Raw genomic sequence first — 72,089 nt, 5'->3', positions numbered from 1 at the left:
AAGTTTTTTATTAAGAAGAGATAGAATGCTTGGAGAGGAATTCTAAAGAAGACACAAATAACAGTAGAAAGGGAGCTAGATCAAATAATTTCTGCATTTGAAGTACAGTCATATTTCAAATTACTTTAATTTTGAGTCTTTTGATTATTTTGCCATTTTGTTTATCATGATTGAATTAGATGATTATGGGTCAATCACTGTGAGATGCTGATGCTTCAGCTTTGGGCTTTATCTTTATTTCTAAATTTTTTATGTCAACTTATTTTTTAATACCAAACAAATAGGATTCAATCTGCACTATAGAACACTATACGATCCTGGATCATCACTATATTATCTAGTCATAGAGATAGATAGCTATTAAATAGGTAGGCATTGCAAACTAAGCATGTTTTGTATGCTGTACTTCATGCTTTGTTTGATAGCCATCTATCTCTATAATCAGATGATGTGTTAGCTATCCAAGAATGTATAACACTCTATGATATAAATAGATGATCCATCAAACAAAAATAGCAAATCAGAACCATCCAACATTTACATAGGGAGGGAGATTTTAACTGACACATCATCATATTATGACAAGCTCCACTAAAATCATTATTCATCAATTATAATAACCATTAGTATTTATCCAAAAAATCTCCTTCTAAATTATATATTAAAATAGTTATTAAAATAACAAATATTGTGATGGTGATATTAGAATAAAAGGAAAATAATGATATTATATTTTCCTTCACTTTTTATTAGGCAAATAATAATATTTCTTGGACCTACAATTATTTTTGGAGAAAAAAATGAAAGAGATTTAAATTTTGTAGAAGGTATGTGTGAAAAAGCAACTATTATTTACTTATATTGATCCATTATAATTGAAAATAATAGAAAATAACAACCATTATATTTTATTTTATATTATTTCTCTTAAAGATATAAGGTGTTTGGCCTTATAGGAAAGATATCCTCAAAAATTATATGTTTTGAGTAATGCTACAGAGCTCTTATTATAGGTAAAAGATACAATTCTTTTAATATTTGAAAAGAGAGGATTGGTGTAAATGGTGAGATTTATTGCTAGATATGGGAATTGATTGATTATAGAGTTGTAAATTAGTAACTATAGACTTGATTAATTTTTCATGCATGTGATGGTACCTTGAGCATTTTTTATTTTTCTTGGATTTTATAGAAAATATGAGCTATAGTTGCCTAGTATGATAAATGAGGCACCCAACAATTTTGACATGAAGCTATCTTAGTTAACACACAAACAAAAAATTATACAATAAATTAATACATCAAAAGCAAAACAAAAGGATGGATCGAATAAATAGCAACATATGGACATGGATTTCAATAACTAGCACATCACATACTCATTAAATTTCCTAGTTTCTTTCCATAAGAAGAAAAAAAATATTTTTATATCCTATGAGTACATAAAAGTTGCTCGAACATACTAAACTTTTATTTATTTATAAAAAAAATTAATGAAAGTAGACAACTTAAGTTTCTACAAATATCACACTCTTTCTAAGTTGATACGTACTAAAATTATGTAAAATGAAGAGCCTGTAATAGCTTGCCTGCAACTTGAAAAGTTCGATTGTTTTTGTATCTACCAAATTGTGTTTCTCAATTTTCAATTTTATGGTTCAAAATCTCAAATATGAAAGAAAATTAAGGCGCATCTTCCATTCAGTAAGAATTTTATTATCACACATGCCTAACCATCCATCATCTCAAGCATATACTTTGTATTGCAACATGGTATCAAGACAATTTGCAAAAGTTCAAAATTTAGGCACCATGTCTCATCTTTATGAGCAATAGACCTAATCAGATTTCAAAATCTATAAGGCTACCTTGAGTGGCTTCCTAAGTGTAGAGCGGGATGGGAGTTTTAGGTTGCAGTTACCTTTATGTATTTATGATATCTGAGTATTTTTAGTGTTGTAATGGCTTATATGGTTACTAGCAAAGTTTGATCTGCCTTTTAGTATGGGTTGGGAGTTGATTGCTTTTTCTTATTATATTAATTGGGGTTCTCTTCAAAAAGATTATAAGGTTAGAGTGGGCAGATGAAAGATATTTGGTGAAGGAGAATGGCAATGGCTCATATATGGGTCAGATAGGCCATTATCCATATGTGTCCTACAGGTTGAAAAGTTAGATGAGATAGGTTAGGCAGATCGAATCAAGTAAAGTTACAAAAATCTTTTTTTGGCATACAAATCAAATAAATAAAAAAATATAAAAATAAATAAAAAAATTATAGGAACACTCCTTCAACTTTAGTTAAATTTTACTTACACCTCTTTAATTTTAAAATATGTCAAACTAATTCTTCAAATTTTTGAGATGATCCAATGTGATCCTACCGTCTATCTCTGTTCATGAAATGATATCATTATTTTATAAAATGATCAAACTATTTTTCTCCATTTCTTTCCTCTTTCCTATCTGATTGCTCCTCTTCTCCTCCACTGATGCCGACATCTCTCTCCTTCTCCAATCTCCTCTTCCTCCTCATCTTTTCTTTTCCTCAATGTCCTCCTCCTTCAAGCCCTCCCCTTTCTTCTGTTCTACTTCTTCTCCTCCAAGTCCGCCCATGTCCCTCTCCACAGCTCCCACTATCTTCACCCCTTCCTTATTGGTGATCTTTCCTTCCCCTCCTTCCCTTCCTCTTCATCTAATTTTTTTCTTATTCTTCTCCTCCTCCAAGCTCACCCACGGTCCCTCCTTTTCCCTCCTCGTTCTCCTCATTTACTTCTCCTCTGCCTCCTCCTCTTTCTCTTCCTCCAAGCTCACTTTTAAACCTTCTACCTCTATGGTGACTTCTTCCACCTCCACGCATCTCACTAGCGAATGCTCCTTCTCTCTTCTCCCATTTTTCCTCTCTTATTTCTCCTCTTCCTCCAAGCCTACCCACATCTCCATCCCGATCTCCACCTCCACCTCCACCTCCACCTCCACCTCCACCCTTCCTTGCCGGCAACCCTTTTTTCTCCTTCTTTTTTTTTCTCCTCACCCACTTCTCATCATCGTATTCTTCCTCCTCTAAGCCTTCCATGAGTGCTCTCCCACCTTCTCTATCTTCTTCCTTCTAATCCCTTCTTCTTCTCCTCTTCCACCTTCTCTAATCCCGCCAATGAGGCTTTTGATGCCGACCTTCACGATCCCACCTTCCCCCTCTATGGCAACTCTTTCCACCTTCATCTCTTCTTTTTTGATGATCTATCCTATATGAGTAAGGAGTATTTTTGTTTGTTGAAATAGAAAACTAATACTGTTAGTTGGTAAGTAAATGTTACGATCATATTGAAATATTTTGAAAACTTAAAAGCCTAGTTTAATACATTTTAAAGTCAAGGAGATATATGTGAAATTGGGTCAAAATTGAGAGAATATTCCTATAATTTATCCAAATAGATATTAGTATTTATATATTATTAAATAAAAAAATAAATATATAGAATATGATAAACTAAATTTTCATTAATAATAAAAACATAACAAGTAAAGATTTTTATTCTTTAAGAAGTCAAATGTCCCTTAAACTGAGAAGAATAATTAACTAAAAAATGAATTAAGCATCATGGCATGTAACCTTTACACATTTGATCTTTTTCACAAGTGGAGAAACCAACATAAAGGTGGGAAGGATTTGTGAAGAGTTATTTACATTTAGACCAGATTCGGGATAGATTTTATTATTATCCATATCCACCCTATTAAGGTGGATGGGTTCATGGTATCCGATGGGATAGTATAAATTACTATCTCTATTGGTGAGAATTATATTACTGATCACAATGATTTTATTGTGCATTTAGAAGCAACTAAGTTGGATTCTTTTAATAAATGATTAGTTTGGTCTATTATGGATGGTACATTGGATGAATGGATTGCTCTCGATGCTTTTAAAGACTCAGGAGAAATTTTAGTCTCTTGAAATTCTAGTTTATCATTGGAAAATGTGTTGATAGAAGAGATTCTCAATGTTGGTATAGTTAACTAGTTTGATGGATGGAATTAAGTGGATGTTAAGCAGCTGCATGAACTAGCTCAACAAGTCTATTTTTTGAAAGAAGTGGATAAGGATGGGAGAACTTTGTCAATTCCTTGGGTCATTACAGAAAATGTGAACCTTATAAGATTTTCAACTAAAAGAAAAGGCAACTAGAGGCATCACATATTGATGCATGTTTTCTTTTTTTTTCCTTTGATACAAATGAAGTAAGATACTTCCTTCAAGATTTATTAATTATATAAGGTATAGAAAAAATTTAGACCAAGATAAAGGGTTCATCAATGAGGAGTGGTGAGGAGAAATGGTATTAAATAAATGAATCCCACTTTGGATATTATAAGAGGCAGAAGAATATTCTAGAAAGTGGGAACCAGCGATCACAATGTAGAGGCTGAATATAGATTGCCATCCTCATAATTGATTGTTGGACCTTAGTCCCTAACCAACTTTCTAAAAAATAATTGCCTAAGGAAAGATGGGGTTTATTAATTTTTATTAATCACACAAAACTCCACAATCCTAAGTTGACCTGCATTAAGCCAGATCACCCTTATATGGCAGGCTGGGTCGTCAGTTCCATTTAATCTTTGCCAACCCATAAGACTTGTTGCCATGTCATCAGCCATCCTCCGACTGGCAACCCCTCCCTAAATCCCATCGGATGTGCACTGGTATATGGCCAATAATCTCCCCCCTCCAACGATATCCCGAGGGCCTGTAAAGTTTCAAATCTGCAACCTCACTCTGATATCAGTTACTAGACCTTAGCCCCTAACCAACTTTTCAAAAGATAATTGTCTAAAGAAAATGAAATTTATTAGTCTTTATTAACTGCACAGAATTCTTAAATCCTGAGTTGATCCACATTAAGCCAGATCATTCTTATGCAGCAGGCTGGGTGGTCAATCCCATTTAATCTCTACCAATCTACAAGACTTGTTACCACATCTTCAGCCATCCTCTGACTATCATCAGCCATCCTTCAACTGTAACCCCTCCCTGGGTCCCACCAGGTGTGCATTGGCACATGCCCAATGTTGATGACTATGCAGGTGCAAGAGCAGCATGTGCATGGATGAAGGAGTTTGGCCTTTGTCCTCTTTTTAGTTTTGATGTCTAGTCTTGACATCGAATAAATTTGAGGTCTTCAATTTCTCATCAAGAAAGAAGTTTTGATGGATAAGAGGAATTTCATGATCTATTTATTCTCGAATCTGGATGCACACAGTTTGGATGTGATTGGTTCTATTTTGACTCGGTCAACACCGGTGTAATAGAAACCTATTTAGACTCCTTTCTCCAATCGATTTTTTTTTCTATTTCGATAGTGGCAATGGTAGGGTTTATATAAATACTCCACATCCTTACTCCAAAAAAATAGATTATCCTCGTTTTCCCTTTTCTCCCCATCAAGTGGCATCTTTACCCTTCTTCTTTCTCCTCTATTTTATGATATATATATATATATATATATATATATATATAGAGAGAGAGAGAGAGAGAGAGAGATTTTTAGGTGTACGAGGTTTTGAGACTTTAAGTGCTTCTCCTCCGTTGTACTCTTGATTTTCACATAGTGGATTTGCTCATCTCTGCCCTTGGACATAGGAGATTTTTCTGATCCTTGAACTATGTAAACCTTGTTGTGCTCTTCTATTCTTATTCTTCTTGATCTTTTTTTTTTCATTTGCTGAGACATTGGTGCTCTGCTGTGATTACTCTCAACAAACTAGTATCAAAGCTTCTTCGTTGGGTTTATTCGACTACTAGTATTTTTTTCAAAAAAAAAAATATATAAGATGTCTACAAAGTTCGATCGGAGCATCAATTTCGACATCTAACAGGTCAAGATGAAAGCTCTATTGACCCATCAGGGGCTACAAAAAGCACTGCTTGGCATGGAGAAGATGCCAGCCAGCATGTCGGCAGATGAGAAACTGGAGTTGGATGAGAAGGCACTTGTTGCTATTCAATTAAGCTTGTCCAATGAAGTTTTGCGAGAGGTCATTCATGAGAAGACAACCACTGAATTATGGCTAAAGCTCGAGTCACTGCACATGACCAAATCTCTCACTAGCAAGCTCCATCTAAAGCAGTATTTGTTCATGTTGCGCATAGCGGAAGGTTCTTCTATCAAGTCACATCTTAATGAATTTAATTTCATACTACTGGGTTTAGAAAATATTGATGTGAAAATTGAAAATGAAGATCAAGTTTTATTATTGCTGTGTTCATTACCACCATCTTTTAAGCATTTTCGTGAGACCCTATTGTATGGCAAAGACTCTATTTTAGTAGAAGATATGAAATTATCTCTATTTTTGAAAGAATTATTAGACAGAGATATAACAGGTGGTAATTCTGAAAATCAGCAGTCTGAAAGTCTTGTTATTAGAGGACGACCCAAGGAAAGAATCTCATTTGGTGAAAATCGTGATAAATCTAGATCTAAATCTAGAACTAAATTTAATTTTTACAAGTATTGCCGCAAGAAAAGTCATGTTATTGATGACTGTTGGAAGCTGAAAAATAAATAGCAAAAAGGTGATAAGAAAGAGTAAAATATTGAGAAGTCTGCTGAGGCTAGTGTTGCAAAAGAAGAGATTGAAGATTATATTCTATCTGTTGATGCTGTCAAATCCAATGATGACTGAATTTTAGATTCTAGCTGTTCTTATCACATAACTCCTAATAGGGAGTTCTTCTCCACTTATAAGCCAATTACTAGTGGAGTTGTCTTGATGTGAAATAATGCTCTATGTAAGACTACTGGAATTGGCACATTTTGAATCAAGATGTATGATGGCATTGTGAGAACACTGACGAATGTCAGGCATGTCCCTAATTTGAAGAAAAATCTCATCTCTCTAGATACTCTTAATAAAAAAGGATACAAATATGCAGCTAAAGGTGGAGTTATGAACATCAGCACTAAAGCTCTTGTTCTTATGAAAGGCAGACTATCTGATGGTTTGTACACCCTGTTAAGCACTACTGTTATTGGTGCAACAGCTACTACATCTACCTCTATTACGGAATTAGATGTATCAAAGCTCTAGCATATGAGGTTAGGACATATGAGTGAGAAGGCTATAACCCTGTTGAGCAAAAGAGGCTTGCTCTATAGATAGAGTACTGGAAATGTTGAGTTCTGTGAACACTACATTTTTGGCTAACAGAAAAGAGTTAGTTTTCAGCCTATAGTACACAGAACCAAGGCTACTCTGGATTACATCCACTCAAATCTTTACAGGTACAACAGCTATTACATCTACCTCTGTGATGGAATTAGATGTATCAAAGCTCTAGCATATGATGTTAGGACATATGAGTGAAAAGGCTATGACCCTGTTGAGCAAAAGAGGCTTGCTTTGTAGATAGAGTACTGAAAAAATTGAGTTCTGTAAACACTGCATTTTTGGCTAACAGACAAGAGTTAGTTTTCAGCCTGCAATACACGGAACCAAGGCTACTCTGGATTATATCTACTCAGATCTTTGGGGTCTCTCTCGTGTTCCTTCAAAAGATGGTACAAGGTACTTTTTGAGTTTTATTGATGACTACTCTAGGAAGGTTTAGGTGTATTTTTTGAAGCACAAAGATGAGATGTTTAAATATTTTAAATAGTGGAAGACTTTATTTGAAAAATAGATTGGGAAGCAGATCAAAAGGTTGAGGATTGATAATGGGCTAGAATTTTGTTCAATAGAATTTGAAAAAATGCAGAGATGAAAGCATCGTCAGGCACCATACAGTTATAAAAACTCCATAGCAAAATGAAGTTACAGAGAGAATGAATAGAACTCCATTACAAAGAGCCCGTTGTATGTTGTCAAATACAGATTTAGGTAAAGAGTTTTGGATAGAAGTAGTGTCTACAGCTTATCATTTGGTGAACCTATCTCTAGCATCCGCCATTAATTTCAAAACATCAAAAATAATGTGGTCAGATAACCCTCCTGATTATTCTGATTTCAGAGTTTTTGGTTGCCTTGCTTATGTTCATGTTAATAATGACAAATTGGAGCCAAGAGCAAAAAAGTATATTTTTCTCGATTATGTAAAAGGGGTCAAAAGATACAAGTTTTAGTGCCCAGATCCCAAGTCACCTAAATTTATGATTGAGAGAAATATTACTTTTGATGAGTCTACACTGTTACATCCCAAGAAGAATGTTTCTATTCCATAGGATGCAGGTTCTCCAGACAATATAACAGAGCAGGTGGAGTTTAAAACTGTAGAATCACATCAGAGATCTTTCCAATAGCAGCATCAACTTATTCAGGTGCCTGATTCATAACATCAGGTGGAGAAAATCTCATAAATTCAGCATTATTCTCTTGCTAGAGATAGGTAGAGAAGAGACACTAGACTACCCATGAGATATGGCTATGCAAACATGGTTGCTTATGCATTGTCTGTTGTAGAAGAAACACTTGATACTAATAAGCCTTCCAAATTTTTAGAAGCTATATATCTTACGAGGATTCTGATAAGTGGCTAGCTGCTATGCAAGAAAAGATGAGTCTCTTCACATGAATCAAATTTGGGAGTTGGTGAAAGCCCTTAAAGGAAAGAAAGTGGTTGGTTGCAAATGGGTCTTCAAGAAAAAAGAAGGAACTCTTGATGTTGAAAATGCTAGATATAAAGCATAGTTAGTTGCAAAGGGCTATAATCAGGTTCAAGGTAATGATTGCAATGATGTTTTTTCACCTATTGTTGAACATAGCTCTATTTATGTTTTGCTAGCATTAGTTGCCTCTCATAACTTTAAGTTAGAGTAGATGGATGTTAAAACTGTATTTCTACATGATGAACTTGAAGAACAAATTTATATGTAGCCACCTAAAGTTTTTGAAGTTGAAGGAAAAGAAGACCATATGTGTTTGCTCAAGAAGTCCTTATATGGCATGAAGCAATCTCCAAGACAATGGTATAGGAGATTTGATACTTTTATGGTGCAACATGGTTACTTCAAAAGCCAATTATGATAGTTGTATCTATTTTAGAAAACTATCTGATGATTCCTTCATTTATCTATTTTGTATGTTGATGATATGTTGATTGCAGCAAAAGATAAGTCTGAGATCAATAAGTTGAAAGTACTACTTGATAGTGAGTTTGAGATGAAAGATTTGGGAGTAGTAAAAAAGATTCTTGGAATGGAGATCTAGAGAAACAGGGCTACAGATAAACTTTATTTGACACAGGTGAAGTGTTAGAAAATCGGATAGGCAACATATGTAGATTTCAAAACTTTGAAAACCACAGTGGAAAACAAATGGGTTAAACCTTTTAACCTCCACATGTAATAGATCAAATCTAATCTTACCCAAGCCCAGAAGAAAACACATGTATACAATCTAAAATTTAGATATAAATATGATATTAGATCTCTTTACCTTGATGAGGTAGATGTTCACTACTTCTGATGATCACAGATTCGTAGATGCTCGAGCCGCATATGCGTCCGGCCTTTACGAGTATCCACCAAGATCGATCTCGAATTGATTTCTCCTCATAGAAGATTTTTATTCTCAAGAAGAACCTTAATCTTGAACACTTTGATCAATACTTTGATCTGGACTGCAGGATCAACTCTTTGATCAGTAGCCTTCTTTTTCTTTTCCTCGATCTTCACCCTTGAAGACATCAAGCACTACCTCTTGACATGTGGAAGAGGGGACGCCCAACTCTTGAGCGTGGAAAGGAAGAGAGGGAGGAGAGGAGGCATGGAGAAGGGAGAGAGAGAGAGATTTTTCATCAAAAATCAATTAGCTAGAAATCCTAGAGACATATCCTTTATATAGGCACTATCCTGATACATAATAGGAACCCAATTATTTTAAAAAAGTAGATCTTTATCTCATAAGAATCTTCTATCTTTTTAATCTGATTTATTTTAATTAAAATCAGATATAAATGGTATATGATCAACTTCTTTAAGCAGGTACAAGAGGCACCCATCTAATACATGTCAGGTAGTTGGGGCACCAACTCTTGAGACCCTACAATAGGATTTCTATCCAAATAAGAATGAGCGTGGTCCCACCTTTCTCTCCTCCACACCATGCCACATAAGAGGGGGCGGGCCCCTCTAGCACCCAATTCTTGTCAAAAGAGAAGGAAGGCACCACCCAATCTTCCATCTATTCCACATGCACACTTAGAGATAATTAGGAGATAAAGAAGAGATAATATTAGGATAATTATGTCAACTAATTGACTTAATCAAATCTTCTTGGACTCACAATTAAGAGCTCAATTAAATCTAAATAGATTTAGGTTAGGTTCAAAGCTATGAACTCGATCAAATTAAAATCTCGAGAAGAAGTAGGTTTAACCATGTGCTAGTATGGTTCTCATAAACCTAATAGGATTTTAATAAACCCTAACCCAATTGGAACTTCATAAGCCCAATTGACAAATGTAAGATTAAATCTCTTAATGTGTGACCCCATAGGTTCCATTCTATCTGGTAGTGAGATATATTATGATCTCCATCACAATATCATTGAAACTCTTTTCGATGGATTGGAATATTTTCAATTCTACGCTTCAAGGGCCATCGATCATCAAGATGATATCCGATAAGTCTCACAATCCACCAGTGACATCTAGCAGTATATAGTGACAATCCAGTAGAATAAAAATATGAATCTTTAGGTGCAGTTATCGTATGATTCAGTCTTTTTATCGTGAGTTCCGACTTGACAGAAGTCATGGAGAACTCATCGGACCCCATGGTCAGTCATATGCTAGATTGACTCGACTCGAGTTTATTTATAAATCCCATAGAAACTCTTTTCTAGTATTCACACTTGTTTTGGCCAAAGACTTTCTGAACTTAGTCTCGCAAATCGTATAAAACTTCTCCTTTTCTACCAAGGTCGATAGATTCTATTTAGGTGCATCCTAATCCAAACAACGAACCTGAATCTGCTAAAGCCAACATACGTAGTAAGGATCCGAATAGCTTGGGATCAAGAGAACATGCAGTCAAATCTAGTAGCCTTGCTACGAATAGTCAATTATACTACAAGTCAAAGGATCACTCGCACCACTGCAGCATCGAGAAGACCATTGACGAGTGAGTAGACATCCATGTGGTTCTTGTGTTGGTCATGCTTAGTGCAAGTTATTCTCTAACAACTACCTGTACCTTCATCCCAATGTCTCTACACTGCAGACCCAAGACTCATCTATCTACAAGGAAGGTGAACCGTGCATTGATCTCAAATAGATCGATCACTGTCCTTCATGACGATCCTTTGATCGGGAGTATTTAGAAATTAATCATTAATTAATATATGTCTCAAATTCTTGACTCTTTAAGAATATACAAAAATCATCTTTATTATTTCTAAAATAAATCATGGACACAAACATGATTAGAATGAAAAAGTCCTTTATTGATAATAAAAAGATTATAAGTACAAGTTTAGATCCTAGAATTACATAATGTATCAGCCAACAATTAACTTCTAGGACACAAATCCAATAAACTCCCACTTGACCTAAAGCCAATTGACCATATACCTAAGACCTATCTTCTCAAGATGAGCTTTGATCTTCTGCTGGTTGAGAGGCTTGGTCAGCGGGTCCGCCACATTCAGTGCAGAGTCAACTCTCTGCACCTCGATGAACTTCTTCTTAAGATATTCACGTATAATGTAAAACCACTGCTCTATATGCTTAGACTTCTGGTGAGATCTTGACTCTTTAGCGAGGGCTGTAGCACCGTTGTCATTATAGTGCAGTGTAATGACATCTAATGGTATCACACCCAGCTCCACAATGAACTTCTTGAACCAAAAGGCTTCCTTAGCAGCTTTAGAGGTGGCGATGTACTCAGCTTTCATGATCGAGTCTGCAATAATCGGCTGCTTGAAATTCTTTCAACTAACCGCACCACCATTATATAAGAAGACACACCTTGATATAGACTTTTTATCATCGACATCAAGCATAAAGTCTGAATCGGTGTATCCCTCAACTTTTAGTTGCGATCTCTATCAAAGACCAACATCAAATCCTTAGTCTCTCTTAAGTACTTAAGGATATTTTTAACAGTAATTCAGTATTCTTCATCTGGATTCACTTGATATCTACTCGTGACACTCACGACAAGTGCTATATTAGGGTGTGTATATAACATAGCATACATGAGACTCTCTATTGTCGAAGCATAAGGGATCTTGCTCATGCATCGGATCTCCTCAGGTGTGTCAGGACACATCTTCTTAGAGAGATGAATGCCATGTTTAAGGGGTAAAAGATCCTCTTAGAGCTTTTCATGCTGAACCTCTTCAGCACCTCCTCTATGTACATATACTGTGAGAGTCCTATCATTCCCTTAGATCTATCTCTATAGACTTTTATACCAAGAATATAGGAAACTTCTCCTAGGTCTTTCATGGCGAACTCTTTTGACAACCATACTTTGACCGACGTTAACATGAGAATATCATTTTCAATCAGGAGGATGTCATCCACATACAATATGAGAGATGTAACAGTGCTCCTATTGACTTTTTTGTACACACGTAGTTCCTCCTCATTTTTGATGAAATCAAACATTTTGATCACATTATTGAAGCGAGTATTCCAACTCCGAGATGCTTGCTTGAGTTCATAAATAGATCTTTGTAGTTTACAGATCTTGTGATCATTATCATAGGACGTGAAACCTAAAAGTTACTCCATATAGATATCTTCCTCAAGATATCTATTTAGGAAGACAGTTTTCATATCCATCTATCAAATTTCATAATCATGAAATACTGATATGGCAAGTAGAGTACGGATAGCTTTCAGCATGGCTACAGACAAAATAAATTTATGATAGTCAATGCCTTCACGTTGACTATAATTTTTCGCGACTAGCCTTGCCTTATAGGTCTCTACCTTATCATCCGATCTAATCTTTTTTTTGTAAATCTATTTACACTCAATAGGTATAATACCTTCAGATGGATCTACTAAGGACCAAATCTGGTTGGAATGCATGGAGTCAATTTTTGACTTTATCACATCTATCCATTTTTCAGAGTCTATATCTAACATTGCCTCATCGTAGGTTTTGAAATTATTCTTAATGTCTCCATCTCCCATAAGAAATGCTTCCTCTAAGTCCTCTGTAAGAATACCTAAGTTCCTTTCAGGAGGATGGGAGATCCTACTTGATCTACAAGGTAAAGGAGGTATCACATCTATTAGCTTATTGTTGGCTTCAGATTTTTGGACTCGATACTTTTCAGAGACTTTCTCTTCCAGCTCAATCTTCCTCCCACTGCCTCCATCTTAGATAATTTTTTTTTTTCAAAAAGATGGTATGATGGCTCACAATCACATTGTGATCCTCAGAAAGATAAAAATAGTATCCCATGGTTTCCTTAGGATACCCTATAAAATGAGCCCTAAAGGATCTAGCCTATAACTTGTCCGCTTGCTGTCACTTGGCATGGACCGGACATCTCCAAATCTTGAGATACCCAAGAGTTGGCTTCTTATCATGCCATAATTCATATGGTGTAGTAGGAACGGATTTAGAGAGAACCTGATTCAAGAGATGAATTGTAGAAAGCAAAGCATATCCTCAGAGAAAGTCAGAAAGCTCTATGAAGCTCATCATAGATCGGACCATATTTAATAGAAACCGATTCCTCCTTTCGGATACTCCATTGAGTTGAGGTGTCCCTGAAGATGTCTATTATGAGACTATGCCATTATCTTTGAGATAGATCTAAAATTTTTTACTAAGGTATTCCTCTCTTCGATCTGATCGAAGAATCTTTATAGGTTTTCGATCTATTTTTCTACTTCATGTCTGAATTCTATGAACTTTTCAAATACTTCAGACTTTTGGTGTAACAGATACATAAATCCATACCGTGAATAATCATCAGTAAAGGTTATGAAGTAGATATAGCCACTCCTGACTTGTACATCAAATAGACCGCACACGTCAGTGTGTACCGATGTTAATATCTCAGTGGCCCTTTCCCCTTGTCCCACAAAGGGCAGTTTGACCATTTTTTCTTGAAGACATGATTCACAGACTAGATAAGACTCGAAAGTTAATAGTTCGAGAAGACTATCTTTCTTCAGTTTGTTAAGTCTGTCCTCTCTAATATGACCTAGCCTAAGGTGCTATAGATACTTTTGGCTAATCCTATCTTTAGGTCTCTTAGATCCTATGGCATTCACTATTTATTCGTTAATATTTATACTCGCATCCGTATGCAAATGGTAAAGACTATCAATCAAGAAAGCATATGCAATAATTTTATTTTTAAAATAAATTGAATGCATATCTTTATTGAAATAAAAATTATAGTTATCCAGTGCCAACACAGAGATAGAAATCAAATATCTACTGACTACAGGTACATAATAACGATCTTTTAAAAATAAACTAAATCCTAACAGTAGTTGCAGAGGGTAGGTTTCGACGGTCATAACAGCAACTCTTGCTCTATTACCAATTCGGAGAGTGATCTTGCCTTCCCTCAGCCTCCTAACTTCTTCAAAATCCTGCATTGAAGTACACAAATGAGCACTTGAACCAGAATCAAGAACCCAACTAGAGGAAGAGAAAATTATTAGATTAGTTTCAATAACGAGTATTTCAGATGTACTTTCAGAATGCCCATCCTTCTTCCTGCTCTTGATAGTCATCGGATAGGCCGGACAGTTCCTCCTCCAGTAGCCTTCGACGTTGCAATGGAAATATTTTTTTTTATCATCGACCTTCTTAGGAGCCTATTTCTTGGGCTTGACCTCGTTCTTTTGCTTCTTTGTGGATTTTTTTTTTCTTAAAAGAAGACTTCTTTTTAAAGAAAGCCCACTCCATAACTAGAACTGTGCCCCTTGAACTCTTCAAGGTATCCTTTGCAGTCACCAGCGTATTGAATAACTCAGACAAAGTAGCATCGATCTTATTCATATGGTAGTTCATGATGAACTATCCATGTGAATCAAGAAGAGACTGGAGGATCAGATCCACCTGTAATTTCTTGTCCAAATTCATACCGAGCTTCTAAAGCTCCTCTATATCCTTGATCATTGTCAGACAATGATCGTTAACAGACTACCCATCACTCATCTTCACTCTGAAAAGTCTTCGAAAGATCTCAAAACGAGCTGTGCGACTCTGTTCACCATATAACTCTTACAGGTGAACCAGCATCTCCCTAGCAGTCCTCATGTCTTCATGCTGTTGCTGAAGATTATTGGATATGGATGCTAAGATGTAGCACTTTGCCTTATTATCTTCGTCCATCCATTTCTCAAGTACAGCTCATTGATCAGTAAATGGATGAGCAGGTAACACAGGTGCTTCCTAGTTTAGGACATGGGTAAGCTTTTCAGAATTGAGAATAATTTTCAGATTTTAGAGTCAGTCTTTGTAATTTATGCCAGTTAACCTATTTGTATTGAGAATTTAGGTTAAGAGGTTTGAACTCGACATGACTATCTACAGAGAGATAGTTTCTAGTTAGATTTTGTACTTATAAAATTATTTATTCTAGAAACTTTAAAAATAAACAAAAGCTCTCACTATTTTTTCAAATCTTCCACACTCCTCGGGTGGAGAAATGAAAACCTATATGCGATCAATTTTAAGTGGATACTGTAGTCTCATTAATCTATACACATCTCACCTAACAGTTATTGGTGAGTACAAACTAATGAGTGGACAATACTTTATCCATTGCTTCACTAAGTAAGATATAGTGGGCTTGGTCTTTAAGTCCTGTGGCTTCACCTAATAGTTATTGGCATATTTCTTGATTAAGTCAGACCTATCATTCAGCAGCAGGCGCAAAGTCATCATTGAGACCCTCACCTAACAGTTATTGGGTCCAACCTTATCTCTACCTTGAGACATCAAATGTCAATAGAGTGATTGTACCTTTCTGATACAATCGAATCACTGTAACCAGTCGAGAATGATCAACGCTAGAAAGGCATCCACATCTCTACAATGATGAAAGACCTCTAGACTTAATATTTAATGAGAAAATTGGGGTTTGGATCTTTTCTAAATTAGCAGATCTAACATCCAACTGATTAAATTAGGTCAGCACATCAATATGTCTAACCAGTCTAGTTGGTATAGGTGAACTCAAGTCAACAAGTAACCTAATATGAAACTGAATCTCCCAATATGGCACGATAAGTTAAGATGTGTGGGGGTCCCTCCATTGCTTTCTTTAGATACTAATCAAAATTGATCAGGTCAGATAATAGAATCAATTAAATAACTATCATCTAAATATTTATCTTAGACACCAAATTGATCGATTAGAATTGATTAGATTAACCTATTGAAATGGATCCGAATTACTAAGATAAATTCAGTCTTGAGTCAATCAATTCACATCAAAATATAGATCGATATGACCAATTACTACTAAACTTGACTTTGAGCCCCTTTGGTCTAATTTTAATCATCCATCAATTAGGTTCAATCAACTACTTAAAATTGAAAATGAATTCTAGCCTGATCTAATCAATTAGACCCCAATTGTAGTTCGATCATTTAGATCTAATTTGTTCATCCCATACCCACATGCAACAACATAATTTTAGATCTAAAAATAATTTTTTAGATTATATTTCATTGCATGCAATTAGTGGCTTATGATCTTGAAATTATTTCAGATCTAAACCTAGTTTCATATATCAAATATATGTAGTTTCATATCTAAATTAAATATGCATCATATGTACATTAAATTTCAGATCTAAAACTAAATTTATACATATCAAATATATATAAAATCAGATCTAAAATAATGATTAAAATATTTTAAAAATATATTTTAAAAATTGATTTACATCAAAGTAGGACAACCTTTACAATATAGGAGGTAAACCCTATATCAGGACAACCTTATATCAATTTGATGTAAATTTTTAATCATTCTAATTTCAAATCTAAACTCAAATTAAACATATCACATAAGCTAATTTTTAGATCTATAAAATTTGATTTGATTATTTTAAAAATAATTTTTAAAATCAATCAATCGTGCTAGGATAATTTTTGCAATATAGAGGATAAACTCTATACCATGATAACTTTATATCAGCACAAAATTAAATTTAAATCATTAAAATTTTTAAATCTAATTTAAAAATCAGATCATATGTATTTTTAAAAAATTTGTGGCTCTGATACCACTGTTAGAAAATCGGGTAGGCAGCATATGTAGATTTTAAAACTTTGAAAACCACAGCAGAAAATAAATAGGTTAAACCCTTTCACCCCTACATGCAATAGATCAAATCTAATTCTACCCAAGTGCAGGAGAAAACACATATATACAATCTAAAATTTAGATATAAATATGAGATCAGATCTCTTTACCTTAGTGCAGGTAGATGTTCACCGCTTTTGATGATCACAGAGTCGTAGATGCTCGAGCCGCATACGCATCTAGCCTCTACGGATATCCATCGAGATTGATCTCAAACTGATTTCTCCTTGTAGAAGATTTTTCTTTTCAAAAAAAACCTTAGCCTTGAACACTTTGATCAATGCTTTGATCTGGACTATAGGATCAACTCCTTGATTAACAGTCTTCTTCTTCTTTTTCTCGATCTTCACTCTTGAAGACACCAAGCATTACCTCTTGACGTGTGGAAGAGGGGATGCCTAACTATTAGGTGAAGGAAAAGAGGGAGGAGAGGAGGCATGGAGAAGGGAGAGAGAGATATTTTTTTACCAACAATCAATTAGCTAGAAATCCTAGAGACATACCCTTTATATAGATACTACCCTGACACATAATAGGAACCTAATTATCTTAAAAAGATAGATCCTTATCTCATAAGAATTCTTTATCTTTTTAATCTGATTTATTCTAATTAAAATCAGATATAAATGATATATGATCAACCCCTTTAAGTAGGTATAAGAGGCGTCCATCTAATACATGTCAGATAGTTGGGGTGCCAACTCTTGGTGCCCCATAATAGGATTTCTATCCAAAAAAGAAGGGGTGTGGGCCCACCTCTCTCTCCTTCACACCATGCCACATAAGAGGGGGTAGGCTTCTCTAGGATTTGGCACCCAATTCTTGCCAAAAGAGAAGGAAAGCACCACCCAATCTTCCATCTATTCCATATGCACACTTAGAGATAATTAGGAGATAAAGGAGAGATAATATTAGAATAATTATGTCAACTAATTGACTTAATCTAATTCTCTTGGGCTCACAATTAAGAGTCCAATTAAACTCAAATGAATTTAGATTAGGTTTAAAGCTATGGACTCGATCAAATCAAAATTTTGAGAAGAATTAAGTTTAACTATGTGCTAGCATGGTTCTCATAAACCTAATAAGATTTCAATAAATCCTAACCTAATTAGAACTTCATAAGTTCAATTGGCAAATTCGAGATTAAATTGCTTAATGTGTGACCCCATAGATTTCATTCTATCTGGTAGTGAGATATATTGTGATCTTCATCACAATATCGTTGAAACTCTTTTCGATGGATTAGAATATTTTCAATTCTACTCTTCAAGGGCCATCAATCATCAAGATGATATCCGATGAGTCTCACAATCCATCAGTGACACCTAACAGTATATAGTGGTAATCCAATAGAATGAAAGTATGAACTCCTAGGTATAATTATCATATGATTCAATCCTTCTATCGTGAGTCCCGACTTGACAGAGATCATGGAGAACTCGTCAGACTCCATCGTCAGTCATATGCTAGATTGGCTCGATTCGAGTTCATTTGTAAATCCCGTAGAAACTCTTTTTCAATATTCACACTTGCTTTGATCAAAAACTTTCTGAACTCAGTCTCGCAAATCGCATAGGACTTCTCCTTTTCTATCAAGATCGATAAATTTCATTTAGGTGCATCCTATTCCAAATAGTGAATCTGAACTTACTAAAACTAACATACACAGTAAAGATCCAAATGGATAGGGACTAAGAAAATGTGCAGTCGAATCCAGTAACCTCACTGTGAATAGTCAATGGCACTGCAGATCAAAGGACCACTCACACCACTGCAGTATCGAGGAGATTATTGACGAGTGAGTAGACATCCATATGGTTCTCATGTTGGTTACGCTCAGTGCAAGTTATTCTCTAACAACTATCTGCACCTTCATCTCAGTATCGCTACATCGCAGATCCGAGAGTCATCTATTAATAAGGGAGGTGAATAGTGCATCGATCTCAAATAGATTGATCACGGTCCTCCAAGACGATCTTTTGATCGAAAGTATTTAGAAATTAATCATTTTTTAATATATGTCTCAAATTTTTAACTCTTTAAGAATATACCAAAATTATTTTTGTTAATTTGTAGGATAAATCATAGACACAAATATGATTGGAATAAAAAAATCTCTTTATTGATAATAAAAGATTATAAGTACAAGTTTAAGTCCTAGAATTACATAATGTGTTAGTCAATAATTGGCTTCTAGGGCACAAATCTAACATAAAGTATATTAAGAAAGTACTTCAATGTTTTGGCATGTCAGATGCCAAGCCTGTTTCTACACCTCTTGTTGCTCATTTCAAATTTTCAGCTTCTTTATCACCTCAGTCTTCAAAAGAAGAAAATTTTATATCACATATTCCATACTTCAGTATAGTTGGCAACTTGATGTATGCTATGATTGTACTAGGCCATATATTTCATATGCAGTCAGTATTGTAAGTAGATATATGGCAAATCCTGGTAAAACTTATTGGCAGGCTATGAAGTGAATTTTAAGGTATCTGAGAGGTACAATTGGCACTTATTTAGAATTTATCAGGAATAGTGATATTTTGACTGGGTTTGTAGATTCAGACTTTGCTGGAGACCTGGACAGAAGGTCTCGTACTGGTTACCTCTTTTATATTGGAGGTTGTGCTACTTGTTAGAAAGCTACCTTATAGTCCACAGTTGCACTTTCTACCATAGAGGTAGAGTATATGGCAGCTATAGAGGTAGTGAAGGAAGCTATTTGGATGAGAGATTTACTGAATGAGCTCAGTTCTGGTATGCATGTCACTGTTGTCTACTGTGATTGTCTTAGTGCTATACATTTGACTAAAGATCAGATGTATCATGAAAGAACAAAATATGTTGATGTTAAATACCACTTTATCAGAGATGTGATTGCTGAAGACAATATTGCTGTGAAGAAAATTGGTACTACAGATTATCTAGCTGGCATGATGACAAAGTCTCTTTCAGTTCCTAAATTCAAGCATTGCTTGGACTTAGTTGGTGTCTATAGTACTCAATAATATCCTATAGGATTTTTTGATGGAGATGAGTATTTTCTACTATTTATATTTGCAAGAATTTTATTTTGAAGAGTGCATCTATGTTATCTAAGTCAAAAAGTGGAGATATGTTTGGTTTTTTTTTGACCTGGTCAACATAGATGTAACAGAAACCTATTCAGACTTCTCTCTCCAATCAAGTTTTTTTTCGATTTTGATAATGGCAACAGTGGGGTTTATATAAATACCCCACATCCTCATCAAAAAAAAAATAGATCGTCCTCATCTTTCCTTTCTTTCCCTGCAAGCGGCATCTTCACCCTTCTTCATTCTCCACTATTTTGTGAATATATATATATATATATATATATATATATATATATATATATATATATATATATATATATATAGAGAGAGAGAGAGAGAGAGAGAGAGAGAGAGATTTCTGGATGTATGGGGTTTTGGGACTTTAAATACTTCTCCTCTGTTGTACTCTTGATTCTCACATAGTGGATTTGCTCATCTTTGCCCATAGACGTAGGAGATTTTTCTGATTCCTGAACCACATAAACCTTGGTGTGCTCTTATGTTCTTATTCTTCTTGATCCTTTTTTTTTGTTTGCTGTGACATCAGTGCTCTACTGTGATTACTCCCAGTAGGATGTCATTAGTAGGATCTTAGTATTTTGAGAGTGACCATCGAATCCTTGAAGAGATTGAGTACTTGTTTTGATAGTTTTCTATTTGCCAAAGCTTCAGAATCGAATATGTGGTTATTGGGTTCTTTCCATATGCACAAAAGCCCAATGGATAGTGGTGTATCAATAGCTATCAAAGCATGTGTTCACTTTGTAATTCCCTCCAGTTATGCCAAAGATCGAAGATGCTATCGAAAAGCTAGTGTAGATCAATATTCTAGAAGGCAAAGTTTCAAAGAGACTAGCTTGGAGTATTCATACATCAGCATAAGGTGGTCTGAGCTTTAATTATGAATGGAACAGAGAGGGTAGAGACTAGAAATCACTAGGCCTCTCTTAGCTAGATTGTTGGTAGTGAGAACTTGATTATGAAAGAAAAATGAGTTGGGAGATTTTTATCTTTTTAGGTATTAAAAGTCCCCAAATGATGGCTCCAAAATGAGATTTTATCCTTCCATAAAATAAGAAAAGGAAGCATTTCTTCACGAAGAATACAAGAGATGACTACCATAGACAATTTTCTGCTATCAATGCCATTAGAAAGTTAAGAGTTCATTGATATACAAATTCAACTCCAATAATTTCCATGTTGCCACATAGTTATTAGGCTATTTGAAGTTCGACAATCAGTTATAAGCTGCTAAGAGTTCAGGGATAGATCTAGAATGATTATTTGCAAAAAAGGTCAAGTGCAGGCAATTTTAGTGAAAGAGGTTGATTATTGGCCAAATGGTCATGCTAACAAGAGGTTCATTGGCCATTCTTGACTACTAGAAATGAAAATTGCTAAGAGTTTGAAAAGCTTGAGCATGCTTTTCCAAAAAGGAGAGGCTTTGGTTATCAGATGAATGTTTAAGGTTTCGGATAGCCTTCAAGCAAAATAAAGTCCTCGAATAAAGAGTGCCATGGGCGGTCATAATCCTGAAAAAACCTAAATCACCATTTTAGGAGCCAAGCTTTGTTAATGAGTTGAAGGTTAAATATGCCAAGGCCTCCAAATATTTTAGGTCTAGAAACCATAGACCAGCTGACAAGGTATTTGATTATATTGCCTGAGTTAAGGTCTCCCCAAGAAAAGGAGTGGCAAATTATATAAATCCTCCGGATGACAATTGTTGGGTTTGTGAGCGCTGACATCCAATAGATTAGGATGGCCCTAAGGATTGTGTTAATAAGGATGATTCGACCGACCATGGACAAAGCTTTTCTCCTCCACCCAAACAATTTCTTCTTAATCTTTTCAACTAGAAAATTCTAGCTCTTTTGTTTAAGTGAGGAATGATACAATGAAATCCACAAGTCTGTATAAGAAATTCTACTATCTAGCAATCCAGAATCGGAAATGCATCTTTGATCCTTTTCTTAGACAGACCTTATCTAATTACACATGTTTTATTAAAATTGAACTTTAACCTTGACCATAGCCCAAACAAGTGTAGAATAAGCTTCAAAACCTAAATGCGAAGCTTGGAGGAGTTGTAGAAAATCATAGTTATCATCCACAAATTATAAAAAACATCAGACATGACTAGTAGTTTCAAGCGGCCCAATCCCTGTGAATAGGATTTTCTGATGTGGCTAAGCTTAATATTCGGTCCAAGGCATCCGATACAAGGATTGATGTAGGTTATCAATTATTGCATTCCTAGAAATGGTTTAATTGATATCTTAATCAAGAGTAAGAAGTTTAGTTGGACTAAAAAGAGGGAGACCAAAGTATGGCAAAGTTAGACAGTATCTCCTTTTTGAAAACTGAGAGAATTATTATCTGAAGTTTTGAATATAGCATAAGCATGGAGTCACCTATTTCTAATCGCTTACGTATCCTCTTGGATACTAACTTGGAATGGACTAAGGCAGTTTTTCTTTAAGGTTTGGAAAATTATGGCAACAATATAAAGGTTTTGATCCAAGTAGATCACTTTGGCCACTACGAGTATCCAGGAAGACCATCAGACTTGATGTGAACTAGTTTGGCTACTACTAATAGACTTAATATAGATCATATTGGTTACTATCAAAAGGATCACTAGACTCAATGTAGACCATTTTGGCCACTATGGATATCTAAGAGAATCATCAAATTCAATGTGGATGATGTTGGTTATTACAGATATTCAAAAAGATTATCAAACTCGATGTAGATCACTTTGACTACTACAAGCAAGATTGGATAGGATTTTGGAGTAAGATATGTTATATTAGGAAACTGAAGCATATAGCAAACTTCAGGGGGCTGTAACTTAGTCATACTATATCCGATTGAAATGATCTTTTTTTTCTTTTTGAAATTGGATATCCTTTTGATATCTACAATTTTGGACCTCGAAATAGATCAGTCAACTAAAACTCTTCTTTTTAGAAAAGACTTTGATTAAAAAATATCTTTCAATTCATGAAGAATTAGATAGATTAATAGAAGGCAAAATCAACATAAAAGTCAAGACCATCTCCTATAAAATTTTAGTATTTTTTAATGATGTTTCATATTAATTATTTTTTTTAGAGAGTTGGTCGTATTTGAGCTAGAAAGAAGAATCCGATCCATAATATTCAAGAATGGATGCTCTTGTAGAATATAAGAAGAAGAATTTGACTCAAATTATGCCCTACTTTTTATGTCTTCCATTTTTTTCTACCTCACTATTATAAATAGGGCTATATATTTTAGTTTTCATAAAAAAATCAGTGAAAATAAGGGGGAGTTAAGCCCTACTTTTTATGTCTTCCATTTTTTTCTACCTTTTTTTTTATGCGATTTAAGTTGAGCGGGCTGAAGAAAATCTTTTTTCTCTCAAATCGGGTTAGATTTATATGAATTTATAGAGCAGTGGTGGAATTCAATGAATGAAAATATTATGGCCAATTATGGTCAGGTGTGGATGCTTGCGGTCAGAAGTTGAAGAAATGGAATAAACATAAGTTTTTTAATGTTGAAGAGAGAGTGTGACTCATTTTGAATAGAATTCAGGGGAGACCTTCAAGAAGAATCAAGTAATCTATAGCCAATTGAATTACAATAAAGATGCAAATTGAAAGTTGAGCTTGAAGATATTATATCTAAAGAGGAGATCCTCTGGCATCAGAGATCAAGAGCTCTGTGGATCAAAGAGGGGATCTAAATTTGGCTTTCTTTCGTAAGTTTGCCAGTGGCTAGAGGAGGAAAATTTTATATCACAGTTGGAAGTCAGGAAATGTTACCATGGATGGTTCTCAAATTGCTAAGTCTTTTTTTCAATATTATTCCGACTTATTCTCCTCCGATGGTAGCAATATGGCGCCAGCTGGTTGGAGTTAGTTGCACGAATACAAATGTCATCCTTAATTGGGTTCTTTAGATAGCTCGTTAATAGAGAGAAATCAAAGACAATATGTGCAGCTTAGCTTTCAAGAGAGTGCCTGATGTCAATGGCTTTCCTTTGTTTATTCATCAGAGGTATTGGAATATAACCTAACTAGATGTACTGAAATTGTTTGATGAGGTTTATGTTGGTAAAGTTGAACTAGTGAGGCTTAGTTACACTCTTGTCACCCTTATCTCAAAAAAGGATAGCGATGGTCTCCCTTATGAATGGCACCCTTAAAGTGATCTCCAAGGTGTTAGCTAAGAGTTTGAGTGGAGTCATAGATAATTTGGTTGAGGATATGCAGTTGGCACTTATAAAACGAAGACATATTTTTGATAGCTTTATTTGTGTATTGGAGTGGTTCATCATTGCAAACAAATTAAAAAAGAAAGGGATTCTCTGGGAGTTAGATTTTAAGAAAGTCTATGACCGAGTAGTTGGTAGTTTCTCTTTGAAATGCTTGACGCTAGAGACTCTGGAATGAAGTGGCACAAGTGAATACAGCTTCTACTCTCTCTTTCGAGTCTGCTGTTGTTTTAAACAGAGGAAAAATGAGAATGTTGCTGCAAGTAGGGCTCAAGGCAGGGACACCCACAACTAACAGAACCATGAATCCAGCTCCATCATCTACGCACTAGGTTGATCTTTCCGCCTACAACAGGGAAATACTTTGATAAAAAAAATTATTTCAAAATCCAAATTTTGAGCTTGATTCTCACCGAAAACATTGGTACAATCTTAGAAAATAATATTTTGAATCAGTATGCCGTGGACAAGCCCAATTTTTTTTTCCTCCATCCATCCTCATATCACAGCCATTAGAAATATATATATATACTTTTAATCCATCATAAAGTGCAACGATCCATTAATTTTTTCCCTTTAAATCAATCAAATTTGCTATTCTTTTTATCTATCAAAAACAAAATAAAGCTATAGGCATCTACCAATTAGCTGTGATTAGTGTGCCATACTTACATTTTGAACCGGTTAAATCACCAGCCATCCTGTTAAACATTCTCTTGACTAAATTTCATTCCACATACAACATCACTTTTACCATGTTTTGTACATCAATCGTAAGACAAAATCCATCAATTACTCCTACAACACGTTACTTTGCATTTCACATCTTGGTGAAAAATCAAAATCACTGCTCTGTCCAGACATTTATGGATATTGGGCCGGCCTGGTTTGGGCGGTCCAGGGTAGTTGGACAAGAACTCCGAGCCAGCGAGAAAGGCCACGAATTCAAAACCACAACGGATCGTTAAAAAGCCTATTCGGTTTCATTCGCTCCGTCCCACTCCTAATCCTATCTTAATAATTATTATATAATATATAATAGGAAAATGGTGATTCCGAGATATCGGAGAGAGGGAGAGCCCGCTCTCTGGAAGCATCGTCGCTCTTCTTCTCCGTCCGTCCAAAAGAACTCTCTAGAACCCAATCCCCACTTCCATAAAAACCTCCTCCCATCTTTTCTTTTCTCGCGTTCTGAAATTCCAATCCAATCGCTCTTTACTTCGATCAACCCTTTGATCTTTCCCTGAGCTTGGTGTTTTGGAAATGGAGGAGGACTTCGATCTCCCGGCGGGCGAGGAGGAGATGAACGACCTTCCCAACGATGACTTCGAGCCCAACCCCATCCTTAAGGTCGGGGAGGAGAAGGAGATCGGCAAGCAGGGCCTCAAGAAGAAGCTCCTCAAGGAGGGCCAAGGCTGGGAGACCCCCGTAGTCGGCGACGAGGTCGAAGGTATGCATATTAAAACCAAAAAATCAATAAAATGGGTTTTGCTGCTTTGTTTTTGTTTATCAAAATTTGATCTTTTTGGGTGGTGTCGTTGGATTGCAGTGCATTACACTGGGACGCTGCTGGATGGCACAAAGTTCGACTCGAGCCGTGATCGCGGGACGCCATTCAAGTTTAAGCTTGGCCAAGGTGAGCTTTTTTTTTTTTTTTTTTATTGGCCTTGAATTGAAGTTTAAATGGGATGATTATTTGATACACCGTCAGAGGTTTGAAATGGGTTTTGTTTGTATTGTGTTAGTTGTGAAGCGTATGATCACGTCTAATAGATTTATTGCATTAGATAATGATGATGAATTGGTCTGTTAATTTTCGCTATGTTGGTTTTGTTAGACAATTACTTTTTCAGCTGTTGTGCTTGAAGGAAAAACTAGGGCAGCATGCAAGCTAGAACAAAAGTTTTTCATACAAGCAGCGGAATGAAATTTATCTAACATGCAACTTCTAGATCTCATCTCATGAGATCATCTCTTTCTTAAGATCTATATGCAGCAAATAAAATTATCAAACATAAGCATGAAGATCTTATCTTCCCCTTTGTGCGGGTAGATATTTACCACAGTTTGATGATCGTGGATATTTCTTTTCGATTTTTTTAGAGCTGCACGAGTGTCCGACATCTACAGATATCCACGGAACAGATCTAGGAAAGCTTCTCTTTGTTTCTTCACCAAGAAACCAGCAAGCATCCCAAGGAAGAAGAATAAGAGAGAACTTCTCTCAAATCAACACCCTGAATCTTGGCGCATAGAAGGGAGAGGACGCCCAACCCTTGGGCATGGAAACCAAAGATGCCCAACCCCTTGGGCGTGGAGGCATGAAGAAGAGAAGAGAGAGAGAGAGGGCATGGACACCAAGAGAGAGAGGGGCGGCATGGAGGCTTAGATTGCTTCTATTGCTTCTTGTTTAGAGATCACATCTCCAGATCCTTTTATAGGTCAAAAGGAGTCCTACTTAGTTTAGGATTATGATCAAATCAGATCCTTATCTCATAAAAAATCTAAAACCAACTCTTATTAGGAGTCTTGGACACCTCCCACTTGCTCTTTTTAATGCCAAAATCAGATGGGGCATGCGCCTCATCTTCCTCTCCTTTTCTTCGTCACAGTAGGTCAAGGGGGTGCCAACTCTAATTTTGGTGTTAGTCCAATTTCTTTCCACTTTAATTATAAGAAAAAATGAACTCTTGGCTGTTCATAGTGCATGCATTTGACTTGGTCCAATTCTCATCTCATAAGGATTTAAGTCTAAAGAAAAATTTAGGTTTAACCATATGCTAGCATAGTATTTCTAAATTTAATAGGATTTTTCAAATTTAAATTCAATTGGAACTATATGAGCCCAATTGTACAATCCTAGATCAAATCTCTTGATGTGTGATCCCATAGGTTCAATTCTATTTGATAGTAGGATATATTGTGATCTCCATCAACAATATCATTAATTTTTTTTAATGGATTGGAATTCTTTCTAATTTAGTCAATTTGAGAATTATGGATCATCCGAATAATTCTCAATTGATTTTACGATCCATCAGTGACACCTAGCAGTATGTAGTGGCAACCCAGTAGAACTGAATAGATGAACCTCTAGGTGTAGTTGCTGTGTAATTCGATTCTTCTATCGTGAGTTCCGACAAGATTAAGGTTATGGATAACTCGTCAATCTGATCTTGTCGTATGTAAGATTCAATCAATCTGAGTTCTTAGTGAATCTTTATGAAACTTTTTTTCCATCATTCACACTTGCCATAGCTATGGATTTTCGAACTCAATTTTATGATTCTCATAGGACTTCTCCTTAACTATCAAAATCGATAGATCCCATATAAGTACACATCTATTCCTACAGTGAACCTACTGTAACCAACATACACCTCAAGATTCTATATGACTAGGAGATCGAATTATAGTGTAGTCAAACTATAGCAATTTCACTGTGAATAACCGAGGCACCGCAAGTCGAAGAACTATTTATATTATTGCAACATCGAGTATGTCATGATGAGAAGGTAGATATCCAAGTGACTATTTGTGTTGGTCACGTTCAGCGCCCTTATTCTCTAACAAGTACCTGCACTCTCGCTCAGTGTCTCCACACTATAGATTCGAGACTCATTTATCTATAAAAAGGCGATTCATGCACCAACCTATCTGAATCGAACACTGTCCTCATGATGATCCCACGGTCGGGAGCAGTTTATGAATTAACCACCAATGATACATGTCTCAAATTTTTAATTTTTGAGAATTTGTGTCGTAATCTTGTTAATTCATTGGACGATTCATAGATACATTACACAATATGAATGGATTAATAACTCGAATTTTATTTTATTAATAAGTCAAGATTACAAATAATGTCTTTAGAATGATTATATATGTCGGCCTAATTGACTTCTAGGACATACATCTAACAGTATTGCTTTGCAGAAACAATAATTTGTAGTATTCTGTCAATTGACAATAGATTGGTCTTGTGATCGGAAGGGAAAGAAGAAGGATCCAAGTTAGATAAGTGATCTCTCATAAATTCTTTTTATGAAGATAGTATCTGTAATTGTGACATTACTGGAAAACAGTACATACCATCTTGGGTTGTGGGTGTTCATGAAATTGCATGGAAGACATTTTTCTGTGGCTGCTGTACTTTGGTTGCTCAATCTGTTACTTGATTTGGCTAGCCGTAACTTGTTTGAGCATATTGAATTGAGAGTTGGCAACATTGACTTGGAAGAATCCTTGCATACATTGCGATGCATTTCATGCTTCCTTGGAAGGAAAACTGGATCCATCAGAGTCCTTATAATAATAATAATAATTAAAAAAAAACATTAATGACAATCCTATCTCTTTATCATCACTTGCTAGTTCATATCATTCAGTGTTTTGTATTGTTGTCAGTTAAGTTAGCCAGCCATCACATTTGCATTAATGAGAATATAGATCAGATCTTAAAGTTTTTGAATTATCGTTGTCAACTAGGCCTTTCAAAGAAGTATTAACCATGTATAGCTCCTTAGCATTGACATGTTATAGCTCCTTAGTGCTAAAGCAAGCTTTATGAATTTGATAAAAAGTATTGCGCCAGTGTTGACATGGTCTCTCTTTTTTATGTTTTCTGATCTTTATTTTACGGATAATGTTGCATGCTAACTCTAGCTAGTCACTTGCCTGATGATTTTTTTTAAATTTTTTTTTTCTTTTAGTATTGTGATAATGCTTTACTACAAAATTTCTGGTTACTTTTTGCATCAACGAGGTTATAGTAACCAGAAATTTGTCTATGCTGGTTAAGTGGATGCAGTGATTACTCCAATTTATAGCATGTTATTCATCTCTTTCTATTGATTCGAGTACAGACATAAATAATATGGTTGCCATGTGTTTCAATCCAATCAATTTTTCCTGATTACACCACCAAGAGCAGCCAACTGGCAATTCTGGAAGTTTATGAAGTTGAATACTTATTTATATTGTCCGAGAGCTTGAAAATGGTAATCTTATGTCATTTAGTGTCCTTATTTCTGAGAGAGATTCTATAATCCAATGTGCACCGAGCTTTCTTTTCTGTCTGTTTGACCAGATTAAAGTCCAAAGAAAAAACTGTAAATGTAGGATATAAAAAGAGAGATACATATGTATGCCTCAAATTTAGTCATGGGTATGTGGCTGTAAAGCTCGGGGCCAAGTCATGTTTTAGAAGCTTGACTCAAGCTCAAACCAATGGCATGCTTAGTTTTGTTTCACCAATTGTTCCTTGAGTCAAGCTTGAAAATATATTAGTTTAAAAAGCTTACTGCTCAACTGGCTGATTTATGAACTGTTGTCTCAAAAATTAATTTTGATGATCACAAAATATTTGAGAAGAGTACCAATGATTTTTGTCCTTGGTGAAGCTTAAATGTGGATTTCAGAAAATTCAAGAATTTTGAATTGATAAAGATGCATGGAGAAGGCTCAAGTTACAAATTCATCAAGTTGGAGATGAAAATGGTGTTATTCGAAAGCCTAAGTATATTCAAGATAACTTCGGATCATTTGGAGGTAATTTTGGAAGTTTCAAAAATTAAAAGTTGAAGAAAATTTTTTTTAGGCAAAAAGGGACGGTCCCTAGGTCATCCTTTTTCAAAAGGGATACTAGCATGCTGAGTTTTGGATTGGCATACAAAAAGGGATGATCCTTTTGCTAGAGGACGACCCATGGGGCGACCTCTGCTATTCCTAGGCCCAAAATAGAAATCCTATTTTGCAGTATAAAAAGGGACGACGTTTTTTCCAAAAGATGACCCATGGATCGACCCTTGAGATGGAAATATGCGTAACGGCTAGTCTTTTTAGCCCATTTTTGACATATTTAATGCTCCCTAATCATTCTCCAACGGCTCTAAATGGCTACTAAACTTTCTCCAGTACTGATTGAAGATATAAAAGTATTCAAAAAGGAGAGAAAACATAAGAGAAATCAAAAGAAAAAGAATTGAAAAGAAATTTCCGCTCTAAGATAAAGAGCATTCATGTGAAGCTCAACCACCTCTCAAAAGGAGATTCAACTCTTCATTCTATCTGAGGGTACTCTCAAAGACTTCTCCTATATTGAGTAAAGTGTATTTTAAAGTTTCATTGTGCTCATTAAATAGCTAAATCTGATTTACGTTTTCATATTTTTTGTTCTTGCTTGCTGTTTTGTATATAAGTTTTGGGGAGATTTCAAAACTTGAGAAAGATTGATTCGAATCTTAAATCGGAGTGTATTGGATTAGCTTGTATTTGAAAAATAAATGTCTAATTTGGAAAGCTAAGGTCGGTGGGATCCAATGTTGTAATCGTTGTATACGATCAGTAGATTGAAATTTTCAAATAGAAGTTTGGAAAGTGGATGTAGGTGCAAGATTGGTACCGAATCACTGTAAACTCTCTTTGTTTATGGTGACTTATTTACTCTTCTGGTATCTTTATGTTATTTACTTGCTTACTAGTTTCATTATTCAATACATTGTTTATTATTGCCACTGCATATTACACTTCACACTCTTAGCACATTTTTGTGGTTTACTCTTTACTTAAAATTTTTAACAATCCAATTCACCCCCTCCTCTTGGATTGCATAGCTAGGCAATAAGTGGTATTAGAGCCTGATGCTCTAGCCCTTTTTTGATTTCACCGTCAAAAGCTAAAGATCTATGGCAATCCAAGTCGGTGCTTTACTTGCCGAAGGGCAGTTCACAAACTGACCTCCATTTTTCAATGGGTCCAACTACACCTATTAGAAAATTTGAATGAAGATTTTTATTCAAATACTTGACTATGACATGTGGAGTATCATAGTCAATAGACCACACACACCCACTAAATTAATTGAAGGTGTGGAATCAACTAAATCCGAAAAGGAATGGAATGAAGTTGATAAGAAAAAGGCTCAGCTCAATGCTAAAGTTATGAATGTATTGTATTGTGCTCTAGATGTAAATGAATTCAATCGTATTTCAACTTAAAATTCTGCTAAAAAAATTTGAGATAGATTAGAATCACACATAAAGGTACTAATCAGGTCAAACAGTCAAAAATTAATATGCTTGTCCACAAATATAAACTCTTTAAAACAGAACCTGATGAGTCTATTAATCAAATGTTTACTCGTTTTACTAATATTATAAATGGTCTTAAAAGCTTAGGCAAATCTTACTCTAATAGTGATCTTGTGAGAAAGGTTCTTAGATTTCTACCAAGAGCATAGGAAGCAAAGGTCATCATGATTCAAGAGGCAAAGGATTTCAATGTTCTACCTCTAGAGGAGCTTCTCGAATCGCTGATGATGCATGAATTGACCATGAGACAACTCAATGAAGAAGACACTAAGAAAAAGAAAATGATTGCTCTTAAGTCCACTACTCAAGAGAAAGAGGAATTGGATCAAACTGAAAATGATGATGAGGATGAAGAATTAGCATTCATCACTCGAAAATTCAAAAAATTTATGAAGAAAAGAAAACAAGTGATAAGAAAAAGACCACTAACAAAGGGAGAGCCAAGCAAAGAAAAAGATAAAGAGCATCCTCTTATATGTTATGAGTGTAAAAAATTGGGTCACTTCAGATCGGATTGCCCACAACTCAAGAAGGCCCCTAAGAAATTCAAAAAGAAAGTAATGGTGGCTATATAGAGTGACAACAATGATTCAAGCTTCAACGAAGACACCCATGAAGAAGCAAACTTGTGTCTTATGGCACATGAAAATGAGATAATTTTTGAATCTTCAAGTGAATTTACTTTTGATGAACTTTAAGAGGCATTTTATGACTTATTAGATGATCTAAAAAAGTTAGGTCTGAAAAACAAAGAACTGAAAATACAAAATCAGGGTTTGTTAAAAGAAAAGGAAGTTGTTTCAAATGAAAACAGAATCCTAACTCAAAAAAATCAGAACTTAAAGATGGAAGTAGCTAAATTGAAATCAATTGTAGAAAAGTTCACTTTAAATTCAGATAAACTTTAAATGATTCTTGACAAACAAAGGATGGTGTATAACAAAATCGATTTTGGTTATAACACGCTGAAGAAATATAAATTTTTTAAAAATATTTTTATGAATTTTTCTCTTGATAAATTATCAAAAGTTTTATATTTCAACTGTGGTAAAACAGGTCATAAATCGTATACATGTCTTTTTAGTAAATTTGGAAGCTCTAATGTAAAAATGGTATGGGTTCCAAAAGGAACCACAGTAACTAATCAAAAAGAATCCAAGAAAGCTTGGGTACCTAAAGTCAAAACATGATTTTCTGTGTAGGTGTGTCTTGCAATCTATGGATTGAAGCAAAAATAGTATCTTGATAGTGGGTGCTCAAGACACATGACGGGTGATGAATCTCAATTTATTACTCTTGATGCAAAAGATGGAGGGATGATCACCTTTAGAGATAATGACAAAAAAAAGATCATCGGCATAGGTAACATTGGTATCACTTCCTCCAAATTCATTGAAAATATTTTATTGGTTGATGGCTTTAAACATAATCTTTTAAGCATTAGTCAACTTTATGATAAGGACTTTAAAGTAATTTTTGAATCTTCAATATATATTGTAACTAACCCCAATGATGATGGCATAAAGTTTATTGGACATAGGTATGGTAATGTTTACATGATAGATTTGAATGATCTTTTCATGCAAAACACAAAATGTTCGTAGCAATGAATACCAAAATCAATGAGGCTAGTTAGTTTTGGCATCGTAGATATACTCACATTAGTATGAACTCTTTCTCAAAACTTATCAAAAAGGATTTGGTTGTTGGTTTGCCTAAATTGAATTTTAAAAAAAATGAAGTTTGTGATGCAAGTCAACTAGATAAGTAAACTAGAATTTCATTCAAATCTAAAAATATAATTTTAGGCCACTAAAATTATTGCATATGGATTTGTTTGGACCTACTAGAACTACTAGCTTAAGTGGTAAACAATGTGGTTTTGTAATTATCGATGATTTCTCTTGTTTTTATGGATTCTTTTCTTGGCACATAAGGATGAGACATTTTCAGCTTTTTCTAAATTTTATCGGAAGGTTTCAAATGGAAAAAGTTTTTCAATTCTTAATATTCATAGTGATCATAGAATCAAGTTTGAAAATTATGATTTTAAAAAATTTTATGATGAAAAAGGAATTGAACATAACTTTTTTACACTTAAAACATCTCAACAAAATAGGATGGTAGAAAGAAAGAATAGAATATTTGAAGAAATGGCTCGTACCATGCTATATGAAAGCAACCTTCCAAAATATTTTTGGATGGAAGCAATTAATACGACATACTATATCTTAAACCGTGTCTTAATTAGATCCATCTTAAAGAAAACACCTTATGAACTATGGAAAGGAAGAAAATCAAATATTGGATATTTTTATATTTTTCTTTGCTAGTGTTTTGTTTTAAATAATGGCAAAGATAAATTAAAAAAATTTGATGCAAAGTTCGATAAAGCTATCTTTTTTTGGTTATTCCTTTACTAATAAAGCATTTAGAGTTTTTAACAAAAGGACCTTAGTTGTAGAAGAATTAATACATGTAGTCTTTGATGAGACTAATGATCTTCCATCAAGAAAGAGAGAAGTTGTTGATGATGCAGATCCAATTGTGGAAGGGATCAATGAACTCATCCTAAAGGACTTAATGCTCCAAAATGACAAAGAACATAAAGATAAACATGATGATGAGGGTGAGAAACAACATGATTAACAAGAACAACCTCAAGGTACAAATGATCTTTCAAGAGAATGGAGGTATGCTCACAACCATCTCAAAGAACTTATTATCGGTGATCCTATACATGGGGTAAGAACTCGTTCATTACTTAGAGATGCATGTAATCATTTTGCTTTTATTTTTCATTTTGAACCAAAAATTATAGATGATACTGAAAAGATCATAATTGGATTAATGCAATGCAAGAAGAACTTAATCAATCTGAAAAAAATAATGATGGACCTTAATAGCTAGACCTAAAGACCATCCCATCATTGGAACTAAATGGATATTTAGGAATAAATTAGAAAAAAATAAAAATATAATTAGAAACAAAGCAAGATTAGTAGTTAAGGGATACAACCAAGAAGAGGGAATTGATTTTGATAAAATTTTTATACCGATAGCTAGATTAGAGGCCATTGGATTCTTGTTTGTTTATGCATATTTTATGAACTTTAAATTATTTCAAATGGACGTTAAAAGTATCTTTCTAAATGGATATATATATATATATATCTAAAAAAGTATATATTGAGCAACCCCCTGATTTTGAAAACTATGCTTTTCCTAACCATGTTTTCAAATTAAATAAAGCCTTATATGATTTAAAACAAGCATCTAGAGCATGATATGAAAGACTAAGTAAATTTTTGTTAGATAATAATTTTTTAAGAGAAAAAGTAGATACTACTATTTTTATAAAAGAAAATCATGATGACATCCTAATTATTCAATATATGTTGATGATATCATATTTGGGTCTATTAATAAAGCTTTATGACAAGATTTTGTCAAGCCCATGCAGGAGGAGTTCAAAATGAGCATGATAGGAGAACTTACATTTTTTTCTCGGATTTCAGATCAAGCAAACGAAGGAAGGAATCTTCATCAATCAAAGTAAATACAGAAGAGAGCTACTAAAGAGATTTAGGATGGAGACTGTCAAGACTATCGACACCCCTATGAGCCCTTCGTGCAAAGCTTGACAAGGATGAAGGAGGTAAAAGTATTGATTTAAAGCTTTTAGAGAAGTATAATAGGTTTCTTGTTATATCTTACTATTAGTAGATCTGATATTATGTTTAGTGTATGTATGTGTAAGATTTCAATCTGATCTCAAAGAATCATACTTAAATGCTGTTAAAAGAATCTTAAAATATTTAAAAGAAACTTATACCTTAGGCTTATGGTTCTCTAAAATTCTTCAATAAAATTAATAGGATATTCAGATGCAGACTTTACTGGATGTAAGTTAGACAGAAAAAGTATTAGTGGAACTTATCAATTTTTTGGAGTAAACTTAATCTCATGATTTAGCAAAAAGTAAAATTTGATGGCATTGTCTATGACGAAGGCTGAATACATTGCAGTCGAGAGTTGATGTGCCCAAATCTTATGGATTAAGCAACAACTCGAGGTCTTTGATGTCAAACTGAATAATTTTCTCATAAGATATAATAACATTAGTACAATAAATTTAACCAAAAATCTTATTCAACATTCAAGATCCAAACATAGAAATAAGACACCATATTATTAGAGAACATGTTCAAAACAATGATGTGATACTTGATTTTATTTATTTTAAAAAATAATTAGCTGATATTTTTACAAAGACATCAAGTGAAGATAGATTTTGTGAAAGTAGAAGAAAACTAAAAATTTTAGATCCTTATGCTTAGTGCTATTTTTTTGATCTCATTAGATTTTTTTTAAAATTTTTTAGGATATATTGATGTAATCACTTCTTATAATCATTTTTTGAAAATCAATAAAAATATGATTTTTTTAAAAAATTGAGTATGCTTAATGATTGTTAGTTGCTTAATATTTATACTTATTTACTTGATGCATTGTACACTCTATTTATAAATCTAAGGAGGAGAAAAATATAAAGCTTATTTTTTTAAAATCAACTAATTATACATAATTTGGAAGAAAAAAGAGGAGCATCAAGAAAAATAAATTTTTTAGCATTTATTATAAAAAATCAAGGAAAAAAATATTATTGAAACATTAAAAGAGAAATCTTTTTTGTAACTAAATAGAAGAAAATATTTTGGAAGTTAATAAAAATAAAAATTATTAATGATCATTTATCTTGATCTATTTGTATATTCTTGTTGTTCTATTCATTTGATATATTTTTAAAAAATTATTATTATACTTAAAAAAATTTATTGATGAATATTTATACTTTGATTAGAACAAACATAATTTTTTTTATTGGACTTATTCATTCATATTTTGCATGATTTGATCCTATCATCATTTTTGATAATGTATTAGTATCAAGCCGAATTTGAAACATATTTTTATATTTTGCTATAATTGATCATTTTTGAAAAACAGATTTAAAACTTGCTCTTCTTAAATCTTCAAGTGGTATTAAAAGAAAATTGAGTTAATTTTCAAAATAATTGGTACAAAGATGATTATTTTTAAAATTAGTATTGAGAAGTTTTTTCTCAAAAAATTTTCATACTTGGTATCAAATAACTTATTCTTGTCTTGCATTATATTACTTTGTCTTTTGAAAAAGGAAAGAATATTTTAGTCTCAAATATATTTTGCATTGATATATTTTTGATATGATACTATTTGAGATAAATTTAAAAAATTCATAATTTTTTGAAACTTAATGGAATGATACCTCTTAAAGAAAAGGAAGAAATATCTTTTGAAAAGATAAAACATATCTTATGTCTGATTTTGATATTCTAAAATCTTGAGTTTTGAATAAGCTCTATCTTTCTTAAATTTTGACACACTGAATTTGAGAAGTATTTTTGAATCTATACTTTTAAGAAAGGAGAGTAGTGTTATCGAGTTTATATAAAATTTAATATTACACAAAATAAAATATATTTTTTAAAATTGATAAAATTTGATTTAAATTTAGGAAAGAAAGTAGTTTTATTTTCTTCGCTCTCAATCCTTATTTTTTTAAAAAGAAAGAAGTCTTATTCTGAATTTAAAAGTTAAACTCAAGTTTAATTTGAAAAGGAGAGAACTCAAATTAAATTCTGAAAATTGAATATCTTTAGATTTGAGTCTTTGTTTGATTTTGTTGCTGTCAAAAGGGGGAGAGGATATGTGATGAGTATGTTGCTTGAAATGAGCATATATATATATATATATGTATGAAATTTAGTATCAAATGCCTAAAATCTGAATATAGATAAATTGAAACCTTTATGAAGTATCTGTTCACATATGTTGATTTTGTCACTTCATGATTCATATTAGCAAGTTAATTGAAACACATTATGTTTAGTTATTATGAACATGGTTATGTGATCCTTATTGTATATTTATAGATTTGGATATGGATGTTATATTTTGTACTAGTTTGATGTATGTTTTAATATTTTATTTTATTGGATGGAACTATAAATGTTGATTTTTTTGTATGTATTGATGTATTGGGCTGACATTATATGCTTATGTGTAAACTCATTATGATTAATATACTCTATTGAAGTTCTATCTCTTATTGATGTGAACTCATGTGGTACTTTAGCTTACATTATGTAGTAAATGCTAAATGTGACTCTTGTTGGCACTATCTTCCATATATCTTATTTGGTTATTCTCTTGTTATTTATGCAGCAGGTTCATTATATTTAAACAAATAGGAGGAGTAGTTTTTAATTAAGAATGTAATTTTTTTTTACCTATATTGATGATGTCAAAAAGGAGTGGTATAAATCAGTATTATATCTTATAAGCAGAAATATATGCAATGTATGTAACTATATCAAATTCTGAAATTTCTGCATCATGTGTAAGGACCATAGCCCCTAACTACTCTTCTAAAAAAAAACTGCCTAATAAAAGTTAATACCTTGAAGAGATGCATCAATTGAATACATATGTATATATATTGATCTCAAGCTCATTTATTTTAAATGGCACTATTTTACTCCAATATTTTATATGCTTCATTTTACTTATGCTCAAATATTTTGTCATCATCAAAAAGGGAGAGATTATTATCTCAAGAATTGATTTTGATGACCACAAAATATTTGAGAGGAGTACTAATGATTTTTGTCTTTAGAGAAGCTTAAGTGTATATTTTAGAAAATTCAAGAGTTTTGAATTAATAAAGATGCATGGAGAAACCTAAGTTGCAAATTTATTAAGTTAGAGATGAAAATGATATTATTTAGAAGCCTCAAGTATATTCAAGTTGATTTCAGATCATTTGGAGGCCATTTTGGAAGTTTCAAAAATTAAAAATTGAATAAAATCCTTTTTGGGCAAAAGAGGGCGACCCTTAGGTCATCCTTTTTCAAAGGGATGCTAGCACGTTGAGTTTTGGGTTGGCACACAAAAAGAGATGACTCATGGGACGACTCTTTTGTTAGGAGATGATCCATGAGGCAACCCTTGCTGTTCCTAGGCCCAAAACAGAAAGTCTATTTTTGCAGTCCAAAAAGGGATGACCCATGGGATGATCTTTTTTCCAGGAGATGACCCATGGATCGACCCTTGAGATGAAAATGTACGTAACGGCTAGTTTTTTAGCCCATTTTTGGTGCATTTAATGCTTCCTAATCATTCTCCAACGGCTTTAAACGGCTATTAAACTTTCTCCAACACTGATTGAAGGTATAAAGGCATTCAAAAAGGAGAAAAAATATAAGAGAAATAAAAGAAAAAAGGATTGAAAAGAAATTTCAGCTCTAAGATAAAGAAGTATTCATTTGAAGCTCAACCACCTCTCAAAAGGGGATTCAACTCTTCATTCTATCTGAGGGTGTTTCCAAAAGCTTCTCCTTATTCAGTAAAGTGTATTTTAAAGTTTCATTTTACTTATTAAGGAGCTAAACCTGATTTACATTGTTATATTTTTTGTTCTCGCTTGCTGTTTTGTATATAAGTTTTGAGGGGTTCCAAAATTTGGGAAAGGTTGTTGCGAGCTTTAAATAGGAGTGTATTGGTTGGCTTGTACTAGAAAAATAAGTTTCTAGCTTGGAAAGCTAGGGTCGATGGGATTCGACTTGTAATCGTTGTATACGATTAGTGGATTGGAATTCTCAAGTAGAAGCTTGGGGAGTAGATGTAGGTACAAGGTTGGTACCGAACCACTATAAATCCTCTTTGTTTGTGATAACTTGTTTACTCTTCTTGCATCCTAGTGTTATTCACTCGCTTACTAGTTTCATTATTCAATACATTGTTCACTATTGACACTACACATTATACTTCACACTCTTAACACATTTTTGTGGTTTACTCTTCACTTAAAATATTGCATAGCTGGGCAACAAGAATTATGCATCAAAATATTGCTTGAGCTCAACATATTTTTTCAACTTGACAATTCCGGACGAATCACTTAGCCAATGCTGTTAATGTTCTAGAAAACCTTCCACAACATATCTTGCTAAAGAACAGTATGTTTGTACTTGTGACTAGTATTAAACCTTCAGGTCCTAGATCTGATGAATATCTCGTCGATCTTTAACTACTGTGGTAGGTGACGATGGTTTTTCTTAGGAACAACTCATTATAAGTGTATTTTATTCATGCTTTTCATAAGTAGAGCAAAATGGAGTACTGGACTTGGTTGTGTCTGCACACTAGGGAAAGAGAAGAAGCAAAGAGATCCAGTCTAAGCATAAAAGATTTCACGTCCCTGCACTCAAAAATGGGAAAACAGTGTGATATTTGAATCTGTGTCTCATTTACCTGGCATTCTGCAGATTTGGTGAAATGAATTCCCCATGCAATTATCCCACACCAAGTATGTACAAACAACAGGAACCTTATATGGTACAGTAGTTCTAACACTACTCCTATATGACATCCATCCAGAAACTGACTTTGTGGCGTTACTTTTTCTTTTTTTGAAGAAAAATTTACTGGCAACAATTATTAAAGCAAAGTTGCATCAAAAACCTGCAAAAATATCTTTTGATCATATGACTTATCTCATGGACAAAAGAATTGAAATGAATGCACAACGCAAAGATTATTATGAGGTTCTTGAGACAAAAAAAAGGGGGGGAAAAATTAAAAGAACAAAGATCAGAACACTGCAGTTATAAGATATTTTGTAGATACTAGCGAGGCAACTATAAAATTTATCTTCTCAGCAAGCAAAGCATGAGGGTCCCATCTTGCAATGAAAAAATGACCAGCAACTTGACTATAAAAATCTTGTGACTATGCAAAGATTGAGGCCCCACATTGCAATTGAAAAATGGCAGTGATGAGGCCTTAATCTGCATGGACAAAAAGATTAACTACAAAATTAAGGGCGGTTGAGGCTTGGTCCGTTGTCAAACATATTGATTGAAAGAATGATCTATAAGCATTACTTATGAGCAGCACATAAATGACAACCAAGCCGATTTTCTCATTCTTTCCAGCTGAATGCCTTGAAGAAGAATTCCTCTCTTTCTGATCTATTCTGTTGGAAGAACAGTCTGATATAATCTCTGGTACCATTTTGGAACTTGGAACTTGTGTGCTACCTTCATCATTGCAGATCTTGACCCTCTTTTCTCGATGATGCTGTCTTGTGGTCTTGTGCATTTTCTATTTGTTGTTTGCTTTCAAGATTTACTTGATAAAGAGGGGCTCTCAAGGAACAACGAGGTTCTTCGCAATTAGAGATTATTACCTCCTCAATGATCTCAGTGGACTCATTAACTGATTATGAAGAAGAATCACTGCATTTTGGGTCCTGCATTGGTTTGATAGATCAGGTTGGCTACTGGGTTCAACATACATTATGGAAGAGGAGGCCTTGGGGAGATTCACATTTTTGACATTGTTAAGTGAAACTGCATCATCCATTATTAATTTAGAAGCTTGCAAGTTCTTTTGTGTTGGGGCATTGATGGGTGGTAAAGCTTGTATCAGAAGGCAATTCTTCAGTGACGTTTCTTTTCATATGAACTGCACATATGTGACAATAACTAACAAGTAAAAATCTACTTGACCATAAAACAAGTCGTAGCCTGAAAAAAAGAAGGAAAATTTCGTCTGCAGACGCCTGCCTATCATACACTACATGAAGGCAGAACTGGCATGGACGCTGGACACCAAAACTGTGAGAATCTGGCAAAAAATATGCATGGAGTAATCCACAACATGAGCTGCTAGGCTGAATGATCGAAAAAAAGCTACAAAATACTCCACCTGGAGGAAGCCTCTCATCAGGAGAAACAAAGGGGTCTTTGTTAAATTACAGAATTTTGATGCGGTTAATCTCAAAAGTATTTCCATTGGAGAGCGACTCTAGCAAGGATCAGTGGAAAGAGAAGATAATATTATATGGTGGTGATTATAAAATTCAAACCGTGTCTATATGAACCATCCATATTAAGCAGATCTGACAAAAATACAAATATAATTACTTAAGAACTTTAAAAATGAGTATTAAGAGATATAATTTTAGATTATTTATATATGTATGGTTTGAATTTTACGATCACTACTGTATAAATAATTAAAGTAGTAGCAAAGATTATTTATCTAAAAAATCATCTCATAAGCGAACGCCGTTTGATATTTTGATCACTCATTTTTTATTTAACGATCGAAATTATCCCATGCTAAATTGATCATGATAATGATGTTGATTGAAGTAAAATTTTAATCGTATACTATAAATATCATTGAGATCATCATTAAAAATTTTGGGATCCATCGGTGGTAGATATCTATCAGATCATCAAGCGGTCATTCGTGGCCATCGAAATCGAATTTTATTGATCAACATAGTTAGGGCTATTGGATCGAGACGGTCTTTTATGACAACACTCTAATGATAATTACTTAGATAATGAATGATGAAGAAGAACTTTAAATTTTAAAATTATACCATATTTAGAGAAAAATATAAAATTTATATTCTACCTATGGCAGTGGTTATTCATAATCGCTGCCATATGTCTATTGCAGTGGTTATGCATATGTTGCCATAGGTCACGTATGGCAGTGGTTATGCATAACCACTGCAATAGTTGGCATATGATAGTGGTTTTTAAAACCACTGCCATAAGTTAGGTCTTTTTCCCAGCCCATCCCTTCTTCTTCATTTTGCATCGGCATTTCCGTTTTTCTTCTCTCTCTCTTCTCTACCCGAGCCTACCCTCTCTCTATCGGCCCATCCCGCCGCTGTCCCCTCCTTCTAGCACCGCTGCCAGCTCCCTCTTCCCCGGCCTCTCTTGGTCTCGTACCCCACCTCCCTCTTCCCTGACCTCCCCCGACCCTGCCTCCCTCTTCCTTTGGCCTCGCCTCCCTCGGTCTCGGCCTTCCTAAGCCCCACCTCCCTTTTCCCCCCGACCCCACCTCCCTCGGCCCCGGCCTTCCTCATTCCCGCCTCCCTTTTCTCCGGCCTCGCCTCCCTCTTCCCTTGGCCCCGGTCTTTTTTGGCCTTACCTCCCTCTTCCCTCGGCCCTGCTGTCGGCCCCTTTTGCCCCAGCACCCCACCTCCCTTAGCCCCGGCCCCCTTTGGCCCTATGCCGTGCCCTGCTGCCGCCCCCCTTTCTTTAGTGCCGCTACCGGTGACCCCCGTAGCTCTGTGTGACCCCTCTCCCCGCGGCTGCGGGTATGACTTCTATTTTTTTATTTTATTTTATATTATTTTTATAATTATATTTATAATTATGATATGATAATATTTAATAATAATTATGTTATAATAATTATGTCATAATAATATTTAAAGAAAACAACCATTGACGGGTTCTAGGCCTTACCAGTGGCTGTGGGCTATACCGTCGGATTCTGGGCCAGTGGGTTCTGAGCTATTGGGTTCTAGGTCGAGCCGATGGATTCTGGGCCGTGCCAGTAGGTTTTGGGCCATGACTGCAGATTTTGGGCCATGCCGATGGATTTTAGGCCATGCCGATAGGTTTCGGATTGTCGGGTTTCGATGAGTTCAACATCTTGGTATAAATGTTAGTATTTATTTATTGATGCTCTATTAATATTATTGTTCAATAATATGTTATATTGGTTAATGTTCATTAACGTTGTAGGTCACAATGGTACCAAAACGCCATCTAGCTTTCACTCTCGCCCCTCGGGGCTACGTGGAGCTCCACATCTGGTGACTACCGGAGCATACTCCATCCACCTCTGCATCGGTTTCGACTTTGTGGGCACTATCGACTTCTAAGTCTCCATCAACAGTCACATCTCCGGCACATACTCCACCCATCGATGAGACTCCATCAATATTTACGTCGCACGATACCAGTGAAAGTAGATTTTCATTGTATTAATTAATTAATTATTATTTTTTATATAGTTATTGCACACTCTTATATATTCGTAATATATTTTCAATGTAAGTGCATCATCCAATAGGACATTTCACAATCCCATACACATGCCGCATATGTGGAACTGCCAACATCAGGTCATGGTGGAGTACGATCAGGAGGGGAGGCCAGTAGGGGAGACCGCGTGGGAAATGCATTTCTTTTTCAAAGTGCTTGTAAGGCGATCTAACACATTCCCGTACTACTCGTAGACTTGCGATTGATGGACACTGGTGTCAAGGATCGAGTGTGGAAGGAGATTTGGGTAAGTGTATCTTAATTATATAATGCACGTGATATGTTTATACTATGTTTGATTAGAATAATTTCGTAACTGACTTCTGATAATTTTGTGCAGACGAGGTATGACTTTTCAAATCATAAGAGGGCTTGAGATATCCGACTGCAAAAGATTGGAGAGTTGTACCGAAACTACAAGGTCAAGCTCCATAGAGGATGGCTAGAGCACCGTAGGGACACTGAGGAGCTTGTTCCTTGGACCAGGACTGTCCCCCAAGTCAATAGGAGGAGATGGTCCGATATTGGAGGAGCCAGGAGCTTCAAGTTTAATTGATAACTTGTAAATTTTTTATTACACTAACAATTATATTTAATTTTAACTTATGTGATTTAAATACTTTTTAGGCAGCCTTCCATTAGAACTGAAAGAACTGGGCTACTCAAGAGTACACACACATTCTTGATCATGAGTCTATGGCCAGTCATGTGCATAGAAAGGTAATGAATTCTGACCCTTAGTTTATATTGAATTATTATTTTTTTGCATATTTCTAACAAGCTGATGAATTGTTATAGTTAATGAGAGAGGGGGTGATGCCCATCCGTAGCACCATCTTTTGATCCAGTCGTAAAGGCAAGAAGGGCAGGCTGATAAACGCCGTGATCGGGAGGAATTTTGTAAGTAATAACTAGAGTATGATTAGTATGATTAGTATTATAATATTTCTTATGAGATTTTATTTAAATTTATAATTACAAGAGCAGTTACACATGCTTGCGAGTGAGGATCCGGACACATCTAGCCCCCATGATCATCTGTCTCAAGTCTTAAGACTTGAGCACTCTAGGAGGATTCGTTGCAAGCTCGGACATCTACCGATGAGCTACTGGTCTGAGGTGAGCATCTCCTCACACGCTTTCGGGATCATCAGTCGGGAGCAGCTTGATGAGGTCTTGGTGCAGGCAGCTCAGGCTCAGGAGCGCGCATCTCAGCTACAGAGCGTTATGTCCGCTATGGTGACATAACTCTCTGCTCATATTGAAGATGATTTTTCGAGCATTCAAGACATGTTGGCCAGTATTTCAGCTTCAGCCCCTCTAGCTCCTGCTCCTACTCCAGCTCCTGCTCTAGTCCCTCTCAGTGATGACGAGATGTTTGGAGAGGAAGATTTAGATTTAGTAGATTTTTGATAAATTTTATTTTTATTTAAAAAATATTATAATATAATTTGATCAGTAATAAAATTTGAGTATTTGAGACATATTCTTGTATTATTATTGAGTTTTATGTGAAATTTTTTATTCTTTCAAGTTTTAATTTAAACAATTATATATTGAACTATATTTATCAAATAAAAAAAGATAAAAAATAATAAATTTATATATTTTTTGCTATCCAACAGTCTACGGCAGCGGTTGCATAACCGCTGCCATATCTGTGTCAACCACTGCCATATATCTGTGCCAATCACTACCATAATCTATGACAGCAGTTCAATAACTGATGTCATAATCTACGGTAGCGGTTCAATAACTGTTTCCATAATCTACGGTAGCGATTACAAAATTGCTACCATAAAAGATATAATAGCAGTTTTCTTACTACTGCTAGAGCATCTATAGCAGTGATTTAAGAACCGCTGCTATAGATGCTCTAGCAGTAGTTAGAAAATCACTGCTATAGATGCTATAGCAGTGGTTTATCAACCGCTGCTATATACTGCTGTGATAGATCCGATTTTAGTAATAATTCAATAACCGCTGCTATACTCATGTACGGCAATAATTACAGTAACCATTGTCATAGACCTACGGTGACGGTGATAGTGACAGCGATTGTGAAACCACTGCTGTAGGCTATGGCAGCAGTTTTTTGGCTACTATAGTGGTTTCGAACCGCTGCCGTAGCCCTGTCCTGTAGTAGTGAGCCCATGTCCACTCCAAGTTTTAATCAAGTTAGATAGAACTTACCCTATTCATATCAGATACCTGGTAGGTCAGCTACAATTGCCATACCTACCTATCATGGTCATTGTAATCTCTCTAATGCAAGATTTGAGTGCAGCATAGTGAAATAACGTAGACTATTAAATTTGTAACACTTGAATCTACCTTTACTTTTGATTTGCAGTAATTCCATAAACAAACTTGACCTCCCACTTATTATTATTGCAATTTCTGGAATTCTTTGATATACTAAAAATGACACAAAAAGCCCTAGCCCCATGTGATGTTTGATGACATACTATTCTTTGGACCCTAACTTCAGTCTCTCATCATTATTAGGGGGAAGTTATCGTACTCTCTCCACAAACTACTTCCATATCAATTTCAAAGAATTTTGAGGAGCTTCACATATCATCATGCTGAAAATGTGTAACAATGCAAAGAATTATTTCCATCAAACTCTTAGAACTCCATTTGCTACTTTTAGTACCTGATATCAGTTGAATCATCAAAGTTTAGTCATTGTTGCCATTGAGAGCCGATCTAACTAGGCTGTTGAGCTGGTTGGTGTGCTAGAGGGCTCGATGAGATGCTAATGAATCGATGGAATTGACTGAAGATCTCGATGCACCTCCCTAGCTAGTGGATGGTGGTCACCAAGACTCAAATATGATCACCACCAGGCATATCACACTTGAGTGTTGACAAAGCAAGGAGGTCATAATCATACCTTTGGTCCCACATGAGGCCTAGTCTTGAAACATCACAAATAGAGGAGTCCTCTTTCGGAGAGTGTCTGGTGAGGGATCCTTTGATAACTAAGTCAGATAACTCTCAGAAAAATAGTGGAGATATTGTGAGAGTAGCAAAGTGACGAGAACTCAAGAGTACTTGAAGATAGAGTGAGACTTAGAACTCCTAATCTGGAACTTAGAACTTACTTGAAGAGTTCTCCTGAAGTAGTTTATATAGGTGAGGGTCGATATCTGTCATTGTAGAATCTTGGGACATGCGAATCACCTGTTCTAGATAATCATTTGTATGTTCGAAAGGTATTGCATGATTAATTCTCTCATGCACCAATTCCCATGTATCTCATGATTTTAGAGATCATTTACCATTATGGACTAGCTATAGCTAGATGGGAAATTATTTAGACATCTCCATGTGCCCCTAGACTGATCATGTGGCAAGAGCTGGTTGGTTGAGATGAATGCTTTATGGCAACATCATTGATGAAGGTACTTTCCGAATCTGCCTTTTTAGCTCTGCCCCTACATAGTGCAATTTACTTGCTTGGATAGGTTTGACTCCAAAAAATTTTAAGCTTTCTTGCTCGGTCTTTTTATCTATTAGCTTATTTTGCAAGGAAGAAGTTGAATCTTTGTGACCTCATACCCAAAGTAATTAAGGACACCCCTCACAAGAGAAGATTTGGTGGCAGTGAAACTAGCCCTTCAACAAAGAGGAAGATGAAGGAGAATGGCCAAGTTTAGCTTGTATCATTCAAGCTGGAATTAGGACTAGTGAGGAGCACATTCATCGGATGTTGAGGTGATGGTTTCAGTTCCTACTCGCTTATCTACTTTGGTAATTTTTCTAAGGATCCGTGAAAGTATACCTACTACTGTGCCTATGGATCTGACCTTAGACCCTATGACTACTGTTGAGCTTGCAAAGGCATTTGCTGCCACTGATGAAGCGGCCTTTGTTTTAAAGTTAGCTTTTGATCCAGTGCAAGCTTCAGCTTCAATTGCCGAGATCTAGACCACCCACCAGGCTCCAAGAGCACCATCTTCTCAATAGTTTCTATCTTCATCTTGAAGAGCCGGCCGGATATGTTTTGGCTAGTATGGTCACTCAGAGTGATCATGGATTCCTTTCTTGATACCCCTATGCTTGTCGGTGATATGGTAAGGGGGATGTTACTTCCGACCGAAGAGAGGTTTCTCTGAAAGTTGACAATAGATTAAGTTGTCAGTTCTACTTATACAATTGTGATTGAGGTGTGTCTGTCAAAGTTCAATTATCTTCTACTGACTTTGTCATTTCATTCCATGAACCTCTTTTATGATTTGTGCTTTAGTGGCCATCATCTCGGGCTATCTAGAGAGAGTTGCGATGGTGGAGCATGAGATTTATAAGGCCGAGTGAGGAAGAGCCTCGGTCGAATAAGATCATGCCATTTCCCAGGATGCTAGAGAGCATGCCAAAAAGCAAACTTGTATAGCTCGAGAGAAAAAGCATGATTTCAAAAGAGCTCTTATTGAAATATAGAGGAGGTTGTAAGCATGAAGCAGAGAGAATAACAACCAAATTGAAAGAAGAGGTTGCTCACCTTTCTTCCTAGTTGAAAGGTATATGAGTGAAACAACTTGGTTGGCCCTTCTTCCTTCATTTTTGGAGACTTTCTAGTTGAGAGCCATGCGATGGATGACTATCTAGCATGATTTGGAGACCATGGGCCGGTCTATCACCATGGACCATATCTAAGTATCCATCTATCTATCTATCTATCTATACATATAATATATAGACACACACACATATATTCCCTAAATCCAGTCACAAGGATGACAATATACCTGAGGACAATACTTGTTGTTGGTCCAACAAGTATCATTGATTCTTCTTCCTTCACTTTCAAAGATTCTTGCTTGAAAAGTACATGAGTGAAAATTAATCCATGTTGAAAATTAAGTTTAATAGTAGCAAAGCTTTTCTAATTATTCAAAAAATTATCCAACTCAAGCCAAGTTCAGCCCGTAAAAGCAGCTTTTCATTTGGTCTCATGAAGATGCACCATAGAATAAGCATGAAAATTGAAAAGTTGGTTGCATCAAAGTTGACTCCCATTCGCTACTGCAACTTAATCTACAATTTTGGTTAGGTGTCAAGCTACTACATTTGGATTATTGAAGCTTGTGGATTTGCATTCAACAATTGAAAACTAAAAGAGCTCCCCCTAGAGTAATACGACCTGCAGAAGCCCAAACAATGAAACTAACAGACCTCTTAGTCGATGCAATAGTTATAGTGCATTAAATAGTTATAGTGCATTAAACTATAAAGTTGCTTAAGAAATAATAAAACTAGTAAATTCTTTTATATAGATACATGAAAGACTTGACTACATGTGATCCAAATGGAGAGAAGAAAGATTTGCTTCAATTCATTCAACTCAAATCTCGCAAAAGTAAACTAGAAGAAGAGAAAAGATTTTCGGAAGTAAGGCCTAAGTCCATAGATTGATTATAAGTGAACTAAGGTATGGCAAGCTATCATCCCAAATTTTTTAATGCTACAAATTATAGCCTCGAGGAAGATGCACTATAGTATAATTCATGATCTTAGTCTATCCATTTGACTAAGTAGAAGACAATGCCCTGCTTCAACTTAGTATCCATGCATCCACCCCATAAAGATCTCCAAAAATTACTCAGAAAATGGCTATGTTGATATGGAATTATTGAAGAAGGTAGCCCAAATTTTTTCCATACTTGTTGGGAGAACAACCGTGCTACTTCTTCTTCAGTCCCTATCTTCTTATAAGGGATCAAGCATACCATCTTACTAAACTAATCAATCACCACAAACCAGCAGTCATGGCCATATTTTATCCTTAGTAAACCTCTCAAGAAATCCATCAAGACACTCTTCCATAGTCTGGTGGTACTGAAAGTGGTGTATAGAGTCTTAGCTTCCTACTGGAGGGCTTTGATGTGTTGGATAGTACACCACCCATAATAAATTGGGCCACATCATACTGCATCTTCAACTAATAGATGTGCCTTTTTAAATTCAATAGAGTGTTCTCTACTTTGAAGTTTTTTGTAACCTTTGAAGTGTAAGTCTCTAAATGAGATATAGTCTCTATTTACAATAGTGACAGATTGGATTTCTCTTCTTAACTTCTAGAAGAACTTCTATTCATGTATAATTGGGTCGATTCATCTTCCTAATTCTAGTTGGACATTTACATAAAACATACATATTTAGTTGAAATAATCTATAAAAATAAAAAATCTTTAGGAGGTAGATTTTAATTTCTACAACAACTTTGTTTGCTATGGGTCTATCAGATGCTTCTTAGGTTGGAATATATATTTGGTCAAAATCTTATCTGAAAGGAAAACTTTCAATTTGATCGACCCATTTCAGATCCCAAACAAAGAAATTTCAGCCAATTGCTCAGGGCATCACCTCTTAAAGGATATAACATCATAGCGTAAATCTCAAAAAACTATCCAATTAAAAAAAAAATTATCAAAATCAAACATTGTACGATGAAGTTATGACCTCCAAAAATTTGTCTTGTGACTCAACATGATATGGTGGACTTACTCTTTAATCCTGTCCAGCCTTATTTGTGGTGGCCAAAATAATCCATATTGTATTCAGTGATCCTCCTGGATCAACAAAATTCATCGATTTAAAGATCATAAAGAGCAACTCCTTTTCTAACAGGTGAAGATATCTCAAATTTAGTTCTTTAATATGATAATCCTGCACTAGGTCTTTGGTAATTCAAGACAAATATTAACAATGACTAGGGAATTAAGAATGAAAGAACTATAGAAAAACCTCATGTAGAAATAAAGGGTGGAACTAGGAAGGGTGGTATTACCTTTGTTTTGGTGACCTCTTTGATCTTCATTGGCTGCCCTAAGTGAAGACTCTAAGACAAAAATAATCACTTTCTCTTCCCCAACTATATATCTCATTCTTAGTACATTAGAGATCCAATCTATACAATTATTCGCATGAATCTTCTGATAATAGCCACTGGCCTCCATAGGACATGCCGCTACTCCTTTATAAATAAAGGGTGCAAGGGACTCTAGAGAAGTCTTGAGTCCACTCCAAAAACTTCTCTCATTCTCTCTTTTTCTCTCCTTCTATTTTCTGATCATCTACCGACTTGAGTGTCAGAGAGTACCACCAGAAATACTTTTGGGTAAGGACTTTTGTTTGTAGAGCCAACTTCATCCATGCAAGGCATCATCCACCTTGGCTCCCAACTATTGGATCGACCTCAATATCAACTTGGAGATCGACAGCAATAGAAGTCAATGGAAATGGCTCTCAAATTGCTAAGCCTTTCTTTCAATACTATTCTGACTTATTCTTTTCTAATGGCAGCAGTATGGTGCCAGCTGATTGAAGTTAGTTGTATGAATACAAACATTGTCCTTAATTTAGTTCTTTGGATCACCCTTTAATAGAGAAAGAAATCAAAGACAATGTGTGCAGCTTGGCTTTAGAGAAAGTGCCTGACATCAATGGCTTTTCTTTGTATTTTCATCAAAGATATTCGAATATAACCAAACTAGATCTACTGAAATTGCTTGATGAGTTCTATGTTCTTAAAGTTGAACTGGGGAGGCTTAGTTATGCTCTTATTACCCTTATCCCAAAAATTTGTGGTGTCCGTTATGATCTCCCAGGTGTTGGCTAAGAGTTTGAGTGGAGTCATATATAACTTGATTGAGGATATGGAATTGGCACTCTCAAGGAAGACATTCCCGGTGGTGGGGGACAGGCGGACAGCTATCTCAAAACCTCAATCCACGGCCATTCTGTCTTTCCTGCCCACTTCTACCTCCCGTTGATGAAGACAACCCTGATCAAGCCTCAGCAAGATCGCCAATGCCGCCGCCAAGGAGCTGTCTCGTGAGAATCTTAAGAAGGCTCGCCGCACCCACCTCCATCGTGAATATCCACCACCACCCTCGACCTCCATCTTCGAGGCCGCTGACAAATCATCCGACGGTGGCAGCGACAATAACAAGGCTCCCGAACCTCAGCCTCCCCATCATTGTTGACGACCGCTCCATCACCTACGAGGAGCTCCGGTAGTGCCTCCACCGCCAGATCGAGGAACTCCGATCAAATTAGAACACCCAGCCATCTGAGAAGAAAAGAGAGAAGAAAGAGAAGAAAAAGAACAAGCAAAATAAGAAGAATAAAAATAAGAAGGCAGGAGAAGAGGTAGAGCCCTCTGCTCATGGGAAGCAGAAGCGAGAGGAGTCGGAAGAGGAGGAGGGAAAGAAAAAGAAGGCAAAGCTAGAGGAGGGGAGGTGGCAAATGGTGGACAATGGAAAAATCAATGAAAGCAGAGGAAAGATGGAAAGAATGTAAGGGTGAGACCTTTCCCCCACATAGACGATCATTTTTCTTTTCATTTCATAATCTTTCGCAGAGACATTTGGGAAAGGAGAGCACTTGAGAGAGATTAGAGGGATTTCTTCAGTTCTGATTGAATTTTTTATAAAAATTGGGCGAAAACATTGGAGAGGGCTGGGGTGCGGAGGGGCCCCCTGCAGTGGCTAGCAAAGGTGGCGAAGAGGTGGAGGGTGGCAGGGAGGCAGTGGACGATGGAGCATGGACCGATGGAGACCTCGTGGATGCCTCGCATCCCATGTATTATATAGGGTTATAAGCTAATATAACGATGAAGCCAGCTTAATCATCTATGCACTAGGTCGGATCTCCTCGGTATTCTTTGATAAAAAATTATTTTGAAATCCAAATTTTAAACTCGACTTCTCACCAGAAACACTTGTATAACCTAAAAAAAGTAATATTTTGAATCAGCATGCCACCGAATTCGAACATGCCCAATTTTTTCCTTGATCTGTCCTCATATCATAGTTGTTGAAAATATATATACTTTTAATGCAGCTATATCCATCAATTTTTTCTTTAAATCAATCAAATTTGCCATTTATCTTTTTATCTATCCAAAAGAAAACAAAACCATAGCCATCCACTAAATAGTCTAGATTGATATACCATACCACAATTTCTAATTAGTAGGATCATTACCCATCCAATTAAATATTCTCTTCATTAAATTTCATTCCACATACAACAACACTTTTATCGTGATAAACAGAGTTCTTTGCATTGAATATCTTGATGAAAAATCATGCCTATCTTCAGACTTTTATGGAAATTGGCCCGGCTCGGTTTTGGGTGGTGCAAGGTAGTTGGATAAGAACTTTGAGCCCATAAAAAAGATTGCAAATTGAAAACTGCAACGAATCATTGAAAACCTAGTCGGTTTCATTCACTTTATCCCACTCCTAATCCTATCTTAATAATAATAATTATTATAATATATAATAGAAAAATGATGATTTCGAGATATCATAGAGAGGGAGAGAACGCTCTCTAGAAGCATCGTCACTCTTCTTCGCCGTCCCTCCCAAAGAACTCTCTAGAACCCAATGCCCACTCCCATAAAAACCTTCTCCCATCTTTTTTTTTTCTCTCTTGTTCGACATTCTAATCTAATCACTCTTTCCTTCAATCAATCCTTTGATGCTTGGTGTTTTGGAAAGGGATGAGGACTTCAATCTCCCAGCATGTAAGGAGAAGATGAACGACCTCTCCAATGATGACTACTAGCCCAACCCTATCCTATAGTAAAAATAGCTTCTGAAGTAAGAAGATGTCATAATTATAATATTTTAGATTAAAATTATGATATTTTATGTTAAAATTATGATATTTTATGGTATATTTTTAAAGAATCTTATATTTATATCTTTTATATGTATTTTTTGACTTCAAAGAATCTTTTGCTTATTTTTTTCAAAAATTTTTATAAATGATCAGTTGGATGAGGCTTTATGTGATGGTTATTTGGAGAATCCATCATCTTCTACTGCACTAAATATAGATAATGATTTGGTGAAGGACGAGGATGAAGGAGGATCGAGATGTCACTTTTCGTCACCACTGCAGGACCATCGGTGGATCAAAAGACCTTATTTTTAGCTTGTAGGAGTAATCAATTATGGCGAGAAGAGGAGCGTAGGAAGAATGAGAGAGGAGAGAGCCAAGGATGAAAATAATATATTATAAATTTTTTTATTAAATTTCATAATTTATAAATTAATATTTTAATTTTATCAAAATATAAAATATACTATAACCAATGGTTGAAAAAATCTGTTAGTGTAATAAAATATGATCATAAATTTGAAATATATTGTATGGATTGATTGTAATTATATAATGCTTTCTGTTTCAAAAAAAATTTCTATACATGATTCTATAATTTTGATACAGAATGTCATATTTTTGCAAGTATTACGTTCAAAGATGTTTTTTGTATCAGGATCATCTACCGATCATTTATAAAAATTTCTGAAGAAGATGTACAGAAGGTTCTTTGAAGTCAAAAATTGTATATGAAAGATATAAATACAAAGTTCTTTAAAAATATATCATAAAATATTATAATTTTAATCTAGAATATCATAATTTCAACCTAAAATATTATAATTATGCTATCTTCTTACTTCAAAAATTATTTTTATTATAAAATATCATAATTTTAAATAAAATATCACAATTTCAATCTATAATATCATAATTTTGATATAAGATGTCATAATCTGTATTTAGAGATTTTTTCAGCCTACAGAATGCTATAATTTTAATCTACAATGTCATCATTTTGTTCCAGAATATCATAAAATTATCAAAAAATATATTTAGAAGATATTTTACCTACAAGATATCATAATACTAATATAAAATATCATAATTTTGATTTAAGATATCATAATATTATTAAATTATATTTTGAAGGTATTTTACCAATAAAATATCATAATTTTAATATAAAATATCATAATTTTGATCTAAGATGTCATAAAAATATCAAAAAATATATTTAAAAAATATTTTATCTATAAAATAATATAATATTAATTTATAATATCATAATTGTGATCTAAGATGTAATAATATTATCAACACTACCTTCGAAAAGCATATTACATATAGGATGCTATAATTTTAATATAGAATGTCATAGTTTTTATCCAAAATATTATAAAAAAGTCAAAAAAAAATACTTAAAAGATGTTTTATATATAGGATGTGATAACATTAATCTATAATATCATAATTTTGACATAAAATATTATAATCTTATTAAAACTATCTTCGGAAGACGTTTAAAATATTGGATGTCATAATTTTAACCTACACTATTATAATATAAAATATAATATCATAATTTTCATCACGGATATCATAATATTATCAAAAATTATTCTAAGTACAAATCAGGATATTCTGACTTATTATATAACTTTCTAAAAAAAATTATATAATATGCTATATTCAAAACTGAAAAAAGAACTCCCTTTGAACCTACCGAACGGATTAATTTTATTTAACCACCAAAAGAGCTTTATAATAAAAAAATTATAAAAAATTTGTAATAAAAGATCTACATATGATATTTTACTTCTTGATCAGTGGGATTGATATGTTGTTTCAATGGATAATATTATTTACATACTAGCCAACAACTTCAGACGCATAATTCTCACTACAGAATAAATCTTGGATATCCAGATGCTCAGATAGAAGCTCAACAAAATGAGGAAGAAAAGAGAGAGAAGAGCAGCATTTGTAATGTTCAATAAAATTTTAAAATAGTAAAAACACTTCATTTTAGAGGGAAAGAGTATTTTTACCATATTTAATTTGAATAGTAGATTGTGACGTGCATTAAATACATTCGACGATGGAACAATGCACTATCTCCATTTTCTTCATAACTTCATATGTCTAGTTTGGTGCAAAATGATATCTTTCTTATCATGTTATGAGGGTGCTACGTGGACCAATCAGATAATACGGTGTAATCTATATCAGATTTTCTGTACCATGGGCTGTGTACAAAGAATTTCGCAACAAGTAATATAGATTGGGCCTTGATGCACTTCCACCACCCACTGTCTCGAGCAGATTTGTTTATGGTGCTTGGTAACTTCAGTAGCGTGGGTGTGAAGTGGATAATGACAAGTGAATGATGACCAAATTAAATTTTAGTAATGATGGTATCATCACTATTAATTAACTAATAATGATCAATTTTGAAAGCCATTGGTAATCTATTAGTGATTCAAGTATTAGTGGCGGCGAGTGACAACTCCATATACCATCATTAAAACTATTAATGAGGATATTATGTATTTTCGATGCTAATTTTTGTAGCTATTAGAAATTCAGATTGTCGCGGTGAATCAATCTTTATCACCTTTCCAAGCAACATATGCGGCCCAAGATGATAATAATAATAAAAAATTTAGATAGATGAAGACTTGGAATTAGTCTGTGTCACCTTCTCGTAATAGATGTCATACGATTGGGCCTTGGTTTTTCAAATTTAGTCTAGAATCTCTCACGTGCTCCCTCTCCCCTGCAAGGAATTGCTGACCTTTATCAGCATCTCGTCCTGCCACTTTTTAGAATCATCACCTCCTTACGAGCTCTAACAGCAGTCCCCAACCCAAAGAGGGAGCACGTGAGAGCATGTAGGGGAGAGGAGCGTGAGAGCAACATGATGAATTTCCAAGAAGGTTTGACCTCTACACTCTTTGAGGATACCCTAAAAAAAAATCCAATAAAATCCTCAAGATTAACATTCGCCAACTTGGATTTTAGTATGCGTGTACATGCACGCGGATAAAAAAATCCTGGTATCTTAAACCTCGTTGGCATGTGCCATGGGGTTGAAGGAGTGGAATTTCAAGGGAGGAATCGAAGATCGCTAGGGAGTAGTTGCACCAAAGGAGAGGGGAATCCCGGACTCTATATAATGACATTACCAGGTCTCTGTTCTCTAACCCATCAGCAGAAGCCTAGCTAGCTCTATACAAGCAAATTTCAAGAAGATCATGAATCCGAATAGAGTCCCGGAGTGGGTGAGAGATTTGGCATACGCGCACGGCGACAGTAACCCCGTGTTCATAATGACCAAATCCATCACGAGCTCCGACCTCAGTCATCAGCAGCAGAACCGCCTCCTTATCCCATTTAAATATGCGGCCAACCTCATCGCCATGCTCTCTGAGCGCGAGAAGGACGCTGCCAGCCTTCTTCAGCCCACAGCAAGGAGGAATGCCCCCAGTACTAGTCGTGCTCAGGGACGGAATCATGGGGGATTGGAGGTAGATGTGTACCCTCAGAACCGGATTATTTCCCACTTGCTGCTCACTCGTTGGGACGCCAGTGGATCCATCGTGATCAAAGGAAAGGAATACCCGTGGTTATTGCACTGCAGTTACCTTCAAGAGGAGGATGAGGTGGAGTTGTGGGGCTTCCGGAAAGGTGAGGAGCGGAAGCTGTGCTTTGCGCTTGTCAGGAATGCACATTAAGCGACAATTTAAGTGGTGGCATGCTCTATTACACAAATGCTGCTCTGTTTCTAGCTTGCGTTTGGGTCCCTTTAAGATCTGTTGGTGCAAGACTATCTTTATCTCGTTTCATTTATAAGTTGAAAAATTGTGTTTGGTGGTTATTGTATTGGTCAATGAAAAGTGGACTTGATTCCGATACGGCCTGATCTTTGTGGATGGTTTACGTTATATATGATATATAGTACATGGATGAGCTAGGGAGTATTTTAAATTAAATCAGTATTAAATGATTAAAATTTAAATATTTTGCTTATTTATTTTGAGAGTAGAGAGGGTAGAGCTGTCCGAATTCTACTCAACAAAATATCAGCGTCGTTCGATATCCATTGTTCATTGGATAAGGATTTTTTACTCAGGGAAAGTGCTAGGATGGAATACTAGATAGAAGTTTGCGGCACTCCTGACCTGTCACTCGACATAAGGGATTGTCCTATTAAGCTAATGCTCGGCTTAATGAAATGGTTAAGAATGTCGTTCCTACTGATCTTTCCTTGAGTTGATATTTGCTAGCGGAGGATGGAGAATAATATATATCCACCATCCGATCAACCTGGAAAGCTTTCACTTCCTTTTTTGCATGCTAGTCTTGGCCATGACCCAAACAAAAGACCGGCGAAAAAGAAGTTTTATCGAGCTTCGAGCTGGGTTTAAAATTGAAAATCTAGTCATTTGGGTCCTAAGCCCAACCTAAGCCCAGGCCTAGGTCTGATCCAAAACCTAATCAGATCAGCATGAAATAGTTATTTGAACCAAAATTTGGACTGACCTGATTTAACCCAATTGGAATTAAGTGATATATGATGAAAGTTTGTTTGTTTTTCAACACTCCTTCAGAGTTTGATTTTGGCATGAGAAATTTGGTTTGGGCTTTATCAAGATTGTTTTATAAAACTAATTTATAAGAATACAATAAAATCAATTTCTTTGATAACTAAATTTTGGGTGTTGGGATGCTGTGGCATGGGAGCATAGATCCTCTACGGTGCACTATAGCATGCAGTATACCACGGCACTGCCAATGGCTAGCAAACAATGCACATCATGTGTACGCATGTGGCATATATTATTTATTGACCATCCATCTTATGATGGATGGCCAGCATGATGCACCATACGTTGCATTGCATCATGCGCACCAAAGAGGAGCCGGGTTCGTGGCATGGTTGATACTGAACAGGTTCAAAGGATAAACAATTCCTCTTCTACCAAAATAAGAAAAAAAAAAAAACAATTCCTCATCCACACGCATGAGCAGTGGAGAGGGAGCACATGAACATTGTGGGTCCCACATCCAAGGGAGGAACGGTTGGTTCTGGATTCAAGGAAGAACGTTGTTCCATCATAGGACCAAGAGGAGAGAGGCAGCCAATTCCAAGAGGTATAGGGGGTCCACACGCCTTAGTAGGTGAGAGGGAGCAGGTGCAATCGGACCATTGAATTCTCGAGGGCCTCCATGTTGCATGCACCAGGTGTAAACAGACTACACAAATCCCACGATAAAAATTATAATATTTTAAATTAAAATTATAATATTTTATATTAAAATTATAATATTTTATGATATATTTTTAAAGAACTTTATATTTATATCATCCATATGTATTTTTTAATTTCAAAGAATCTTCTATACATCTTCTTCAGAAATTTCTACAAATGATCAGTTGGATGAGACTTCATATGATGGTTATTTTAAGAATCCATCCTTTTTTACTGTACTGAATGCAGATAATGAGTTGGTGGAGTGCAAGGATGAAAGAGGATCGAGATGTCACTCTTCGTCACCATTGCAGGACCGTCGGTGGATCAAAGGACCTTATTTCTAACTGCAGGAGAAATGATTTATGATAAAAAGAAGAGCATAGGAGGAACGAGAGAGGAGAGGGCCAAGGATGAAAATAATATGTTATAAATTTTTTATTGGATGACATTGTTTATAAATTAGATGTTTTAGTTTCATCAAAATATAAAATATACTGTAACAAATGGTTGAAAGAATTTGTTAGTTTAATAAAATATAGTCATAAATTTGAAATATACTGCATGGATTGCTTGTAATTATGTAATACTTTTTATTTCGGTAAGATTTTTATGCATGATTTTATAATTTTGATACAGAACATCATATTTCTATAAATACTATATTCAAAGATGGTTTCTATACCAAGATATCATAATTTTAACCTATAATATCATAATTTTGATTTAGAATATTATAATTCTATATTCGAAGATATTTTCTATGTCAGGATATTATAATTTTAAAATATAATATCATAATTTTGACTCAAATTATCATAATTCTGTGTTCAGAGATGTTTATTATGTCTGATGTCATAATTTTAATCTATAATATCATAATTTTGATCCAAAATATTATAATACTTCATTCGATGATATTTTTTGTATTAAAATATCATAATTTTAATCTATAATATCATAATTTTGATTCAAAATTCAAAATTCTACGTTCGAAGATATTTTTTGTATCTGGATGTTATAATTTAATCTATAATATCATAATTTTAATCTAAAATATCATAATTCTGTGTTCAGATATGTTTTTTGTATCAAGATGTTATAATTTTAAACTATAATATCATAATTTTGATCCAGAATATTATAATTCTGTATTCGATAATATTTTCTTCATCAGAATGTCATAATGTTAACTTACAATATCATAATTTTGATCTAGAATATCATAATACTGTATTCGGAGATATTTTTTATGTCAAGATACTATAATTTTAATCTATAATAATATTTTAGATCAAAATTATGATATTGTAGGTTAAAATTATTACATCCTGGTACAGAAAATATCTTCGAGTATAGAATTATAATATTTTAGATCAAAATTATGATATTATCGGTTAAAATTATGATATCATGATACAAGAAACGTCTTTGAATACAAAATTATGACATCTTAGATCAAAATTATGACATTATAAGTTATAATTATTACATCCTAGCACAAAAAAATCTTCAAATACAGAATTATAAATCTTGCATCAAAATTATGATATTATAGATTAAATTTATGATATTCTAATACAAAAAATATCACTGAATATAGGATTATAATATTTTGAATCAAAATTATGATATTATATGTTAAAATTATAATATTTTAGTACAAAAAATATCATCGAATATAGAAGTATAATATTTTAGATCAAAATTATGATATTATAGGTTTAAATTATGATATTTGATATAATAAATATTTCTAAGCACAGAATTATAATATTCTGAGTCAAAATTATGATATTATATTTTAATATTATGATATCTTAGCATAAAAAATATCTTTAAATGTAAATTATAATATCCTAGATCAAAATTATGACATTATAGATTAAAATTATGACATCTTGGTATAAAAAATATTTTTGAATGCAGTATTTACAAAAATATGATATCCTGTATCAAAATTATGAAATCATATGTAGAAAGTTTTTTCGAAGCAGAAAGCATTACATAATTACAATCAATCCATATAATATATTTCAAATTTATGATCATATTTTATTAAACTAACAATTTTTTCCAATCATCTATTATAGTATATTTCATATTTTGATGAAATTAATTATAAATTATGACATCCAAGAAGAAATTTATAACATGTTGTTTTCCTCCTTGGCCCTCTCCTCCCTCATTCCTCCTACACTCCTCTTTTTGCCATAAACTATTACTCCTATAAGCTAGAAACAAGGTCCTTTGGTCTACCAACGATCCTGTAGTGGTATTGATGAAGATTGACATCTCGATCCTTCATTCTCACACTCTACCAACTTATTATTTACATTCGATACAGTAGAAAAAGATAAATTCTCAAAATAATCATCACATGAAGCCTCATTCAACTGATCATTTGCAGAAATCTCTGAAGAAGATGTACAGAATGTTCTTTGAAATCAAAAAATGTATATAGATGATATAAATATAAGATTCTTTGAAAATAACCATAAAATATCATAATTTTAAATGTAACATATTATAATTCCAATCTAAAATATTATAATTATCCACTGTGGGAATTGCATGGTTTGATTGTACCTGGTGCACACAAAATAATATGTTATAAATTTGTTGTTGGATATCATAATTTATGAATTAGATATTTTAATTTTATTAAAATATGAAATATACTGTAACAGATGGTTAAAAAAATTTGTTAGTTTAATAAAATATAATTATAAATTTGAAATATACTATATGGATTGACTATAATTATGTAATGCTTTCTACTTCTGTAAGATTTTCTACGCATGATTTTATAACTTTGATACAAAATACTATATTTCTATAAATACTATATTTAAAAAAAATTATATCAAGATATCATAATTTTAATCAATAATATCTTAATTTTGATTTAGAATATCTTAATTCTATATTCAAAGATATTTTCTATATTAGGATGTCATAATTTTAAAATATAATAATATAATTTTGATACAGAATATCATAATTCTCTGTTCAAAGATGTTTATTATGTCAGATGTCATAATTTTAATCTATAATATCATAATTTTGATCCATAATATTATAATACTTCATTCGATGATATTTTCTATACTAGAATATCATAATTTTAATTTATAATATTATAATTTTGATCCAAGATTTATAATTCTATGTTCGGAGATATTTTTTATATTAGGATATTATAATTTAACCAATAATGTCATAATTCTAAACTAGGATATCATAATTCCACATTCAGATATATTTTTTATGTCAGGATATCATAATTTTAATCTATAATATCATAATTTTAATTTAAAATATCATAATTCTATATTCAGTGATATTTTTTATATCAGAATGTCATAATGTTAACCTACAATATCATAATTTTGATCTAAGATGTCATAATTTTATATTCGAAGATATTTTTTATATCAAGATATCATAATTTTAATCTATAATATCATTCTAGATCAAAATTATGATATTATAGGTAAAATTATTATATTCTGATACATAAAATATTTTTGAATATAGAATTATGATATTTTAGATCAAAATTATAATATTATCGATTAAAATTATGACATCTTGGTATAAAAAATATTTTTGAATATAGAATTATGACATCTTGAGTCAAAATTATGATATTGTGGGTTAAAATTATAACATCCTAGCATAAAAAAATCTTCAAACACAGAATTATAAATCTTGAATCAAAATTATGATATTATAGATTAAAATTATAATATTCTGATACAGAAAATATCATCGAATGTAGAATTATGATATTTTGGATCTAAATTATGATATTATAGGTTAAAATTATGATATTTTAATATAAAAAATATCATCAAATACAGAATTATGATATTCTAGATCAAAATTATGATATTATAGATTAAAATTATAACATTCAATGTAATAAATATTCTTAAATACAGAATTATAATATCTTGAATCAAAATTATGATATTGTATTTTAAAATTATGATATTTTAGCATAGAAAATATTTTCAAATATAAAATTATAATATTTTTGATCAAAATTATAATATTATGGGTTAAAATTATGATATCCTGATACTGAAAATATTCTTGAATATAGTATTTGCAAAAATATCACATCCTGTATCAAAATTATGAAATCATATGTAGAAAACTTTTTCGAAGCAGAAAGCATTACATAATTACAATCAATCCATGCAATATATTTTAAATTTATGATCATATTTTATTAAACTAATAGATTTTTCAACCATCTATTATAGTATATTTCATATTTTGATAAAATTAAAATATTTAATTTATAAATTATAACATCCAATAAGAAATTTACAACATGTTGTTTCCTCCTTGACCCTCTACTCCCTTGTTCCTCCTACACTCCTCTTTTTATCGTAAATCATTACTCCTATAAGTTAGAAACAAGATCTTTTAGCTCGTTGGCGGCTCTGTAGTGATGATGAAGAGTGACATTCTGATCCTTCTTTCTTCTCATATTCTACTAATTCATTATCTGCATTCAGTGCAGTAGAAGAAGATGGATTCTCAAAACACTATCACATGAAGCCTCATCCAGCTGATCATTTACAAAAATATCTGTAGAAGGTATACAAAATATTCTTTGAAGTTAAAAAATAAATATGAAAGATATAAATATAAAATTCTTTAAAAATATATCATAAAATATCATAATTTTAACATAGAATATTATAATTTCAATCTAAAATATTATAATTATGCTATCTTCTTACTTCAAAAGTTATTTTTGCTACAGAATATCATATTTTTAAATTAAAATATCATAATTTTACTCTATAATATCATAATTTTGATCTAAAATATCATAATCTATATTCAGAGATATTTTCTGTTTACAGAATATCATAATTTTAATATATAATATCATAATTTTGATCTAAGATATTATAAAATTATCAAAAAATATACTTGAGAGATGTCTTACTATAAGATATCATAATATTAATATAAAATATCATAATTTTAATTTAAAATATTATAATATTATCAAAACTATGTTTGAAAGATATTTTACCTATAGGATGTCATAATTTTAATATAAAATATCATAATTTGATCTAAAATATCATAAAAATATCAAAAAATATATTTAAAAAGTGTTTTACCCATAGGATAGTATAATATTAATTTATAATATCATAATTATGACCTAAGATGTAATAATATTATTAAAACTACTTTCAAAAGGTATTTTATATATAGGATGCCTTAATTTTAACGTAGAATGTCATAGTTTTGATCCAGAATATCATAAAATATCAAAAAAATATACTTAAGAGGTATTTTATATATAGGATATCATAATTTTGATATAAGATATTATAATATTATCAAAACTATTTTTGAAAGATATTTAAAATATTGGATATCATAATTTTAACCTACACTATTATAATATAAATCTAAAATATCATAATTTTGATTTTAAATATTATAATATTATCAAAAATTATTCTGAGTATAAATCATGATATCCTAACTTATTATATGATTTTTTTAAAAAAATTATATAATATGCTATATTCAGAATTGAAAAAAAAAACTCCATTTGAACCTACCGAACGGATTAATTTTATTTAACTACCAAAAGAGCTACTATAATAAAAGAACTATAAAAAAATTGTAATAAAGGATCTACATACGGTATTTTACTTCCTAATGGGTGGGATCGATATATTGCTTGGATGGATAATATTATTTACATACTAGCCAATAACCTCGGATATATAATTCTCGCTATAGAATAATCTTGGACATCAGACGCTCAAACAGAAGCTCAACAAAATTAGAAAGAAAAGAGAGAAAAGAGCAGCATTTGTAATGTCCAATCAGACTTCAAAATAATAAAAACACTTCATTTTGGAGGAAAAAAATATTTTTATCATATTTAATTTAAATAGTAAATTGTGATATGCATTAAATGTATTCAACGATATAACAATGCACTGTCTCTATTTTCTTCATGCCTTCAGATCTCTAGTTTGGTACGAAATGACATCTGTCATATCATGTCATGAGAGTGCTATATGGATCAATCAGATAATATGGTACGATCCACGTTAGATTTTCTACACCATAAGCGGTGTACAAAGAATTTTGCAACAAGCGATATAGATTGGGCCTTCTTGATGCACTTCCACCACCCACTCTGTCTCGAGCAAATTTGTTTATAGTGCTCGGTAACTTTAGTAGTGTGGGTGTGAAGTGGATAATGACAAGTGAATAATGATCAAATTAAATTATTCCAAGTTACTGATCCTTTCCATCGTGAACAAAGAAACTAGTCACATGAGAAGGGGATAGGGGAAGCCTGGGGAGAGGGAGAAGGCTGAATAGAGCTTAAAAGGACTTGTTGAAACTTGTATACTTGCTGGAGTAGGGGAGAGGGAGCAGATGAATTGTGGGGCTTTAGCTGTTGTGGGTTCAGGAAGGATCTCACTGAAGTGATGACGTGCTGAGTTTTGTGTGCTTAGGATGCTGTGTCATGGTTGAAATTGAATAGAGTTTACAAGGCTGAACAATTCTTTGCCCACCACCTGAGGTTTTGTGTGCTTTATTTTTTTGATGAAAATGAGTTAGGAAAGACCTAACTCAAGATGCATATCATTAATATAAATAAGTATAATACTTTAATTATATATTAGTCTAGTGGGAAGTGAAGTTATCAACTTCGCAGCCTTTGTAGATTACAGACCAGATAAAACTTCAGGACTCATCCAATGGAAGCAGCAAACGCTCCCTACTAGGCTAGGACCAAGGAGTTGAGCTGATCACAGAAAATAAGTCTGCATTTTTAGTAGTGCGTTCATGCAGTTAGAAACTGGACCAACCGCAGATAATTTGTGGGCAGCTGTGTGCTCTGTCCGGGATAAGAAAAGTTTTGCAATGTTTCTTGCCCTATAGAGGTTGGTAGGAAAGCATAAAAGTCAAAGCATCTTTTATTCCGTTCCTTCCATAATGACCAAATCGTAGTTGCAATGAGAATGTCGAGACCTACCTGGGGAATATGCAAGCGTTCTTCTAATCTCCAGCAATTCCATAGCAAGGATTGTGTTTGTGGGAGGATGTTAATCTGCAACTTGTGTAATAAAGTTGACCAAACTTTTTTGGAGAACGGACATTGTAGAAAGAGATAGTCCACCATTTTCGTGTTTGAGTCATAGAGTAAGCATCTATCTGCACCATTCCACCCTCTGTTGATAAGGTTGGATTTGGTTAGAATTTTATCATTAATGCTGAGATAGAGGAAGTACTTAACTTTCTCTGGAACTCCTATTTTCCATAGAATTTGACTGATTGCGGGTCTGATACCTCCATCCATTTTGAAGTTGTAACATTTTTTGGTTGAGAATTGCTGCTGGGAAAACCATTTCCAGTGTATTGTATCCTGATCAGTAGAAAGGTCCATGAATGACATCGCTAATCTTAGCCTTTGAACACTTTCTTCAAGAGGGCCGGCTAAAAGCAATGGCCAAAGATCCGAATCTCTGAAATGAAGGTATGCTTCAGTAACCGAAATATTTTTTTCAAATGCTAGAGAAAACAAGCAAGGAAACCGATCCTTGATTGGCTGGGGAAATAACCAGGTATCATGCCAAAATAGGATACGTGAACCATTGCCTAAATTAAATTTGATGAGGCTCTGAAACAAGATTCGAAACTTCAATACTAACTTTCAGAATCCTAACAGTTGTTGATGGTGTGATATTTGCAATGTGGTGGGTTGGTGATTGTAATATGTGACTGAAATCAATGGGTTCCATGGCAAGCATTGGTTCTCAAACAACTTCCACCATAATTTCCAGAAGAGCACTTTGTTCAGCATTATGATGTTGGCGATGCCCATTCCACCAAACAGTTTTGGCCTGCAGACTGACCTCCAATTTAATAAGTGCTAACCCTGCTTAGCCTTATCTTCCCCTATCCATAGACATGCTCATCGCAGCCTATTGATTCTTCAGACGGTGCCGGATGGCAAGAAGAAGCTGGCACTACAACAAAAAAGGATATTTGTGATACAAAAAAAATATCGTAAATACTAAATTTTCATCGTACATAATTATTTATGATAAAAATTTTATCGCTAATAATTCATTGCTAAAAATGGGATCACATATAATATTTTACGGTAGAATTAAATTTTTTATTACTAATAATATTTTTTTTACAATGAAATATTTTCATTGAATTTTTTTTAAAATTATTTATGATGAAAAATTTTTATCACCAATAATTTAGTAAATAAATTTAATATTTTAAAAAACTATGATAAATTATTTGTGATGAAAATTTTCATCGTAAATAATTTTATTTACGATAGAAATATATTTTCATCGTAAAAGCACTTATTTGCAATGTAATATTTTCATCTCAAATAATTTGAAAAAAATTGATTTAAAAAAAAAATAAATTATTTCCAACATAAATTTCATCATAAATAAAAATATTAGTGATCAATTTATTTTCATCTCTAATAAGATTATTTGTGACCAAAGTTTTCCATCACAAATAATTTAAAAATATATTTTAATTTTTTTAAAAAATAAAATAAATTACTTGTGACAAAAAATTTACAACATAAATATTTACATCACAAAAAAATATTATTTGTGATGAAAATATTTGATCGTAAATAATTTTATAAAAGATTTTTAAATTAAAAAAATAATTTATTTGCAATGAAAATCTTCAATCGTAAATAAGGTTATTTATGATAGATATTCCATCATAAATAATTCTGTTGCTAATTATATTTTTTAAAAAATAATTTATAATTTTTTTTAATTTATATTTTTAATATTTTATATTTATAATCTATAAAATTAAAATAAAAAATTCACACAATAAACCCATAAATAAATTTGATCATTTCATTATATTAAAATATAATTACAAAAAAAATTAATAATTATAAGAGAACTAAAATTAAAATAAAAAAATATAAAAATAAGTCGCTGACCATCAAGCATCAGCATCTGGAGAAGGAGAATGGATGGAGCACGATGGACCAGCCTATTGCTGCCTCATCAGCTCCATCATTTGCTCTATCTATGCCATTCGCTCCATCATCCACATCTAAAATAACTGGTATAAGTTGACACATACAGTTAACTCATCAGCACGCTGTTGATCCTCAGTAGTCTATCTCTGTATCTTCATCAGTCGAGTATCGCAGACAGCATGGACGTCAGCCTTGGACAAACGTGAGGATGGGAGAGCCTTGATCCCATGCCCTAGCCCCCTAACATAACAGAATTTCATATCAAGCACCTGATCATAGATCTCATCATCTGTGGATGTGGTCAAATCCTCAGGGGTAGGCTGAGATCTAATCTCTATCATACGATCCTAAAAATTAAAGTTATAGTTATTTTAAATTTGTACTAAAAATTAAAATGTATGCCAATAAAAAAATAATTGGAAAAACTTATATAAAGCTCTTGGCTCCCCACCATCCACTCCCCTGACAGTCACTGGTGGGTCCACTGATAGACCTCGATCCTACCAAGAAGCTCGCCACTCTCTATATCTTTCTGTAATTTAAGAATAATTAATAAAAAAATTTTAAAATAATTAAAAAGTTAAAATATGCTAAATAGAAATTACTTACCATCTGCTCTATATGGCGAGTGAATGGCCTCGAACCCCCATAGTGTGAGATGGTCTGTCTCGTCCGATTTACGATATTTCAGACACATCGATCTTGTACAATTAATAGTTAAATTAGTAAGTAATTAACTTAAATTTTTAAAAAAGGATAACTCTACATTGAATTTTTCGTCACTAATTTATCAGAAAAGGATAACTTTGCATTGAAATTTTTCGACAAAAATTTCGATAGAGTTTCCTCTAAAATATGAATATTTTTCATATTAAATTATAACAAGCAAAAGCACATAAAATAGCATACAAAATATTTAAATTATAACAAGCAAAAGCAATGTGCATTAAACAACAGGGACTAAACAATAACATAGAAAATTTTATACAATAAATTCCACAATAAAGACTTATTATTATTTTTTATTTTTATTATTTTTATTAATAAATTATTATTTTTTAAAAAAATAATTCTTTTATTTTTTGCTCTTTCTTTCCCTTCCTTTGCACTCTACAACCCCCCAAAACCCTGGCCGCTTCACCTTTAGCCCCTCGACGTCCGTGCCGCCCTCTGCACTAGCTCCTGGTTCCCCAGCCTGCCTCTGCATGATCAGCCCACCCCTCCCCTCCCCTCGAGCCCCGACGACCGTCTATGAGAATACAAACCCCCCATCCTCCACCCCCTGGCCACCCGCACTACCCCCGGCTCGTCACCACTGCCCCCTACCCCCCTATGGTGCCCCTTCGCCCCACCCCGCTCACGTAGGGTGTCGGGCCTGCTCCACTTGCACCCCCCACTCCTCGCAGTGCCCCTCTGCCCTACCCCGTGGGTCTGCACCCATCACCACCACCACCCACCCGTGCCCCACCCCCGCCAAACCACCCCTCTTTCTCCTTCCTCCCTGCTCGAGCACCCCCCCACCCCCCTCTCTTCCCTTCTCCGTGGAGCCAAAAACAAAAAGGGGTTTACCTTTGAAAGTCGGTGGCGGTAGCAGGAACCAAGAGAGGCAAGTAATTTTCAAGAGGAGCGGGTTTCATAGGCCCAAGAGAGATAGAGAGTAGGGGGTTTGCGGGAACCAAGAGAGGTAGATGATTTTCGAAAGAGGGTTTCATGGTCTAATTGGATTTTTATTAAACTTTTAGCAATGCAAGGTGATTTACGATGCTAAAAGCTATTATTAGCAACAGATATTCATTTCCATCACTAATAATTCCTGTCAATTTTTTTTTCTCCCTAAAAATTATTTATCATAAAAAAATTTCATAAAAAATTAATTTGCAACGAAAAATAAAATTTTCGTTGCTAATAAGTGTTATTAGTGATGCAAAATATTTTTCTGTTGTTAATAATTCCCACCAAAAAAAAATTTTTCCCTCTAAAACCTTTTTCGTCCAAAAAATTTAATCAAAAAATTTTATAAAAATTTATTTTGTGACAAATAAAATTTTCATCGCTAATAATCATTATTAGTAATGAAAAGGATATATTTCTATCGCTAATAACTTTCAACAAAAAAAATTTTCCCCCTAAAAATTTTTCTCTCTAAAAAAATTTAACCAAAAAATTAGTGATGGAAAATATTTTTACGTTGCAAATACTTTTTGCAAAAAAAATGGTCCAAAAATTATTTCCCTCTAAAATAAATTTTATTTAAAAATAAATTTTTTATCGTAAATAATTTTTTATTCGATGCATGGAGCGCAAGCATATCATTTGATGCACTGCGTACGTGCGAGCTTGCATGGCATGTGATGGACAAGTGCAGATGCATGCCATCTATATTATGATTACGAACGAAAATGATAAAAACTTCGATGTGATGCAGAGAGTATAAAAATTTTAACAGTTTTCAAACCATTCGATGCGAAGCGGCATGCACATTGTTCGATGCGAAGCGGCATGCATGCTATTCGATGCTCATAATCTTCGAAGTGCAAATGAGCCGAATTGACCCATGATCCAATCCGAATCAATCTGATTAGACCAATCCGAAATTTTCCATCATAAATAATATGGCATTAGTGATGAAAATATAGCATCCATCAACGATTCATCCCCCTTGGCTTTTGTCGCGCTCGAATCGATATGTTTTTTTTTTTGAGTAACCCTGATAGTCCAAAAACCCTTAAAATTTGAGAGTTGGTATAAAAAGAGAAGGATAGAAGATGAACGGGATGAGTGGAAGAAGAAGTTTAGAGAGTTGCAAGTTCGAGCTTTGCGGTTGGTTGAAGAGAATATTAGTACAACAGAGGGGCAAAACTCAACAGAGAAAGAGAAACAGGACAAAAGTCGGCTGACAAAAATTTTCAGCATAAATAATCTATCATTTATTTTTTTAATTTTTTTATTTTTTATCGATTATTTTCGATGAAAATTTTTTATCGTAAATAAATTAGTATTTACGATAAAAAATACTTTATGTTGTAAATATATAATTATTTATGATAAAATATTTTCATCACAAATAATCTATCATTTATTTTTTTAAAATTTTTAATTTTTTAGCGATTATTTGTGATGAAAAATTTTCATCACAAATAAATTAGTATTTATGATGAAAAAATATTTTATATCATAAATATATAATTATTTATAATAAAATATTTTTATCATAAATAATCTATCATTTATTTTTTAAAAATTTTTAATTTTTCATTGATTATTTATGATAAAAATTTTTCATCAGAAATAATTTAATATTTGTGATGAAAAATATATTTCCATCATAAGTATGAAATTATTTGTAATGAAAAATTCTATCGCAAATAATCAGCCATTTATTTTTTTTAAATTTTTAAATTTTTATTGATTATTTATGATGAAAATTTTTTATCAAAAATAATTTAATATTCATAATAAAAAATATATTTTCATCATAAGTACAAAATTATTTACGATAAAATTTTTTTGTCATAAATAATCAGCCATTTATTTTTTTAAAATATTTAATTTTTTATCAATTATTTGTGATAAAAATTTTTCATCATAAATAAACTGTATTTATGATGAAAATATATTTTCATCATAAATACTCTATTATTTGTGACAAAAATTATTTTTCATTATAAATAATATATTATTCACAGTGAAAATATTTTTCCAACATCAAAACTGGTATTTGCAATGAAAATATTTTCATTACAAATAATTTCATTGCAAAAATCTTATTTTCTTGTAGTGTGGACATCCAATAAGATATAATTGGTGTGATTACCGAATTGAGCAAAATTATTCTACCAGCAATAGTAAGCAGTTTGTCTTTCCGTATCGCTAGTTTCTTAGAGATTTTCTCAATCAAGGATGTCTAGTCATTTTGCTTCGATTGTCTATAGTGCAGCAGAAGATCCAGATAATTGAATGAAAATTCAGTTGTTTTGCTGCTGAGAATGACAGCAATCTGATCTCTATGATTTTTAGAGATCCCAATTCCTATAACCATGGTTTTGTCAAAGTTAATTTTCAGCCCGAAAAGGAGTTCGTATGAATAAAGAATGAACTTCAGAGATGTAATACTCTCCCTAGATACTTCACTGAAAATAAGTTTATTATCTGTGAATTGAAGACTGTGAAAATGACTGATAATTCTGTTATCTCCGATGCCATTAACCATGTGATTTGAAGCAGTCACTTTAAGGATTCTATGCATTGTATCTGCAATGAGGACAAAAAGTAGTGGCGAAAGCAGATTGCCTTGACGCAATCCTCTGCAGTGGTTAAAAGAGTTTCCCATAGAGCCATTGATCAAAATGGAAGACTCAGCGGTGGTAACAATATCTTTGATCCATCTGCATCATCTGTCTCCAAATCCACGAGCGTGCAGTAATTCGAAGAGATAAGGTCAAGCCACATTGTCAAATGC

General features: G+C 33.7%; 1 protein-coding gene across 4 annotated transcripts; it reads left to right on the top strand.

The window, feature by feature from the left end:
• Positions 1-25,701: 25,701 nt before the first annotated feature.
• On the top strand, positions 25,702-45,189 carry LOC105038880 (70 kDa peptidyl-prolyl isomerase). Of its 4 annotated transcripts, none has more exons than XM_073261654.1 (7): positions 25,702-26,098; positions 26,198-26,284; positions 43,403-43,628; positions 43,719-43,952; positions 44,046-44,425; positions 44,504-44,605; positions 44,693-45,189. In XM_073261654.1, the coding sequence occupies exons 1-3, from the start codon at positions 25,912-25,914 to the stop codon at positions 43,540-43,542; spliced, it is 414 nt and encodes a 137-aa protein (XP_073117755.1). In that variant the 5' UTR covers positions 25,702-25,911; the 3' UTR covers positions 43,543-43,628; positions 43,719-43,952; positions 44,046-44,425; positions 44,504-44,605; positions 44,693-45,189. The 4 variants fall into 4 exon arrangements, 3 of the variants coding, with proteins under 3 accessions (XP_073117755.1, XP_073117763.1, XP_073117758.1); XM_073261662.1 differs by having other exon boundaries at positions 25,703-26,098; positions 43,403-43,952; positions 44,693-44,824; positions 44,891-45,189; XM_073261657.1 differs by having other exon boundaries at positions 25,703-26,098; positions 43,403-43,952; positions 44,688-45,189.
• Positions 45,190-72,089: the final 26,900 nt, after the last annotated feature.

The sequence above is a fragment of the Elaeis guineensis genome, chromosome 1 (assembly GCF_000442705.2).
Source record: "Elaeis guineensis isolate ETL-2024a chromosome 1, EG11, whole genome shotgun sequence".
Taxonomy (NCBI): Eukaryota; Viridiplantae; Streptophyta; class Magnoliopsida; order Arecales; family Arecaceae; genus Elaeis; species Elaeis guineensis.
This window is presented reverse-complemented; position numbering and strand designations above follow the sequence as displayed.

Coding starts and splice junctions, on each gene's coding strand:
- LOC105038880 (XM_073261654.1), top strand. CDS start 25,912: ATGGAGGAGGACTTCGATCTCCCGGCGGGCGAGGAGGAGATGAACGAC. Junction 26,099..26,197: donor AGTCGGCGACGAGGTCGAAG/GTATGCATATTA, acceptor GTTGGATTGCAG/TGCATTACACTGGGACGCTG. Junction 26,285..43,402: donor CAAGTTTAAGCTTGGCCAAG/GTGAGCTTTTTT, acceptor TTAACGTTGTAG/GTCACAATGGTACCAAAACG.